Raw genomic sequence first — 66,923 nt, forward strand, 5'->3', positions numbered from 1 at the left:
TAGACTAGCTGTTGTTATGGAGTCAGCTAATGAGGATCCAAGTCAAATCAAATGAATAACATATTGGACTGTCTATGTTTGAATACAATATGAAGTCTGATTTAACTCTTTGACCACAGACAGTAAATGTGTTGTTAATGGTTTTTCAACAATGTTCAGAAATATTGACTGTTCTGTTATTTCTTATTGTAGCTGAATGAGCTGTGACTTACATCTAAAATGAGTCTCTCTGGGGAGAGAGGAGACTACTGCCTCTAAAACGAGTCTCTCTGGGGAGAGAGAGGAGACCACTGCCTCTAAAATGAGTCTCCGGGGAGAGAGAGGAGGAGACAACTGCCTCTAAAATGAGTCTCTCTGAGGAGAGAGAGGAGGGGACCACTGCCTCTAAAATGACTCAAGACACCAGTTCTAAGAGGTAAGAGATTACATGTAAAATATACAGTTCTCTTAAAGATATAAAACTAAAGAGAAAAGTGTTCCCAAATTACATAAAATGTAGGCCTATATCATTCATTTAAAAGGCAAAAAATCTATTTACCAATTGCAGACTGTAGCTTTATAAAGAAACATCAGGACTTCTAGAAGTTCCACTATACAGTTGTTAACATGAAGTAGATGAGGTATTGATGAGGTATTGATGAGGTATTGATGAGATATTGATGAGGTGATCTGCCTCCCTGTTTTGTTCAGTGTCCAGAAGCCCAGAGCAGAGTCCCCTACAACCAGCCTGCTATCAATGACGAGTGATCAGCCACCTGCTTTCAGCCAGGAACCATTACCAGATGACAATAAGGAAGTGGAGAGTTTGGACAGTGAGGATGTATTAAAGATCACACACAACCTTCTGGACAGAAGAAGTAAGACTGTGTTTCATACAATATTACAAAGAACGGTACAAAGGCCCTTATAAAACACACACAAACTTATGAGTCCCAACTCTCATTGTTTTCCTACAGGTCAAACTCTTCTGACAGTCCAACAAGACATTAAGGCTAAACTGAAACACAAGTATCAACACATATCTGAAGGAATTGGACACCATGGAAACCAAAGTCTGTTAAAGGACATCTACACAGAGCTCTACATCACAGAGGGTGGAAGTGGAGGGCTCAATAATGAACATGAGGTTAGACAGATAGAGATGGCATCCAAGAAACAAACCACACGAGAGACACCAATCAAGTGCAACGACATCTTCAAGCCTTTACCTGGACAAGACAAACCTATCAGAACTGTGCTGACAAAAGGAATCGCTGGCATTGGAAAAACAGTCTCTGTGCAGAAGGTCCTCCTTGACTGGGCAGAGGGAAAAGCGAATCAGGACGTTAATTTCATGTTTCCTCTTCCTTTCCGTGATCTGAACCTGAAAAAGGACCAATACAGTCTGATGCAACTTCTTTCCCACTACTTCCCAGAGCTGAAAGAGATTGACAGCATTGAAGATGGTGAAACCAAAACTGTTTTCATTTTTGATGGTCTGGATGAGTGTCGACTTCCTCTAGACTTCAAAAACAATGAGAAGTGCTGTGATGTCACGAAGCCAACCTCAGTGGACGTGCTACTGACAAACCTCATCAAGGGGAATCTGCTTCCCTCTGCTCTCGTCTGGATAACCTCAAGGCCTGCAGCAGCCAATCAGATCCCTCCTGAGTGTGTTGACCAGGTGACAGAGGTACAAGGGTTCAATGATCCACAGAAGGAGGAGTACTTCAGGAAGAAAATCCCAGATCAGATTCTGGCCAATGATATCATCAAACACATGAAGACATCAAGGAGCCTCCACATCATGTGCCACATGCCAGTCTTCTGTTGGATATCAGCCACTGTCCTTGAGATGATACTGAAAGAGGCAGAGAAGGATGAAGTCCCCAAAACTCTGACCCAGATGTACTCACACTTCATGCTCATCCAAATCATTGTGAAGAACAGGAAGTACAACAAAGCCACAGAGACAAACCCAAAGGAACTGTCTCAGTCAGACAAAGAGATGATCCTGAAACTGGCAAAGCTGGCTTTCCAACAGCTGCAGAAGGGCAACCTGATCTTCTATGAGGAGGACCTGAGAGATTGTGGCCTTGACGTCACAGAGGCGTCAGTGTACTCAGCATTGTGTACAGAGATCTTTAAAGAAGAATCTGGGCTGTACCAAGAGAAGGTCTACAGCTTTGTGCATCTGAGCATTCAGGAGTTTCTAGCAGCATTGCATGCTTTAGAATCATGTCTGGACAAGAAGGAAAATGTTTTCTCCCCCAAAGCTAGTGGTTATGAGGAGGAGGAGATGTCAATCCAGTTGTCTGAGTTACACAGGAGAGCAGTGGACCAGGCCTTGAAGAGTGAGAATGGACACCTGGACCTGTTCCTCCGCTTCCTTCTGGGTCTCTCACTGGAGTCCAATCAGAATCTGTTACGAGGCCTTCTGACACAGACAGGAAGTACAACACAGAGCAATAAGAAAACAGTTAAGAGAACAGTCAGGTACCTTTCAGACAGGATCGAGGAGGAATCCTCACCAGAAAGGATCATCAACTTGTTCCACTGTCTGAATGAACTTGGTGCCAACTCTCTAGTTGAAGACATGCAGACCTCCCTGCAATCAGGAACTCTTTCAGAAACAAGACTAGAACCTGACCAATGTTCAGCCCTGGCCTACCTGTTACTGATGTCAGAGGAGGTGCTGGAGGAGTTTGACCTGAAGACATACAACACATCAGAGGAAGGTTATCAGAGGTTGCTGCCGGTAGTGAAAACCTGCAAGAGAGCACTGTAAGCTCTGTTATTGTGTTGATGTATATATCATCATTATAATGAAGGATTTGTATATCTAACAGATTATCTCCTCTCTCCAGACTGGATCACTGTAAACTCACATATAAATCATATGAGACTCTGGCCTCAGCTCTGCAGACACCAAACTCCCCCCTGAGAGAACTGGACCTCAGCAACAATGACCTGAGAGACAGAGGAGTGGAGCTGCTCTGTGTTGGACTAACCAGTCCACTCTGCAACATACAGACACTAGTGTGAGTTAAATATCTTCAGTATGCACTGTCTTTATAGTGTTTATATATTTGTAGTTATTATATTATTATTTAAAAATCTTGGTAAATATGCAGAAACATTCATCAAATGTGATAAATATATCAAACTAAGGTTAAATATATTGAGTGAGTTAGTGTGTTTTTAGTAAAAAATATAAACTATAGGAACCAAGACTTAAAAATAACTGATATTGGTCACAAGATGGAGGGAATGTTGGAACATAACTAACAAAATTAAAGTTAGAAAAAATATATGATTAATCCAGTATAAACTAATGTATAGAGTTTATTACACGAGGCAAAATTAACAAATTCTACAGCACAACGACAGAGTCATGTCTTAAGTGTAAAACTAACAATGAGTCAATAATTCATGCTTTCTGGGAATGATATAATTCCAAAAGTTATGGGCGGAGTTAGAAGTTGTCTGTCAGAAGTATTACAATGTAAACACACTTTTAATCCGTTTGTCTGCATAATTCATGACATGGTATATGGGGGGTGTAGAGAGATTCCCAATGAGCTGGATGATTCTCTTCTCCTCACTCATCTTGTAAAAACATATACTACAAATATATGAAAATATGAAAATGGTTGTAAAAAGTTAACATTGGTTAATAATGTGTCCTTCTGTTATTGTCTTAATGCATCTCATTATTCTTAATGTTTTGCATATTTAACCGTGTATTGACATATCTCCTCTCTCCAGACTGGATCACTGTAAACTCACATATGAATCCTGTGAGACTCTGGCCTCAGCTCTGCAGACACCAAACTCCCCCCTGAGAGAACTGGACCTCAGCAACAATGACCTGGGAGACAGAGGAGTGGAGCTGCTCTGTGTTGGACTAACCAGTCCACTCTGCTACATACAGACACTAGTGTGAGTTAAATATCTTCAGTATGAGTTATTATGTGGATGTTTTAAACATGTGTTAATCATGTGATCTTCTGCCCTCTAGTCTAGGTCAGTGTGGTCTGACAGAGGGTTGCTGTTCACATCTGGCCTCAGTCCTGAGTTCACCCAACTCACAACTGAAACAACTGGAGCTGAGAGACAATGACCTGCAGGACTCAGGAGTTACACTGCTGTCTGCTGGACTGGAGGATCCAGACTGTAAACTACACACATTGGGGTAAGTACAGCTGTTTCAGTCAGGTCTGTACTGAGCTGAGTTACACTGCTGTCTGCTGGACTGGAGGATCCAGACTGTAAACTACACACACTGGGGTAAGTACAGCTGTTTCAGTCAGGTCTGTACTGAGCTGAGTTACACTGCTGTCTGCTGGACTGGAGGATCCAGACTGTAAACTACACACACTGGGGTAAGTACAGCTGTTTCAGTCAGGTCGGTACTGAGCTTAGTAAAACAAATACTCTGAAAATCTGACGTTTCTTCACAATGTTTCTGTCATGAACAAATGTATGGGTGTCCTACAAGATGATTGACACCAGTATACCAACCTAGACAGCTGTTGTGTTTCTCTCTGTAGGCTGTCTGGCTGTCTGGTCACTGAGGAGGGCTGTGCTGCTCTGTCTTCAGCTCTGAGGTCAAACCCCTCCCACCTGAAAGAGCTGGACCTGAGCTACAATCACCCAGGAGACTCTGCAGGAGGACTGCTTTCAGCTGCTCTGGTGGATCCCACATATAAACTGATGAAGCTGAAGTAAGTCAGAATAGATGTCCTAATAGTGTGAGCAGTGGTTGTGTCATATGTAGTGTAGTAGGTTCAGTAACATGAGGACATGATGGTAGAATTAAGGGGAAGTTTACCCAGCAGGCTTAGCACTCCAACACAGCATACATCATCACCACATGAATACTCTTCTTCTGCATCTCTGATATCCTGTTGGTATTGTACTCCGCTCTGTATGCAGTAGGTAGGATATAATACCTGTATGTCTCTAGTAATGAATTGTACTCCGTTCTGTATGCAGTAGGTAGGATAGAATACCTGTATGTCTCTAATAATGAATTGTACTCTGTTCTGTATGCAGTAGGTAGGATAGAATACCTGTATGTCTCTAATAATGAATTGTACTCTGTTCTGTATGCAGTAGGGAGGATAGAATACCTGTATGTCTCTAGTAATGAACTGTACTCTGTTCTGTATGCAGTAGGTAGGATAGAATACCTGTATGTCTCTAGTAATGAATTGTACTCTGTTCTGTATGCAGTAGGTAGGATAGAATACCTGTATGTCTCTAGTAATGAACTTGGAAAGTGCACCAGAACACAACAATATGGTTTAAATGTTGACTGCTTTATTAGGTCTTTGTCAGTCAATAACCTGTTTGTCCTACAGTGTGGATCATGGTGGAGAGTGCTGGCTGAAATCAGGGATGAGGAAATGTAAGTATCTTTAATCCTAATGAACTGCATATTCAAAACTATAATAACATAGTAACTAATCAATACTTGTTCTGTACCTACAAAACAACATTTTATATGAAGATGTGGTTTGATTAAACTCTCCTTTTGTCTACAGATGCCTGTCATCTCACCCTGGACCCAAATACAGCAAACCCAAACCTGATACTGTCTGAGGGGAACAGGAAGGTGGCATTGGTGGAAGAGAAGCAGCAGTATGAAGACCATCCAGACAGATTTGACTGTAGTCCCCAAGTTCTCTGCAGAGAAGGCTTATCTGGATCTCGTTATTACTGGGAGGTGGAGAAGGATGGTGACATGGCTGGCATTGGTGTGGTGTACAAAGGAATGAACAGGAAGGGAAGGGAGGATGACAGTGGTATTGGAGCCAATAGGAAGTCCTGGTGTTTAATCTGCTTTGATGGCCTCTACTCATTTTACCATGCTGGAGTCCGTAGCAGATCCATCTCTGGTCCTGTTTCTAAGAGAGTTGGAGTGTATCTGGACTGGCCAGCTGGTACTTTGTCCTTCTATAGTGTGTCCTCCTCTGGTACACTGACACACCTTTACACAGAACACACCAGATTCACTGAACCCCTCTATCCTCTGTTTGGGGTTTCCTCCTCCTCCTCCTCAGTGACCCTGTGTCAGATAGATGACCAACACATTCAGAGGTGAGTCATAGCAATGTTTCATCATTTGTTTCATCATTTCTATAATTACATTAGTAGTGGTGTGTTTTAATGTGTTCTGTTGGACCTACAGACAGTTAGATTAGTTGTAGTGGTGTGTTTTAATGTGTTAGTAGATTCCTGTCCTCTATTTAATTTCAGTCTGTTAAATACAACAGCCTCTCTGTAATGTCATTCTCTCTCTAACCACTAGAGGACATCAGAACCTGTTAAATAGAACAGCCTCTCTGTAATGTCATTCTCTCTCTAACCACTAGAGGGCATCAGAACCTGTTAAATAGAACAGCCTCTCTGTAATTTCATTCTCTCTCTAATCACTAGAGGGCATCAGAACCTGTTAAATAGAACAGCCTCTCTGTAATGTCATTCTCTCTCTAACCACTAGAGGGCATCAGAACCTGTTAAAAAGAACAGCCTCTCTGTAATGTCATTCTCTCTCTAACCACTAGAGGGCATCAGAACCTGTTAAATAGAACAGCCTCTCTGTAATGTCATTCTCTCTCTAACCACTAGAGGGCATCAGAACCTGTTAAATACAACAGCCTCTCTGTAATGTCATTCTCTCTCTAACCACTAGAGGACATCAGAACCTGTTAAAAAGAACAGCCTCTCTGTAATGTCATTCTCTCTCTAACCACTAGAGGGCATCAGAACCTGTTAAATACAACAGCCTCTCTGTAATGTCATTCTCTCTCTAACCACTAGAGGGCATCAGAACCTGTTAAATAGAACAGCTTCTCTGTAATGTCATTCTCTCTCTAATCACTAGAGGGGGTATGTAACTCATGATACCTGGTGACTTCACATCTCTAAGGGCTTTCCTCAAGATATGCAATGTCTTCATTAGTATTGCCTCTATGAAAGTTGACATAGTGGGTTATGTAACATTTAGGCAATGCACCCTACATAGGGAGTTGTTCTCTCACCCCATATAGACTTGTTGTATGTCTTATGAAGACTGTATGTATGATATATAAAGCCTTTATAAGTTGTATTTAGTTTAATCACAGTCTATCCTTCTGCTTTACCAACAGTAGAGACCATGATGGAGAGAGTTGGATCAAGCCTGGACCTGAGAACACCAGAGACCATGGTGGAGAGTGTTGTATCAAGCCTGGACCTGAGGACACCAGAGACCATGGTGGAGAGAGTTGTATCAAGCCTGGACCAGAGAACACCAGAGACCATGGTGGAGAGAGTTGGATCAAGCCTGGACCTGAGAACACCAGAGACCATGGTGGAGAGAGTTGTATCAAGCCTGGACCTGAGAACACCAGAGACCATGGTGGAGAGAGTTGTATCAAGCCTGGACCTGAGAACACCAGAGACCATGGTGGAGAGAGTTGGATCAAGCCTGGACCTGAGAAATGTGAGTGTTAACTGATAATTGTTTTTAAATCAAAATTGTTTTAAGCGTTCATTGTAGTTGAGTCCCAGTCAAGGAACAAAATCATGATCTATTTGGTCAAAACAAACTTAAAGGTAGAATCAGCGATATGATGTAGATGCACATAGTAAACAGCATAGTGGGTCAATTTCCAAAACAACTAAGAGTGTTGTAGCACAAGGCTAAACTTCTCCGCTGTTTTGGTCCCGTGACTACCACTCTGTAAGAGAGTGAAGGGAACCCTTGCAAATGGGCAGATACTGTGTGAGAGAGAGAAGTCAGGCATCTTGCTCATCACAATATCTGTGGTGCTGCTCGTACATCATCATTTATCTGACTCTACCTTTAAGCTCTCATCCTAGGATCTACCCGAAATCAGGCCCCCCCAACATCTACAAAACATGGACCAGAACGATGTTGTTTCCTGCTTCCACAAACATTAATTAATATAACACTAATGTCAGATTATGGTATGCTAATGAGTGTACATTCTGAGACTGTTGATCACTAATATTCATTTTTATCTCAAGTCTATTTAATAATTATTAATTCAATATTCCATGAGATTGTCCATTTTAAATAACTACTTTTGACTTCAGGGATTCCTCAGAGCTGTAAGACTTGTGTCCATGTTGAGGTAAGTCATAATGTCAATTCTTACTTTTACATACCTGCAGGAGTCAGGCACAGTCTCAAAGCCAGGTGTGTACTGACCAACCATTCATACTGGGATATAGACAGTCCTGTGTTCTGCTTTAGTAATATAAACACAGTCTCAAAGCCAGGTGTGTACTGACCAACCATTCATACTGGGATATAGACAGTCCTGTGTTCTGCTTTAGTAATATAAACACAGTCTCAAAGCCAGGTGTGTACTGACCAACCATTCATACTGGGATATAGACAGTCCTGTGTTCTGCTTTAGTAATATAAACACAGTATCAATGCCAGGTGTGTACTGACCAACCATTCATACTGGGATATAGACAGTCCTGTGTTCTGCTTTAGTAATATAAACACAGTCTCAAAGCCAGGTGTGTACTGACCAACCATTCATACTGGGATATAGACAGTCCTCTGTTCTGCTTGTAGTCATGCAGGATTTTAGCTGTTGTCATATTTTGTAATTCGACAGTTGAATTGATAAATCACCAGCATTCCATGTAACATTGAATAAATACATTTGATTAGTTACTTTGGTTAATGGGCCAGTTTCCCAGACACAGATTAAGTCTAGTCCTGGACCTTAAAGAACTTTCTATTGAAACTTCCATTGAGAATGCTTTTTAGTCCAGCACTAGACTCAATCTGTGTCCAGGAAACAGGCCCCATATGTATTACTGACATGCTTGTCCTTGTTCAGGACTCCACACACTGGCTTCAGATTGAACCCTTGACTTCTACTGTCCAGGGAGTGACAGTGTTCAGGTAAAATAACTACTTTTAACATTTCATTCCACTTGCTAGTGTATTTCCCCATTACCTTTGGGAATAGTCTTCTAATCCAACCTCTCCATTTGACGATTGACCCTCTCTACCATATCTTGTTGTTGCCCTCAGACACAGGACACCCAAAGGGAGTTATGAGTGCACAGTGTCTGGGCTCCGCTGGCTGTGTGAGAGAGATGTCATTCTGAAGTATCACTTCAGGAACTGGGAACCCTACAGTCAACGTCTGAAAGACATGCAGTACACACAAGGTGGTCCATTGCTGGACATCACTATGGAGTTAGGTGAACTGGAGGAAGTTCATCTGCCACACTGTGTCTGTTTAGGTAAAACCAAATAGAAATAGTATTCAGAAAGACATTTCCATGTAACTGAGTTTCACTTCCTGAATTAATTAATTAACTATTCTGGGAGTTTGAGTTTACTGTGATCTGGTACTGCATATTCTTTGTGTTTTAGTTGGATGAAAACTACAATATTTGTCTTTCTGTCTCCTTTTTATTGTGTTGTTCAGGGACCAACCCTTCCCTGAGGAATGAGATGAAGATTCTTCATGTAGAGGAACATGGAGTGTCTTTAGAGGAAGTGCATGAGGTCACCAGATTCCATGCTAAGATTCTCCATCCCAAGTTCTCAGTTATCTCTCTGATACTGAGATTACTGTCTTGGAACGTCGATGTCCACTGTGAGCTGATGCTCTATCTGACAGTGATGAAGGAAATAAATAAACTAATTCCACATCTATACCTGTTCCCCAGTAACCCCGGCCAAATACTGGTGAGGTATCATTATTATAGAGATGACCTTAACTAACCAGTGGTGCAGTTTATGTTTACACTCATTAAATGAAGATAAGTGTGTTGCTAGTTTTATGAATAATGTTTGAATTAGACTATACATTGACTGCCTGTGTATTCCATGCCTCGTTTCACAGTCTGTGGAACAACAGGAATCAAAGTTTCAAGGGTCTAAAAGGTTTCCTAACACAAGACCAGAGCAGTCCTTCAAACTGAATAGTTCCTTCAGACTGAACATTCCCTGTTCTACCTCCATCACTCCACCGGTACAGTTTTAGTTGACTTAAAAACATGTATCTGACATTTAAGTTACAAGTCAATCTCTCTCTCTCTCTGTCTCTGTGCATGCTGGCAGTGTTTGGTGCATGCTGGGTATTGTATGAGCGAATGTGAGTGTTGTCTTGAGTTAGATCGCCTGTGGTTTCTTTCTTGTTTACTTTTCTTGGTGGTTTTCCTTTTTCTGCTGATTCAGGTTTTTTTCAGTGGTAGAATTAGATATATTGTATTTCTTGTTGAATTGTTCTGGTTTTGGTGGGGATGGCGACCCACATGGGGATGTCACTGGAGATGGCGATGGCAGTGGAGGAGATGCCCGGTACGAGATATGTGGTACAAGTGAGGAGTGTTGAGAGGGATGTGGCAGAGGGGAGTCAGGGGTCTGTGGCCTCAGTTGAGGAGGATCAGGAGAAGGATATGGATATTTCTGATATGATAGCAGCTGGCGATGACTCAATCAATCAAGGTTAGACAGGTTGTATGTATCTGATCACTACTGTAGTAGTTAATGAAGGTGGTGTCGGTGCAGCAAGGTTAGACAGGTTGTATGTATCTGAGCTCTACTGTAGTAGTTAATGAAGGTGGTGTCGGTGCAGCAAGGTTAGAAAGGTTGTATGTATCTGAGCTCTACTGTAGTAGTTAATGAAGGCAGTGTCGGTGCAGCAAGGTTAGACAGGTTATATGTATCTGAGCTCTACTGTAGTAGTTAATGAAGGTGGTGTCGGTGCAGCAAGGTTAGACAGGTTGTATGTATCTGATCACTACTGTAGTAGTTAATGAAGGTGGTGTCAGTGCAGCAAGGTTAGACAGGTTGTATGTATCTGATCACTACTGTAGTAGTTAATGAAGGTGGTGTCGGTGCAGCAAGGTTAGACAGGTTATATGTATCTGAGCTCTACTGTAGTAGTTAATGAAGGTGGTGTCAGTGCAGCAAGGTTAGACTGGTTATATGTATCTGAGCTCTACTGTAGTAGAGTTGTAAGATAACATTACTCCTGTGGGTTTTTCTGATCCCCATATTGTTACTATTGATATTCACTTGTCCTGTTATTAAGGTCAACACCTTATTGGTATTTTAATGTGAAGATATTACATGACGCCATGTTTTGGGAAAAGTTTTTGTTGTTCTGGGAAAAATGGACGGTTATTAATTAGAATTTGAATCCTTGAGACAATGGTGGGAGGTTGGGAAGTCCCAAATATGTGTGTCTTGTCAACAGTATACTGCTCTGTCTAGTATTGAAGTTAACCTCTTTGGTATAGGGGGCAGTATTGAGAATTTTGGAAAAAATATGTTCCCATTTTTAACTGCCTCCTACACCAACTCAGAAGCTAGAATATGCATATTATTGTTCAGGTTTGGATAGAAAACACTCTGAATTTTCTAAAACTGTTTGAATGGTGTCTGTGAGTATAACAGAACTCCTATGGCAGGCAAAAACCTGACAAGGCTTCAAGCAGGAAGTGCCCTGTCTGACAAGGAGTCGTGCGTCTTACCTCTTTTTATTGAAAAGTAAGGATCTTAGCTGTAACGTGACAATTCCCAGGGCTCCAATAGGCTCTCAGAGCCCGCGAAATAACTGAAGGTTTACGAGGGAACCTCAGGTTGAAATATATTATCGCCTTTTGTAAGTGGATGCTCGGAGGACCTTTCAATGATGCGCGTGCATGAGTCGCTTCTGAGGAGAAATTTTATTCGGCTGTTTAGGCTCAATGCATACTCCCGGTCGGAATATTAACACTTCTCTATGACATAAATGGCATAAAAATTGGTTTTAAACAGCGGTTGACATGCTTCGAAGTACGGTAATGGAATATTTAGACATTTTTGACACGCCAATGCGCCATGCGCGACACCGCGAAGAAGCATTCTAGAACTCACGAACAAAACGTCGCTGTTTGGATATAACGATGGATTATTTGGGACCAAACCAACATTTGTTATTGAAGTAGAAGTCCTGGCAGTGTATTCTGATGAAGAACAAGCAAGGTAAGAACATCTTTCTTATAGGAAATGTGATTTTGGTGGATGCTGACCTGGGTGGGTATCTAAATAGCTAGCCCTGTAATGCCGGGCTATGTACTTAGATTATTGCAAAATGTGCTTCATCCGAAAAGCTATTTTAAAATCGGACATATCGAGTGCATAGAGGGGTAATGTATCTATAATTCTTAAAATAATTGTTATGCTTTTTGTGAACGTTTATCGTGAGTAATTTAGCAAACTGTTAGTAAATTCACCGGAAGTTTGCGGTGGTTATGCTTTTTCTGAACGTCACATGCTAATGTAAAAAGCTGGTTTTTGATATAAATATGAACTTGATTGAACAGACATGCATGTATTGTATAACACAATGTCCTAGGTGTGTCATCTGATGAAGATTATAAAAGGTTAGTGCTGCATTTAGCTGTGGTTTGGGTTTATGTGACATGATATGCTAGCTTGAAAAATGGGTGTCAGATTTTTTCTGGCTGGGCACTCTGCTGACATAATCTAATGTTTTGCTTTTGTTGTAAAGCCTTTTTGAAATCGGACAGTGGGGTTAGATTAACGAGATTCTTGTCTTTAAATAGCTGTGAAATAGTCATATGTTTGAGAAATTGAAGTTATAGCATTTCTAACGATTCAAAAATCGCGCCACTGGATTTCAGTGGCTGTTACGTAGGTGGGACGAGTTCGTCCCACATGTACTAGAGAGGTTAAAGAGACTATCAGGGCCCTTGAACAGGACATCAAATCTATTGAATTGAAGTTGCTCACTCAGTGACCCCGGAGCCCCTGGCATCGATGTTTTACCATCTGAGTTCTATAAGCACTGAGGTGCTACCCCAGCTGTCCATTGGGGGGGATTTTTATGAAGTGGTGTGTGAATCTTTTCATGAGGATTCTCTTCCTGTATCCTGCCAACGTGCTGTGCTTTCATTGTTGCCAAAAGGGAGGATTTGGCCCTTTAAAAAAAACTGGCAACCTGTTGTATTGCTGTGTGCAGAATATACAATTATATCTACGTGTCTCTCAAACAGGTTGAAAGAATATCTGGGGTTGTTGGTCCACAAGGACCAGTCTGACTGTGTACCTGACCGCTCTATCGTTGAGAACTTGTTTCTGATAAGAGATGTTTTAGACGTTTGTAAACTGTCTGATGTGAATGTGGGTTTACTTTCATTGGATCAGGAGAAGGCTTTTGACTCTGTGGACCACCAGTACTTGTTCAAAACAATGCAAGCCTTTGGGTTTGGGGATGTTTTTTTGTCTTGGATGAGTTTACTGTATGCTGGGGCCTCATGTATGATGAAGGTGGGGGGGTGGGTTGAGCTGCCCCATCCCTGTCCAAAGGGGCATTAGGCAGGGATGCCCAACTTCAGGACAGTTATATTGTCTGGCAATTGAACCAATGCTTTGTTTTTTAAGAGCGAGGCTTACTGCTTTCTCTATGCCAGGGGTTATGAAGGGTCCCACGATAGCACTGTCTGCATATGCAGATGACGTGACAGTTTTTATTACAGGGGGTGAGGATGTTAAGGTTCTCTCAAACGCTCTAAAGGTGTGTGAGGGGGTCTCCTCAGGTAGAGTTAATTGGGGAAAGAGTGAATCGCTGTGGGCAGGTCAGCTTCAGATAGGGTCCACTCCACGGTTGGGATGAAGACTTTTTCTAGGCTCCGATGTCTTTCAAAAAAATAACTGAGATGGTGTAGTGGAGAAGGTGTGTTCCAGATTGTCTAGGTGGAAATGGGTGCTACCCCAGCTGTCTTATAGGGGAAGGGTGCTGGTAGCTAATAACCTAGCCACCTCTACCCTGTGGCACAGACTAATGATTTTACAGTCTGATACAAGAGCTGTCCATTTCTTCTGGTCTGGACAACATTGGATTAAAGATGCAGCCCTGTACCTGCCACTGCACGAGGATGGAAAAGGCCTGGTGGACATCTCTTCTAGGATCATGGCTTTCTTGCTTCAAGCAGCCCAGAGACTGTTGTACAGTGATGGTTCTAGCAGCCCAGAGACTGTTGTACAGAGACGGTTCTAGCTGGGTGGATACAGTCTACACATTGATGAGGAGAGCAGGCTGTTTGGGCTTAGACAAGCACCTTTTCCTCTTAAAGCTGGAGGGGGGTGATTTGTCTGGCCTGACTCCATTCTATGGGTCTGTTATGCAGGCTTGGAGAGTTTGTCATGTTGGGGAGGGGTGTCCATTCTGTGCTAAGTCTGAAACTCTGGCACATCTGTTCTTACAGTGTCCCAGGTTGGTGGGGATGATTGACCTGATCAGTGGTTGGTTCTCCGCTCTGGGAGAGGTTTTCTCTTCCCAAATGCTTATATTTGGGACAAAGTCCAGGTTTAGTAGAAGGGGTGTAGTTCTCTTAACTTTGTGTCGGGGGCAGCTAAATTAGCAATTTGGAAAACATGAAAGAACAGTATTCGGGGACAAGGGTCTGTGGACGTGGTGGGAATGCTGGAGGAGATGTTGGCAGCCAGACTGAGGGTTGAGTTTGCCTGGACAGGGGTCTCTGGACGTGGTGGGAATGCTGGAGGGGATGTTGGCAGCCAGACTGAAGGTTGAGTTTGCCTGTTACAAAATGATTAACATTGATCTGTTTGAGTATATGGGTATTCAGAGGCTGTTGTGTTGTTACTGTGGAGGAAGATTTGGTGTTGTGTTTTTAATTGATGTTTAACCATGTTTTTGTTTAACCTCTCTCTCTCTCCCTCTCTCTCCCTCCAGAGGATTCATCTCATAAATAGAGACACCACACCAAGCTTTTTCAAGGTGGTTATGGAAATTACAGGGATTGAGATGGAATTAATCGGTGATGATGAGAGGACAGTATGGAAAGAAACTCTACAAAAATGTAGGAGAATGTCAATCATCACTTTTTCTGACAGATGCTGTTTAGAGTGATATAACATATTTTTGTTTCTTTCAGATGAATACATCTCTGACACCCATTCAACTAGTAAGTAAACATGAGAGATACAAACCAATGACTTGAGGGTCAGTCAACATGGTTTACTGTAGGACCTGGACTAGTCCTGATTAGAAAAGACTGTCTTCAAGAAGAATGACATCTCCCCCAGGACTTTATGTAGATTAGCCTGGTTCTGAATGACCCAATGACATCTCCTCCAGGACTTGATGTAGATTAGCCTGGTTCTGAATGACCAAATTACATCTCCTCCAAGACTTTATGTAGATTAGCCTGGTTCTGAATGGCCCAATGACATCTCCTCCAGGACTTGATGTAGATTAGCCTGGTTCTGAATGCTCCAAACTGTTTTTCTATGTCTGTGAAAGCGTCCCTAAATGTGAATATGTGATATGTTCAGGTCGTTATTGTAAAAGATAATGTTTTCTCAATACTTTTATTTTAGTAGTCTGCTTCTAAATGACTGAAATGTAAATGTAAAAATGTAGTTATTTTGTAACCTGACTCTCTCAGGTGCTGTGTTGGGGGCAGGAGGTCCGGCTGAGAGCAGTCTGACTGGTTCTGCAGAGCAGCAGCTGCTTTCTGTACGGACAGAGTTTGTGAAACGAGTGTCAAGACCTGTCCTGAATGAACTGCTGGACGGACTCCTGCAACACACAGTCATCAACCAGGAGGAAATGGAGTCAGTGAAGGTGATAGCTGAGAGGGCAGAGAAGGCACGTGACATCATCGACATGGTGTTGAGAAAAGGAAATGAGTCATGTTCCAGGATGATCAACCTTCTTGGGGAGCTGGACCCCTGTCTTTGTTCACTGCTTCAGATCAACAGTGTTGGAGTACCAACCTAATGGTAGAATGGATAGTAACAGTGTTGGGGTACCAACCTAATGGTAGAATGGATAGTAACAGTGTTGGGGTACCAACCTAATGGTAGAATGGATAGTATCAGTGTTGGTGTACCATCCTAATGGTAGAATGTATAGTATCAGCGTTGGGGTACCAACCTAATGGTAGAATGGATAGTAACAGTGTACAAACGTTATGGAGAAAAAAATATTTTATATATTGTATATATATATTGTGTGTGTGTGACGACCCTCCCGCTCTGTCACTCTGTGACGACCCTCCCGCTCTGTCACTCTGTGACGACCCTCCCACTCTGTCGCACTGTGACGACCCTCCCGCTCTGTCACTCTGTGACGACCCTCCCGCTCTGTCACACTGTGACGACCCTCCCGCTCTGTCACACTGTGACGACCCTCCCGCTCTGTCACTCTGTGACGACCCTCCCGCTCTGCCACTCTGTGACGACCCTCCCGCTCTGTCACACTGTGACGACCCTCCCGCTCTGTCACACTGTGACGACCCTCCCGCTCTGTCACTCTGTGACGACCCTCCCGCTCTGCCACTCTGTGACGACCCTCCATCTCTGCCACTCTGTGACGACCCTCCAGCTCTGCCACACTGTGACGACCCTCCCGCTCTGCCACACTGTGACGACCTTCCCGCTCTGTCACATTGTGACGACCCTCCCGCTCTGCCACTCTGTGACGACCCTCCCGCTCTGCCACTCTGTGACGACCCTCCCGCTCTGCCACTCTGTGACGACCCTCCCGCTCTGTCACACTGTGACGACCCTCCCGCTCTGTCACACTGTGACGACCCTCCCGCTCTGTCACTCTGTGACGACCCTCCCTCTCTGTCACTCTGTGACGACCCTCCCTCTCTGTCACTCTGTGACGACCCTCCCGCTCTGCCACTCTGTGACGACCCTCCCGCTCTGTCACTCTGTGACGACCCTCCCGCTCTGCCACTCTGTGACGACCCTCCCGCTCTGCCACTCTGTGACGACCCTCCCAGTCTGCCACTCTGTGACGACCCTCCCGCTCTGCCACTCTGTGACGACCCTCCCGCTCTGTCACTCTGTGACGACCCTCCCGCTCTGTCACACTGTGACGACCCTCCCTCTCTGCCACTCTGTGACGACCCTCCCTCTCTGCCACTCTGTGACGACCCTCCCGCTCTGCCACTCTGTGACGACCCTCCCGCTCTGTCTGCAGAATTCTTTCTCTTTGATCTTGTTTTCTTTAATAGGATGTCAGTGGGCGGAGCCGGATGGGTCGTCAGTGAAATGGGACACACCTGGGCTCGGCTGTGTCCCGGGGATAAATACACCTTTCCCCCATTCATTGAGGAGACTCTCTCCACCCAGACACAATGTTGTTTTTGGTTGTGGCATTTTGGGGCTTCGTTGTGTTCATTTGTTTTGGCACCTCTCAACAGCCCTCATTATCACCATCTGTGAACACATCCACTACTGACTACACACCCCATTGTTACTTGTATATAGTTGACTTTATTTAATAAATATGTTTATCTATATCTCCACATTGTCTCCCTCTTTGTTACGGACTATGAGCCGGTTCATAACAGTGGATCAGAATTAGAATCTGAATCATTTGGACCGGGGAGAACTGATCCTAGATCAACACTCCTATTCAACACCATGGGGTGTATTCACTAGGAAACAGACCTGATCCTAGATTATCACTCCTATTCAACACCATGGGGTGTATTCACTAGGAAACAGACCTGATCCTAGATCAACACTCCTATTCAACACCACGGGGTGTATTCACTAGGAAACAGACCTGATCCTAGATCAACCCTCCTATTCAACACCATGGGGTGTATTCACTAGGAAACAGACCTGATCCTAGATCAACCCTCCTATTCAGCACCATGGGGTGTATTCACTAGGAAACAGACCTGATCCTAGATCAACACTCCTATTCAACACCATGGGGTGTATTCACTAGGAAACAGACCTGATCCTAGATCAACCCTCCTATTCAACACCATGGGGTGTATTCACTACGAAACAGACCTGATCCTAGATCAACCCTCCTATTCAACACCATGTGGTGTATTCACTAGGAAACAGACCTGATCCTAGATCAACCCTCCTATTCAACACCATGGGGTGTATTCACTAGGAAACAGACCTGATCCTAGATTATCACTCCTATTCAACACCATGGGGTGTATTCACTAGGAAACAGACCTGATCCTAGATTATCACTCCTATTCAACAGCATGGGGTGTATTCACTAGGAAACAGACCTGATCCTAGATCAACCCTCCTATTCAACACCATGGGGTGTATTCACTAGGAAACAGACCTGATCCTAGATCAACCCTCCTATTCAACACCATGCGGTGTATTCACTAGGAAACAGACCTGATCCTAGATTATCACTCCTATTCAACAGCATGGGGTGTATTCACTAGGAAACAGACCTGATCCTAGATTATCACTCCTATTCAACAGCATGGGGTGTATTCACTAGGAAACAGACTTTCACGTAGAGTAGGCCAGAAGGCTAAACTGGAAAACCTAAACTCTATCAAAATAAAAAGATGGCGGAGCCGCAAAAGTTCTTCTGTGCGTTTATTTACATAGTGATTCCGGAACAAAAACAACAGTACTGCCATCAAACATATACCTTATGGGACAGTTAAAAACAATGCTGCCCCATCCACAGCTCAATCCAAAATGCCTCTCCATGAACTGAAAGAGAGGCTCCTTTTGTAGGGCTAGCCCCTCCCCTCAGAACAATTAACACTAATTAATTAAGCAATTACCTATTCAAACCTTCATTTTCCGTTTAACTAAACATACTAAAGTATATACATTGCAACACGTTTTTTTATGAAACAATATCACAATATAGCATTTACAAAATTACATCACTACTGAGAGTGTCTTTCAATATGGTCATTTACATTCATATAAAAGGCTTTGTGCATTGTATGGATTTTAGAGCTCTCATAAATAAACGTTTTGACCATTGTTGGCTGGGTCTCCATCTGCTTCATTCAACCAGAATCTTCCACACTCTGGTGGGGCAGACTGAGTAGTTTAATTGAAGTTCGGTTTAAGAACATTGATAACTTAATTCCCGTAACAATTTGGTCCTTCGAGCCGGATTCCAAAATCTGTCCCTGTCTTCCTAAGGTAACACGCCAAAAACTTTGCACGGGCGGGTCATTGACTCTTAAATTAAAGACCTGTCCCCTGAAATTGGGGTTCCATAACAGTCCGGTAAATATCTAGGGTCGACAGAAACGGTGACGGAATCCAACCAACATTGCTTTTCCCAGCCTACAAGACGAAGGTCAATAAACCTTTATTTACAAATTTGGGGGAATGGTTTAAGATATCTTGGACTTAATGTTCTAAATACTTGGAATTTACCAATAATAGGAGCTTAGTTATTCTACACAGATTCACTAAGGTGTTTTTACTTTGTGAATTAACAAAATTGATAAGGGAGCAGGTCCGCAAAGACCTGAGGTACATGTGCACTACCATAAATAAAACTAGCTTAATTAACCTGTTATGGATAGGGGGCAGTATTTTCACGGCCGGATAAAAAACGTACCCGATTTAATCTGATTATTACTCCTGCCCAGAAACTAGAATATGCATATAATTATTAGCTTTGGATAGAACACACTCCAAAGTTTCTAAAACTGTTTGAATGATGTCTGTGAGTATAACAGAACTCATTTGGCAGGCCAAATCCTGAGAAGATTCTGTACAGGAAGTACCCTGTCTGACCATTTCTTGCCCTTCTTGATTATCTCTATCCATTACAGAGGATCTCTGCTGTTACGTGACACTTCCTACGGCTCCCATGGGATCTCAGAAGGTGGCAAAAAGCTGAATCGTGGCTTTGCAGGCTCTGGCTGAAAAACATTAGCGCGTTTGGATAGTGGCCAGTAACAATACTATGAGACTCAGGCTCGTGCACGAGAGGATAGCATGCTTTTATTTTCTCTCTCTTTGTACGCTTACACGCTTTCCCGGTTGGAATATTATCGCTTTTTTTCGAGAAAAATGGCCTGTTAACGAATGGCAAATTAACCATAGATCCGAATCAAGAGACATACCTAAATAAAGTCCTAAATTGAGGAGAGGAGAGGCTATAAAATAGGTTTAGTGAGATAGGACGGTAATTCTATGCGAACAAGATAACTGAAATGGTCAATTAACAAGAGTGAGTTAACCATAGATGCGATTCAAAAGACAACACTGAAATAAAGTCCAAAAAGGAGGAGAGGCGAGAGCATTAAATTAAACAAGACGAGGTAAATTACTTATAGATCCAAATTAACAGATTGGAATTAAACAAAACAAGGTAAGATAATCATACATCCAAATTAGTAGTCATAATAGAACAAAACCAGGTTAAAGTGAAAAGCAAATACACATAGATCGTGAGCATAGAGTGGTAGCACCCACATAGAGAGGAGTGACAAAATTCTAGATTGTGAGAAGAAGACACATAGATTGTGATACACATAGATGTTTTAAATTGAATTAGAGTTTTAATATAATTGTTATGCTTTTTGTGAACGTTTATCGTGAGTAATTTAGTAAATTGTTAGTAAATTTGCCGGAAGTTTGCGGGGGGTATGCTACTTCTGAACGTCACATGCTAATGTAAAAAGCTGTTTTTTGATATAAATATGAACTTGATTGAACAAAACATGCATGTATTGTATAACATAATGTCCTAGGTGTCATCTGATGAAGATCATCAAAGGTTAGTGCTGCATTTAGCTGTCTTCTGTTTTTTTGTGACATTATATGCTAGCTTGAAAAATGGGTGTCTGATTATTTCTGGCTGGCTACTCTGCTGACATAATCTAATGTTTTGCTTTCGTTGTAAAGCCTTTTTGAAATCGGACAGTGTGGTTAGATTAACGAAAGTCTTGTCTTTAAATAGCTGTAAAATAGTCATATGTTTGAGAAATTGAAGTAATAGCATTTCAAAGGTATTTGAAAATCACGCCACAGGATTCAACTGGCTATTACGTAGGTGGGACGAATTCGTCCCGCCGGTCCTAGAGAAGTTAATAATAACGGTAGAAAGCACTCACATAGAGATTAATAGTAAGTACACACAAATTGTGAGAAAAGCATAATAACAATGATAGTTATTGGATAACCATGGGTGGCAAATCCTCAAAGGAGGTGCAGGAATTAACGGGAGATGAGCGATACATGGAGTTAAATGTTATAAAATAAATATTTATTTCGGTCCAATGTGGAGAAGGAAGTATGAATTTGATGGAAGTTTGGATGTAGAAAAGTTGGGACTAATGATCAGAAAGATACATAAGGTATGTTGGGACAAGACAGGGAAACAGCAGGTCAAGGGTTAGATATAGCCAGGGTGTGGCTGTCTGAAGCCCGGAGAAGAAGGCAAGAAGGCAAGTGTAGAGAAAGAGAGAGAGAAGGTTTGAAGAAGGATATCAGCAGGGGGAAGACAAAAAAGGATGTGCGTGTGAGATAGGGTTATTGCCCAGTTAAAAGTCATAAGTTCGGTAACTCGTATATGTGTGAGACCTTATAACTTATCAAAAGTCACAATAGTAATTATTCCTAAATTCTGAGAAAGAGAAAAAGAGAGAGGCAGAGTAAACGGGAGCAAGGTTAAGGAGAGTAATCGCAGGCGAAAAGCTTAGACAATTACATTAAGGCTATGTTCTGGAAATTGTATCGGTAGTACGTGCCTAATTTTATGACTACAGACATTTAGAAATAGGGTTGTTTGCGAGGAGTCTCCATCAGTTCAATAGCACGTTGGTGGTTCAGCGGTAGAATTCTCGACTGCCAGGCGGGAGGCTCTGGTTTGTTTCTCAGCCTATGCATCAGTGGATTAAAATTTGAGGTGCTGATTGTCATTCAACTGTTGGTATATTTTGCCTGGAAAGATAAGGTTGTTAGTGGTTGTTTAAGATATAAACCGAACGTTTTGATAGCTTGTTTAGTTTAAATTGAAGAGACAGTTACCTAAATCTAATGAATTATAATGAGAGGATAGGTGACTGCGATAGAATAGCACCGACCAAAATGTGTTTTTATTTGAAAGGAGTTTTATTAAGTATTTTGTTAATGTGGTGATTTACATGGTACATTTAAAGTCGTAGACATTTCATAAGTGTGAAGCCGAAAGAGAGGAGAAAGTTGTAACATACAGTGGGGAGAACAAGTATTTGATACACTGCTGATTTTGCAGGTTTTGCTACTTACAAAGCATGTAGAGGTCTGTAGTTTTTTTTCATAGGTACACTTCAACTGTGAGAGATGAATCTAAAACAAAAATCCAGAAAATCACATTGTATGATTTTTAAGTAATTAATTTGCATTTTATTGCACACACATATGGAATCTTAGAAGTTATACACACATAGAATCGTTGAAGGAAGGGCAGACGGAGAAGTTCTCCCCCACACTGCTGAAACCTTGAGGGTTGGGGAGTAGCAGGAAGGAAGGAGGGGGGCCAGGAGGAGAAGATAGGAAGAGAATTTAGTTTGGTTTGCTTAGCTTTAGGATATTAATTCATGGAGCGACTATCGGCTCCATTGGCATTTATTTTAGTTTTGATTTTAAGTTCATGTTTGGTAAATTCGCTAGGAAGAGATATGATGATTTTGTTGAAAGTAGTTGTTACCCTAACTAAAAGGGGAATGAAAGCGTAGTTGGTTTCAGGAACTAAGGTGTTAGACACCGAACCACTGCCCAGACACTATTCTGCACAGCAGGCCGAAATAGCAGCATTGACTAGAGCCGGCGAGATAAGAAAGGAGAGAAAAGTTACTATTTACACAGACAAGCACATAGGCATTTAAAACCATACAAAGCAGCACAGATAAATCTTAAAGCAGAGAAGACACTTGACAGAGAATTGTTACAGGATAGCCGAGAACGAATGACCCAGGAAGAATTGGACATGTGGAAAATGAAAGGGGCAATCCTACAAGATAAGGTCTGACATAAGGATAATTTACTACTCTTACCAAAGACATTATTTAGATATGCAGCAATACATGGGCAGAGCCATGTATCAACAGGGGGGAAGGATGGTAGAGCAGGTGATAGAACAGGTTAGGAAACACTGCAGGTTAGGAAAGAGTGGTGGCCTAGAGGATAACTACTTAATGGCCTAGAGGATAACTACTTAATGGCAAAGAGAATAATTACTTGAAAAAAAAATGTAGAATATCCACTCCAACATTTGGAAATGGACCTTATTGAATTACTCCGAAGAGAGGGGAAGAAGGGGTGTTTAACAATAATAGATAAGTATAGCAAATGGGTAGAAGTGTTTCCAACTTACTTGGTGGACATGATTATGGTAGCTAAAATATTAGGTCAAGATATTATCCCTACAGTTGGTTTACTAGGATCTATCTCTTTAAATGATGGATGACATTTTAGCTAATCAGGTTGAACAAATAGAATGCCAGAGTTAGAGATACCAGAACAGGTAGACATGGAAGTTGAAGAAATACTAGCAGAGCACATGAGAAGACTGTTTGTTAACCAAACCCATATGTCCAAGATTTTGTGTACAACAGGTGAATTACAGGAGAAGGTGATTCACTCAATCCAACCAGGAGACTGGGTGTGGATCCTTTCCCTGAGGAGAAAAGACTGGAAGCATCCCCGTTGGGAAGGCCCATACCAGGTTCTGCTAAACCACTGCCTTTGCCATTAGAAAAGCTAAGAGAGTCACTTGGGTCCACGTTATCCACTGCAAGAAGGTATGTACACATATGAGCACTGCTGATCACACACAGAGTTAGGAGAAGAACCGAGTACCAACAGGGTCCGGGGGTTACCTCCTTAACGAAGATTCCCTATCCCGACCGTTCATCACTGTGTGTGCTCCTAGAGGTGTGAGTATGGGGCGGTACCTAGCAGACCGACTAAGGGCAGGAGAGGGTTGGCGGTTTTTGGGAAGAGTAGGGACTCTGAGCTGCATCATAGTCTTGGTAATCTTTCTGATATATACAGATCCACCACCTTCTGGTACTAATTAGATGACACCGTTGTCATTGAGAAGAAGTAAAAGATAAACTATATAATACAATGATGAGTGACTTATAGAATAAAGAGGCAAAGAAGATCAGAAGATGTAGGATTTAAGGTAAACATTAAACAATTCCCTAGGAAAGCAAATAACTTTACAGGGATTGGGTGGGCCAGATTGAAGTACTCGGCCAACCTACCTCGGTTCACTTTAACTCCTGATGAGTACCAGTGTTATAGATACAAGAATGGCACCGAGAACTTAGATGAATTTAATGGCTGTAATGCAATCGTTAATGTGACTGACAGGTTTGGAAGTACAGAGAAAATTCTTAACCTCACAGCAACTATAACTGAGGTAGGGTGGGCTAGTACCAGTAAAGGACGCAAACGACAGAAATGACCAAAAAGGGTGGTTAGGAAATTGCGCCCCGGGGTTATTGGTCCAACCAGGTCGAGTTAGTCATCAGAGGCCAGTTATAGGAGGCTAAAGTAGACACAGGGGGAGTTTTGACCAGTATGGGAGTAGCTTTGCCTAGAATGATGCTGTTGGCGTCCTCAGGGAAGTTCCAGATGAATACAAAGCTGTGAATCAAATGGGTGAAGGCTTTAACACTACATTCTTTTGGTAGTTGACAGTAAATAAAAATGTGGATTGGATTAATGACATCATTGGATTAATGACATCTATTATAATCAACAGAGATTCATGAGTGAAACCGGGGATGCAGTAAAGGGGTTCTCTGACCAATTATCCGCCACCTCCCTCATGACCTGGTAAAATAGACTGACTCTCGATATGTTATTGGCAGAAAAGGGCGAGGTATGTAGAATGATTGGGGTTCATTGCTGTACGGTTATTTTTTAAATAAACACAGCTCCAGACGGATCAATGTTGTAATCACTGTGTTGTGGGCTGCTTTCACCTGTATGAGTGTGTTTGTATTGTGGGGTTGTTGTTTGGTCCCTTGTGCAAGAGGTCTCATTTCCAGGGTTCTGGAGAGATTGATAACGGAGCAGATGGTGAGATACGGACCAATTCCAAGTTCAGACCAGTGGGACGACAAATATCTACCGCCGAGCCTGGTGGAGGATTCATTCAATTATGAGGAGCCCATGTTAGATGAGACCATCTTTAGTGTTTAGGAAGACTGTTTTTTTAAATGAAGGTAATAACAAAAATCTTAATCCGAAGAGTTATGATTGGAGATAGGCTTCGAACAGTCATCGATAAGTATGTGTTGACAGTATATGCATTTGTTTTCTTTGATGTCCTGAATTAGTTTGATTGTGTGTGATATTTCTGAATTAGTTTGATTTTGTGTGAAATTTCTTAATCCAATAAAAATAGATGTGTTATAGTGTAGGTGAAATATTTAGCCAATAGGGAGGATTGTAATGGAAATTATATGATTAACTTCTTGAGGCTACCTGGGACGTTAGCGTGCCACCTGTGGCGCACCCTATCAACAGCAGGTGCATTTCAAGAGCGGCAAATTTGAAACCAAATAAATGTACAAATTCAAATTTCTCAAACATACAACTAACTTACAGCCTTTGAAAGATAAACATCTTCTTAATCTAACCACGTTTACCGATTTCAAAAAGGTTTTACGGGGAAAGCATAAAGTTAGGTTATGTTAGGAGAGTACATTGACAATAGCTGTGTGCAATGCATTGTCGATTCAAAGACATGCGTCACCAAAACCATACAATCAGCTAAAATTATGCACTAACCTTTTACAATCTCCATCAGATGACACTCCTAGGACATTTTGTTAGACAATGCATGCATTTTTAGTTCTATCAAGTTCATATTTATATCTAAAAACAGTGTTTTACTATGGCGTTGATGTTCAGGAAATCGTTTCCCTCCAATACCGGCAGTCAAGTCATGACGACAAAATAATTAATTAATATTAGAAAACATTGCTAAAATATTATATTGTCATTCAAAGAATTATAGATTTACATCTCTTGAACGCAATGGACTTGTCAGATTTTAAATTAACCTTACTGGGAAATCACACTTTGCAATAATCTGAGCACTGCGCCAGAAAAATACGCATCGCGATACAGACTAACCGCCATGTTGGAGGAATCTAAAATCGAAAATACTATATAAATAATCCATTACCTTTGATTCTCTTCATCAGATGTCACTTCCAAAGAGTCCCAGGTCCATAACGAATGTAGTTTTGTTCAAAAAAGCTCATCATTTATGTCGAAAAACCTCCGTGTTGTAGCGCATGATCTAAGCCAGCCGGACTTCACTTCACTTCAAGAACGGAAAAAATATATTTCCGTTCGTTCAAACATGTCAAACGTTGTATCGCATAAATCATTAGGGCCTTTTTTAACCAGAACATGAATAAAATTCAAGGCGGACCATTGGGTTTTCTTTTAAAACGTTTCGGAATGAGAGTACCCACCATCAAATCGCACGCCAGGGTGAATGATGGACCATCACGTTCCATGGCTCTTATTCGGTCAGATCTCACTGTAGAACACTCAAAACACTTTGTAAAGGCTGGGGACATCTTGTGGAAGCAATAGGAAGTGCCAGAATATAATTCACCCCCTTTGTTTTTCAATGGCATAGGCTCAAAGTCAATTCAACACATCAGGTATCCACTTCCTGTCAGAATCTGTCTCAGGGTTTTGCCTGCCAAATGAGTTCTGTTATACTCACAGACACCATTCAAACAGTTTTTGAAACTTTAGGGTGTTTTCTATCCATATATAATAAGTATATGCATATTGTAGTTACTGGGTAGGTGTAGGAGGCATTTAAAAATGGGCACATCTTTTTTCAAAAAAGTCTCAATACTGCCCCCTATACCCTAACAGGTTAAAGGTTTGACTAAATGATTTCACTCAGAAACTATTTAACCTGTTGAAATGTATTAGAAATAAGGCTATAATAATGTGTTAAAGACTATAATCCAATACTGTGTGTGAGTAGACTTTTTAAGACTAGGACACTGTTACTATTTCAAAATGCGCAGGGCATAGATGATAAGACGACCTTGTGAAAGTAACAGGAAAAGGGGCCTCCCTGAGTGAGGGAGAGAAACAACGGCCTGAGAACGGCTTAGCTGGCAGGAGATTAGAAGACAGGTTGCAAGGTTTGATAATGAATATATGTGTACTGTGGAAAAATACGGCCGCCTAAAGCGGGGTGGAGTTCTCTACTGATGCGAGTTCATTTGGGTGTGTGTTAACCTGTCTGGGCTAGGGGGCAGTATTGAGAATTTTGGAAAAAATATGTTCCCATTTTTAACTGCCTCCTACACCAACTCAGAAGCTAGAATATGCATATTATTGTTCAGGTTTGGATAGAAAACACTCTGAATTTTCTAAAACTGTTTGAATGGTGTCTGTGAGTATAACAGAACTCCTATGGCAGGCAAAAACCTGACAAGGTTTCAAGCAGGAAGTACCCTGTCTGACAAGGAGTCGTGCGTCTTGCATCTTTTTATTGAAAAGTAAGGATCTTAGCTGTAACGTGACAATTCCCAGGGCTCCGATAGGCTCTCAGAGCCCGCGAAAAACCTGAAGGTTTACGAGGGAGCCTCAGGCTGAAACACATTATCACCTTTTGTAAGTGGCTGCTCCAAGGACCTTTGAATGATGCGCGTGCATGAGTCGCTTCTGAGGAGAAATTTTATTCGGCTGTTTAGGCTCAATGCATACTCCCGGTCGGAATATTATCACTAATCTACGAGTTGAATGGCATAAAAATTGGTTTTAAACAGCGGTTGACATGCTTCGAAGTACGGTAATGGAATATTTAGACATTTTTGACACGCCAATGCGCCATGCGCGAGACCGTGAAGAAGCATTCTAGAACTCACGAACAAAACGTCGCTGTTTGGATATAACGATGGATTATTTGGGACCAAACCAACATTTGTTATTGAAGTAGAAGTCCTGGCAGTGTATTCTGATGAAGAACAAGCAAGGTAAGAACATTTTTCTTATAGGAAATGTGATTTTGGTGGAGGCTGACCTGGGTGGGTATCTAAATAGCTAGCCCTGTAATGCCGGGCTATGTACTTAGATTATTGCAAAATGTGCTTCATCCGAAAAGCTATTTTAAAATCAGACATATCGAGTGCATAGAGGAGTAATGTATCTATAATTCTTAAAATAATTGTTATGCTTTTTGTGAACGTTTATCGTGAGTAATTTAGCAAACTGTTAGTAAATTCTCCGGAAGTTTGCGGGGGTTATGCTTTTTCTGAACGTCACATGCTAATGCAAAAAGCTGTTTTTTGATATAAATATGAACTTGATTGAACAGACATGCATGTATTGTATAACACAATGTCCTAGGTGTGTCATCTGATGAAGATCATCAAAGGTTAGTGCTGCATTTAGCTGTGGTTTGGGTTTATGTGACATGATATGCTAGCTTGAAAAATGGCTGTATGATTTTTTCTGGCTGGGCACTCTGCTGACATAATCTAATGTTTTGCTTTCGTTGTAAAGCCTTTTTGAAATCGGACAGTGGGGTTAGATTAACGAGATTCTTGTCTTTAAATAGCTGTAAAATAGTCATATGTTTGAGAAATTGAAGTTATAGTATTTCTAACGATTCAAAAATCGCGCCACTGGAATTTCAGTAGCTGTTACGTAGGTGGGACGAAATCGTCCCACATACCCGAGAGAGGTTAATATAAAAGGCTTTGTGCAATGTATGGATTTTAGAGCTCTCATAAATAAACGTTTTGACCATTGTTGTCTGCTTCATTCAACCAGAATCTCACACACTCTGGTGGGGCAGACTGAGTAGTTTAATTGAAGTTTGGTTTAACCTCTCTCGGGTATGTGGGACGATTTCGTCCCACCTACGTAACAGCTACTGAAATTCCAGTGGCGCGATTTTTGAATCGTTAGAAATACTATAACTTCAATTTCTCAAACATATGACTATTTTACAACGGTATTTTATTTATGATATTATGAATAGAAATGGAGTTGTCACATATGCAGTTATCGAAAATATATGGGAATGTCTGCTCAATCCAAATTTACAACCAACTGATTGCAGCACTACCACAAACATGGAGGCGGCAAGTGGAAAAGGTAGGTGTCACATGTGTCGTAGTGGAGAGAAGACCAAGGCGCAGCGGGAATGTGGATACTCATAGTTTTTTAATACTCAAGTAAGGCATCCACAGGAAAAAGCAATAAACAAGACAGCAACAGTTTTGCAGGCTAACTAACGCAGTGCAAAAACAACTACCCACAACCCCAAAGAAAAACACACACTACTATATAGGACTCCCAATCAAAGGCAACTCAACACACCTGCCTTCAATTGGGAGTCCAATCACCAACACAACACTTAACACACAAAAACCCTGCCACGTCCTGACCAAAACTAATACAATTGCTCCCTCTGTTGGTCAGGACGTGACAGTAGGGAACTTGTTTGCCTGCCATATATTAAAGATACAAATTGGCTGAAAGGAACTGGCATAAATGGAAAAATATACCAGTTTCATGTGAGGACAAAAATGTTGACAGCTGCGCCATAAAGGTTGCAAAATAACTGGGAGGAGATTTTCGATGTACCAATTCCATGGCATATGGTTGATGAACTGGTACAAAAAAAACTACACCTGACTCAACAGTTTTTCAATTTAAATGATTATATACATTTCTTGCCACCAACAGAATGCTATATATATATATATATATATATATATATATATATATAGGGCAACAATACAACAATCTCAGCTCTGTAGATTTTGTTGTGAAGAGACAGAATCAATAGATCATTTATTCTGGTATTGCCCCGATGTAGCTAGTTTCTGGTCATAGGTTCAGCAACGGTTAAAAAAAATCACATGTGCTTAAAGTCAACCTTACAAATAGCAGTGTGGGGCGATTTGGAAAGACACAGTCAGTCAATTACTAACATAATAATACTCGCAGGAAAGGTTTTCACAATCTGTGGATACCATACAATTAGAAAGGTTCAAACATTTAGTAAAACATCACATCCCAATTAAAAAAATATATGGCACATTGAAATGTGTGTGTATATATATCTGTATGTGTATATATCTGTATGTGTAGCAAAAAAGCTGAAATAAAACTACGATATTTGTCCTCTGAAGAGGGTGGTGGAGGATTGTTGTTGCTTTTTTGACCAAGATTTACATCCCAGTTTGATCAGGAGTGTATTAATTAGTCACCCACCGTAGCACAACGTTTTGCAACAAAAAAAGTAGTTTCTTTGGGACAAATTCAGGTAGTGTTGATTTAGGATCAGGTCTGTTTCCTAGTGAATACACCCCATGGTGTTGAATAGGAGTGTTGATCTAGGATCAGGTCTGTTTCCTAGTGAATACACCCCATGGTGTTGAATAGGAGGGTTGATCTAGGATCAGGCCTGTTTCCTAGTGAATACACCCAATGGTGTTGCATCGGAGGGTTGATCTAGGATCAGGTCTCCCCGGTCCAAATGATTCCAATTATTATATGCAATGTTTTTACACAACACTGTGTCTCCATAACATTTGTACAGTTATTTTTGTATTTTGTACCCCAACACTGTTTATCCATTCTACCATTAGGTTGGTACCCCAACACTGTTACTATCCATTCTACCATTAGGTTGGTACCCCAACACTGATACTATCCATTCTACCATTAGGTTGGTACCCCAACACTGTTACTATCCATTCTACCATTAGGATGGTACCCCAACACTGTTACTATCCATTCTACCATTAGGTTGGTACCCCAACACTGTTACTATCCATTCTACCATTAGGTTGGTACCCCAACACTGTTACTATCCATTCTACCATTAGGTTGGTACCCCAACACTGTTACTATCCATTCTACCATTAGGTTGGTACCCCAACACTGTTACTATCCATTCTACCATTAGGTTGGTACCCCAACACTGTTACTATCCATTCTACCATTAGGTTGGTACCCCAACACTGTTACTATCCATTCTACCATTAGATTGGTACCCCAACACTGTTACTATCCATTCTAACATTAGGATGGTACCCCAACACTGTTACTATCCATTCTACCATTAGGTTGGTACCCCAACACTGTTGATCTGAAGCAGTGAACAAAGACAGGGGTCCAGCTCCCCAAGAATGTTGATCATCCTGGAACTAGACTCAGTTCCTTTTCTCAACACCATGTCGATGAGGTCACGTGCCTTCTCTGCCCTCTCAGCTATCCCCTTTGGTGAGTCCATTTCCTCACTTCCTTCAGACGGAGTGAGTTGATTCCCATAAAGAAAATAAGGAAGGTCTTTGGTCAAGATGTCAACGTTATGGTGTGTATCTTTGACTAGCCTGACTACCAGCTTCCCCATCTGTATAGGACAAGAGAACATTCCAGTTCATTCCCTTAATTGTGTTTTCAAAATCATGTTGTGGAAATTCTTTTACACAGAGACACTCGAAGTCAATCTGAAATGAATCATTGTTTATTGTCAGCGAGCTGGAGAGGTTCCAACCAATCAGGAGCTTTCCCTGGTCAGACCCAACTCAATGCACCATAGTACACATGTCAATCAGGATCTCTCCCTGGTCAGACCCAGCTCAATGTACCATAGAACACACGTCAATCAGGATCTCTCCCTGGTCAGACCCAACTCAATGTACCATAGAACACATGTCAATCAGGAGCTCTCCCTGGTCAGACCCAGCAGTTGTCTTGTAAACGGCTATACACAGACAAGTTATATTTGCATGATTTAGCATAATTAATGAATCATTACTGTTATGTTCCATTCATGTGACCGACCAGTACTGGTTCATAACATTTAACAGACCAATACTGGTTCATAGCATTTAACAGACCAATACTGGTTCATAACATTTAACAGACCAACACCTCACCAGGCTTCTTCTCTCTAAGCTGAGACCTTGAAACTGAGATATCTCATTTTCAAAAACAACATCTGGACTTACTGCCAAATTACAGCTACTGATAGTGAGGATTTGTACAGTCAGCCACTTGATGAACAACAAATTAGTTTATAGAACAGCACATGAATAAAACACAGACATTTGTTAAAAGAATAGCACAAACATAAACATTTCCCTTACAATCATTTAAGTGTCTTTGTCCACAGACTAGGAGACAGGCCTCAGCGTCTTCAGATTAGGTGAAGAAGTGTCTTTGTCCACAGACTAGGAGACAGGCCTCAGCGTCTTCAGATTAGGTGAAGAAGTGTCTTTGTCCACAGACTAGGAGACAGGCCTCAGCGTCTTCAGATTAGGTGAAGAAGTGTCTTTGTCCACAGACTAGGAGACAGGCCTCAGCACCTTCAGATTAGCTGAAGAAGTGTCTTTGTCCACAGACTAGGAGACAGGCCTCAGCATCTTCAGATTAGGTGAAGAAGTGTCTTTGTCCACTGACCAGGAGACAGGCCTCAGCATCTTCAGATTAGGTGAAGAAGTGTCTTTGTCCACAGACTAGGAGACAGGCCTCAGCGTCTTCAGATTAGGTGAAGAAGTGTCTTTGTCCACAGACTAGGAGACAGGCCTCAGCATCTTCACATTAGGAGAAGAAGTGTCTTTGTCCACAGACTAGGAGACAGGCCTCAGCATCTTCAGATTAGGTGAGGAAGTGTCTTTGTCCACAGACTAGGAGACAGGCCTCAGCATCTTCAGATTAGGTGAAGAAGTGTCTTTGTCCACAGACTAGGAGACAGGCCTCAGCATCTTCAGATTAGGTGAAGAAGTGTCTTTGTCCACAGACTAGGAGACAGGCCTCAGCATCTTCAGATTAGGTGAAGAAGTGTCTTTGTCCACAGACTAGGAGACAGGCCTCAGCATCTTCAGATTAGGTGAAGAAGTGTCTTTGTCCACAGACTAGGAGACAGGCCTCAGCATCTTCAGATTAGGTGAAGAAGTGTCTTTGTCCACAGACTAGGAGACAGGCCTCAGCATCTTCAGATTAGGTGAAGAAGTGTCTTTGTCCACAGACTAGGAGACAGGCCTCAGCATCTTCAGATTAGGTGAAGAAGTGTCTTTGTCCACAGACTAGGAGACAGGCCTCAGCATCTTCAGATTAGGTGAAGAAGTGTCTTTGTCCACAGACTAGGAGACAGGCCTCAGCATCTTCAGATTAGGTGAAGAAGTGTCTTTGTCCACAGACTAGGAGACAGGCCTCAGCATCTTCAGATTAGGTGCTACAAGACAGAGGATGGAGGAGAAGGGAAGAGAGAGATCAGAAAGTATGGAGAAGAATGAGGAGTGAGATACACCTGAGATAATGATGTGATGATGGTCCTATGATACACCTGAGATAATGATGTGATGGTGGTCCTATGATACACCTGAGATAATGATGTGATGATGGTCCTATGATACACCTGAGATAATGATGTGATGATGGTTCTATGATACACCTGAGATAATGATGTGATGATGGTCCTATGATACACCTGAGATAATGATGTGATGATGGTCCTATGATACACCTGAGATAATGATGTGATGGTGGTCCTATGATACACCTGAGATAATGATGTGATGATGGTCCTATGATACACCTGAGATAATGATGTGATGATGGTCCTATGATACACCTGAGATAATGATGTGATGATGGTCCTATGATACACCTGAGATAATGATGTGATGATGGTCCTATGATAGAACTATAATAAGATACATTTATTACAGACAGCAACACAAAAACATGCTTCCATTCTGAAAAAGACTTTCTCTTTGATCTGGGTAGCTATGTTTTTATTTGACCTATATTTAATCATTCCACATATTCAAGGGAGAGATCAAATTAAACGGTCTTACCTAGATTCACTCAAGTACTTAACAAGATGGTGTTCATGTTCAATGAGAGCTTTGAGACAAGCTCCCGTCACTTCTGGTCCTTTAGGGAGGACTGATCTCAGTAGTTCTCTCATTCGGTCCTGTTCAGTTGTTTCAGCTTTTATTCTGGAGTACTCTTCATCACCAATCATGCTCTTTGACGACAGAACATCTGCTATTGGCATTGGGTTTTTGACTCCCTGAATGAGTATAGCCCTGTGTTTCTTCAGAAACTCCTCAGCAGGAATCCCAGGGAGTGTTAATGCTGAAGGGGGGTGAATTAAATGAATATGTCTTTAGGGTGAACAGCAGCTGTTTCTACATCTAACAGTCTCTCCAGTTATCATTCCCCTGATAGTCATTTATTGAATAGAGCTGACTCCAGGGTTGTTGTCAATTCACATTCAAGTCAGTCAGTTTAAAATAAAACACTGAAACGTTTTTTTTCTTCCTGTAAGTCATTGAAAATAGATGCCCATTTCCGGTTATTGAATTGGAATTTCAGTTCACTTCCTGAATTGACTGACTTATTTGGAATTGACGCCTACCCTGGCTGACACGATTGTCTATTCTACATAACATACAGAGCCTTGCAAAAGTATTCATACCCCTTGGATTTCTCTATTGTGTTACATAGTGGGATTAAAATGGATTTAATTGTAATGTTTTGTCATCAATCTACTGAAAATGCTCTGTAATGTCAAAGTGGACCTGTCCCCCATACATACAACATCTGGAAGGTCTCTCAGTCAAGTATCACATTTCAAGCACAGAGTCAACTATACACAAAGACCAGGGATGTTTTTGAAAAGCCTCATATACAGCACCTTCAGAAATATTCAGACCCCTTGACTTTTTCCACATTCTGTTACGTTACAGCATTATTCTAAAATTGATGAAATTGTTGGATGACAAAAAAAAAAGAATCCTCAGCAATCTAGTGACGCAGCTCACTATGACATCACAATGCCCCATAATGACATCACAATGCCCCATAACGACAAAGGGAAAACAGGTGTAGAATTTTTGGGCAAATGTATAAAAAATAAGACACAGAAATTCCTTATTTACATAAGTATTCAGACCATTTGCTATGAGACTCGAAATTTAGCTCAGGTGCTTCCTGTTTCCATTGATCATCCTGAAGATGTTTCTACAACTTGATTGGAGTCCACCTGTGGTAAATTCAATTGATTGGACATGATTTGGAAAGGCACACACACGTCTATATAAGTTCCCACAGTTGAAGAAACCTGGCACCATCCCGACGGTGAAGCATGGTGGTGGCAGCATCATGCTGTGGGGATGTTTTTCAGTGGCAGGGACTGGGAGACTAGTCAGGATCAAGGGAAAGATGAACGGAGCAAAGTACAGAGAGATCCTTGATGATAACCTGCTCCAAAGCACTCAGGACCTCAGACTGTGGCGAAGGTTCATCTTCCAACAGGACAACTACCCTAAGCACACAGTCAAGACAAGACAACGCAGGAGTGGCTTCGGGACAAGTCTCTGAATGTCTATGAGAGGCCCAGCCAGAGCCCGGACCCGATCTAACATCTCTGGAGAGACCTGAAAATAGCTGTGCAGCGACGCTCCCCATCCAACCTGACAGAGCTTGAGAGGATCTGCAGAGAAGAATGGGAGAAATTCCCCAAATACAGGTGTGCCAAGCTTGTAGCGTCATACCCTAGAAGATTATAGGCTGTAATCGCTGTCAAAGGTGCTCCAACAAAGTACTGAGTAAAGGGTCTGAATACTTAAGTAAATGTGATATTTTATTATTAATAAATTAGAAAAAATGTCTAAACCTGTTTTTGCTTTGTCATTATGGGATATTGTGTGTAGATTGATGAGGGAAAAAAACAACTGAATCCATTTTAGAACAAGGCTGTAATGTAAGAAAATGTGGAAAAGTCAAGGGGTCTGAATACTTTCCGAATGCACAGTAAACTCTCATGTTTACTTACTTGTTGAATGGGTGTCAGTGACGTATTCTGTCACACCCTGTTCTGTTTCACCTGTCTTTGTGATTGTCTCCACCCCCCTCCAGGTGTCGCCCATCTCCCCATTACCCCCTGTGTACTTATTCCTGTGTTCTCTGTTTGTCTGTTGCCAGTTCGTCTTGTTTGTTCAAGTCAACCAGCGTTGTGTCTCAGCTCATGTTTTTCCCCCAGTCTCTCTTTTCCTGTCCTCCCGGTTTTGACCCTTGCCTGTCCTGACTCTGAGCCCGCCTGCCTGACCACTCTGCGAGTCCTGCCTCTGAGCCCGCCTGCCTGACCACTCTGCCTGTCCTGCCTCTGAGCCCGCCTGCCTGACCACTCTGCCTGTCCTGCCTCTGAGCCCGCCTGCCTGACCACTCTGCCTGTCCTGACTCTGAGCCCGCCTGCCTGACCACTCTGCCTGTCCTGCCTCTGAGCCCGCCTGCCTGACCACTCTGCCTGTCCCTGACCCCACCTGCCTGACCACTCTGCCTGTCCTGACTCTGAGCCCGCCTGCCTGACCACTCTGCCTGTCCTGCCTCTGAGCCCGCCTGCCTGACCACTCTGCCTGTCCTGCCTCTGAGCCCGCCTACCTGACCACTCTGCCTGTCCCTGACCCCACCTGCCGATCGGTACCTTTTGCACCCTCTCTGGATTACTGACCTCTGCCTGCCTTGACCGGTCTTTGCCTGCCCCTGTTACAATAAACAGTGTTACTTGGACAGTCTGCATCTGGGTCTTACCTTGGTTCTGATAGTATTCATCTGAAAGATAAACAACATGAGGTTATATCACTATAAATAGCATCTGGTACAAAAGTACAAAGTGATGATTGACATGTGCTCCTACCTCGTGATACAGTTTCTTTCCATACTGTCCTCTCATCATCACTGAATAACTCCATCTCAATGTCAATCCCTGTCATTTTCACAACTGCTTTGAAAAAGCTTGGTGTGGTGTCTCTATGTATGAGATGAATCCTCTGGAGGGAGGGAGAGAGAGAGATCAATGCATAGAAATGTGACTTAAATGTCAGATTCATGTTCTTAGTCTACTAAAACTGTACCGGTGGATTGATGGAGGTAGAACAGGGAATGTTCAGTCTGAAGGAACTATTCAGTTTGAAGGACTGCTCTGGTCTTGTGTTGGGAAACCTTTTAGACCCTTGAAACTTTGATTCCTGTTGTTCCACAGCCTGCGAAACGAGGCATGGAATACACAGCCAGTCAATGTATAGTCTAATTCAAACATTATTCAGAAAACTAGCAACACACTTATCTTCATTTAATGAGGGTCAACATAAACTGCACCACTGGTTAGTTAAGGTCATCTCTATAATAATGATACCTCACCTGTATTTGGCCGGGGTTACTGGGGAACAGGTATAGGCGTGGAATTAATGTTTCCTTCATCACTGTCAGATAGAGCATCAGCTCACAGTGGACATCGACGTTCCAAGAAAAGATATAGCTCAGTATAACAGAGATAGCTGAGAACTTGGGATGGAGAATCTTAGCATGGAATCTGGTGACCTCATGCACTTCCTCTACAGACACTCCATGTTCCTCTACATGAAGAATCTTCATCTCATTCCTCAGGGACGGGTTGGTCCCTGAAAAACACAATAAAAAGGAGGCAGAAAGACAAATATTGTATTATTCATCCAACTAAAACACAAAGAATATGCAGAACCAGATCACATTAAACTCAAACTCCCAGAATAGCTCATTCATTAATTCAGGAAGTGAAAGTCAGTTACATGGAAATGTCTTTCTGAATACTATTTCTATATGGTTTTACCTAAACAGACACAGTGTGGCAGATGAACTTCCTCCAGTTCACCTAACTCCATAGTGATGTCCAGCAATGGACCACCTTGTGTGTACTGCATGTCTTTCAGAACTTGGCTGTAGGGATCCCAGTTCCTGAAGTGATACTTCAGAATGACATCTCTCTCACACAGCCAGCGGAGCCCAGACACTGTGCACTCATAACTCCCTTTGGGTGTCCTGTGACTGAGGGCAACAACAAGATATGGTAGAGAGGGTCAATCGTCAAATGGAGAGGTTGGATTAGAAGACTATTCCCAAAGGTAATGGGGAAATACACTAGCAAGTGGAATGAAATGTTAAAAGTAGTTATTTTACCTGAACATTGTCACTCCCTGGACAGTGGAAGTCAAGGGTTCAATCTGAAGCCAGTGTGTGGAGTCCTGAACAAGGACAAGCATGTCAGTAATACATATGGGGCCTGTTTCCTGGACACAGATTGAGTCTAGTGCTGGACTAAAAAGCATTCTCAATGGAAGTTTCAATAGAAAGTTCTTTAAGGTCCAGGACTAGACTTAATCTGTGTCTGGGAAACTGGCCCATTAACCAAAGTAACTAATCTAATGTATGTATTCAATGTTACATAGAATGCTGGTGATATATTGATTACACTGTCTAATGAACAAAGGTGACAACAGCTAAAATCCTGCATGCCAACAAGCAGAACACAGGACTGTCTATATCCCAGTATGAATGGTTGGTCAGCACACACCTGGCTTTGAGACTGTGTTTATATTACTAAAGCAGAACACAGGACTGTTTATATCCCAGTATGAATGGTTGGTCAGTACACACCTGGCTTTGAGACTGTGTTTATATTACTAAAGCAGAACACAGGACTGTCTATATCCCAGTATGAATGGTTGGTCAGTACACACCTGGCTTTGAGACTGTGTTTATATTACTAAAGCAGAACACAGGACTGTCTATATCCCAGTATGAATGGTTGGTCAGTACACACCTGGCTTTGAGACTGTGTTTATATTACTAAAGCAGAACACAGGACTGTCTATATCCCAGTATGAATGGTTGGTCAGTACACACCTGGCTTTGAGACTGTGTTTATATTACTAAAGCAGAACACAGGACTGTCTATATCCCAGTATGAATGGTTGGTCAGTACACACCTGGCTTTGACACTGTGTTTATATTACTAAAGCAGGACACAGGACTGTCTATATCCCAGTATGAATGGTTGGTCAGTACACACCTGGCTTTGAGACTGTGTTTATATTAGTAAAGCAGAACACAGGACTGTCTATATCCCAGTATGAATGGTTGGTCAGCACACACCTGGCTTTGAGACTGTGTTTATATTACTAAAGCAGAACACAGGACTGTCTATATCCCAGTATGAATGGTTGGTCAGTACACACCTGGCTTTGAGACTGTGTTTATATTACTAAAGCAGAACACAGGACTGTCTATATCCCAGTATGAATGGTTGGTCGGTACACACCTGGCTTTGAGACTGTGTTTATATTACTAAAGCAGAACACAGGACTGTCTATATCCCAGTATGAATGGTTGGTCAGTACACACCTGGCTTTGAGACTGTGCCTGACTCCTGCAGGTATGTAAAAGTAAGAATTAACATTATGACTTACCTCAACATGGTCACAAGTCTTACAGCTCTGAGGAATCCCTGAAGTCAAAAGTATTATTAAAAATGGACAATCTCATGGAATATTGAATTAATAATTATTAAATAGACTTGTAATAAAATGAATATAAGTGATCAACAGTCTCAGAATGGACACTCATTAGCATACCATAATCTGACATTAGTGTTATATTAATGAATGTTTGATCATGATTGTGTTCCTTGACTGGGACTCAACTACAATGAACGCTTAAAACAATTTTGATTTAAAAACAATTATCAGTTAACACTCACATTTCTCAGGTCCAGGCTTGATACAACTCTCTCCACCATGGTCTCTGGTGTTCTCAGGTCCAGGCTTGATACAACTCTCTCCACCATGGTCTCTGGTGTTCTCAGGTCCAGGCTTGATACAACTCTCTCCACCATGGTCTCTGGTGTTCTCAGGTCCAGGCTTGATACAACTCTCTCCACCATGGTCTCTGGTGTTCTCAGGTCCATGCTTGATCCAACTCTCTCCACCATGGTCTCTGGTGTTCTCAGGTCCAGGCTTGATCCAACTCTCTCCACCATGGTCTCTGGTGTTCTCAGGTCCAGGCTTGATCCAACTCTCTCCACCATGGTCTCTGGTGTCCTCAGGTCCAGGCTTGATACAACTCTCTCCACCATGGTCTCTGGTGTCCTCAGGTCCAGGCTTGATACAAATCTCTCCATCATGGTCTCTGGTGTTCTCAGGTCCAGGCTTGATACAACTCTCTCCACCATGGTCTCTGGTGTTCTCAGGTCCAGGGTTGATACAACTCTCTCCACCATGGTCTCTACTGTTGGTAAAGCAGAAGGACAGACTGTGATTAAACTAAATACAACTTATAAAGGCTTTATATATCATACATACAGTCTTCATAAGATATACAACAAGTTTATATGGGGTGAGAGAACAACTCCCTATGTAGGGCGCATTGCCTAAATGTGACATAACCTACTATGTCAACTTTCATAGAGGCAATACTAATGAAGACATTGCATATCTTGAGGAAAGCCCTTAGAGATGTGAAGTCACCAGGTATCATGAGTTACATACCCCCAGGTAGTGGTTAGAGAGAGAATGACATTACAGAGAGGCTGTTCTATTTAACAGGTTCTGATGCCCTCTAGTGGTTAGAGAGAGAATGACATTACAGAGAGGCTGTTCTATTTAACAGGTTCTGATGCCCTCTAGTGGTTAGAGAGAGAATGACATTACAGAGAAGCTGTTCTATTTAACAGGTTCTGATGCCCTCTAGTGGTTAGAGAGAGAATGACATTACAGAGAAGCTGTTGTATTTAACAGGTTCTGATGCCCTCTAGTGGTTAGAGAGAGAATGACATTACAGAGAGGCTGTTCTATTTAACAGGTTCTGATGCCCTCTAGTGGTTAGAGAGAGAATGACATTACAGAGAGGCTGTTCTATTTAACAGGTTCTGATGCCCTCTAGTGGTTAGAGAGAGAATGACATTACAGAGAGGCTGTTCTTTTTAACAGGTTCTGATGCCCTCTAGTGGTTAGAGAGAGAATGACATTACAGAGAGGCTGTTGTATTTAACAGACTGAAATTAAATAGAGGACAGGAATCTACTAACACATTAAAACACACCACTACAACTAATCTAACTGTCTGTAGGTCCAACAGAACACATTAAAACACACCACTACTAATGTAATTATAGAAATGATGAAACAAATGATGAAACATTGCTATGACTCACCTCTGAATGTGTTGGTCATCTATCTGACACAGGGTCACTGAGGAGGAGGAGGAGGAAACCCCAAACAGAGGATAGAGGGGTTCAGTGAATCTGGTGTGTTCTGTGTAAAGGTGTGTCAGTGTACCAGAGGAGGACACACTATAGAAGGACAAAGTACCAGCTGGCCAGTCCAGATACACTCCAACTCTCTTAGAAACAGGACCAGAGATGGATCTGCTACGGACTCCAGCATGGTAAAATGCGTAGAGGCCATCAAAGCAGATTAAACACCAGGACTTCCTATTGGCTCCAATACCACTGTCATCCTCCCTTCCCTTCCTGTTCATTCCTTTGTACACCACACCAATGCCAGCCATGTCACCATCCTTCTCCACCTCCCAGTAATAACGACATCCAGATAAGCCTTCTCTGCAGAGAACTTGGGGACTACAGTCAAATCTGTCTGGATGGTCTTCATAATGCTGCTTCTCTTCCACCCATGTCACCTTCCTGTTCCCATCAGACAGTATCATGTTTGGGTTTGCTGTATTTGGGTCCAGGGTGAGATGACAGGCATCTGTAGACAAAAGGAGAGTTTAATCAAACCACATCTTCATATAAAATGTTGTTTTGTAGGTACAGAACAAGTATTGATTAGTTACTATGTTATTATAGTTTTGAATATGCAGTTCATTAGGATTAAAGATACTTACATTTCCTCATCCCTGATTTCAGCCAGCACTCTCCACCATGATCCACACTGTAGGACAAACAGGTTATTGACTGACAAAGACCTAATAAAGCAGTCAACATTTAAACCATATTGTTGTGTTCTGGTGCACTTTCCAAGTTCATTACTAGAGACATACAGGTATTCTATCCTACCTACTGCATACAGAACAGAGTACAATTCATTACTAGAGACATACAGGTATTCTATACTACCTACTGCATACAGAACGGAGTATAATTCATTACTAGAGACATACAGGTATTCTATCCTACCTACTGCATACAGAACAGAGTACAATTCATTACTAGAGACATACAGGTATTCTATCCTACCTACTGCATACAGAACAGAGTACAGTTCATTACTAGAGACATACAGGTATTCTATCCTCCCTACTGCATACAGAACAGAGTACAATTCATTATTAGAGACATACAGGTATTCTATCCTACCTACTGCATACAGAACAGAGTACAATTCATTATTAGAGACATACAGGTATTCTATCCTACCTACTGCATACAGAACGGAGTACAATTCATTACTAGAGACTGGAGACATACAGGTATTCTATCCTACCTACTGCATACAGAACAGAGTACAATTCATTACTAGAGACATACAGGTATTATATCCTACCTACTGCATACAGAACGGAGTACAATTCATTACTAGAGACATACAGGTATTCTATCCTACCTACTACATACAGAACGGAGTACAATTCCAACAGGATATCAGAGATGCAGAAGAAGAGTATTCATGTGGTGATGATGTACGCTGTGTTGAAGTGCTCAGCCTGCTGAGTAAACTTCCCCTTAATTCTACCATCATGTCCTCATGTTACTGACCCTACTACACTACATATGACACAACCACTGCTCACACTATTAGGACATCTATTCTGACTTACTTCAGCTTCATCAGTTTATATGTGGGATCCACCAGAGCAGCTGAAAGCAGTCCTCCTGCAGCGTCTCCTGGGTGATTGTAGCTCAGGTCCAGCTCTTTCAGGTGGGAGGGGTTTGACCTCAGAGCTGAAGACAGAGCAGCACAGCCCTCCTCTGTGACCAGACAGCCAGACAGCCTACAGAGAGACACACAACAGCTGTCTAGGTTGATGTACTGGTGTCAATCATCTTGTAGGACACCCATACATTTGTTCATGACAGAAACATTGTGAAGAAACGTCAGATTTTCAGAGTATTTGTTTTACTAAGCTCAGTACCGACCTGACTGAAACAGCTGTACTTACCCCAGTGTGTGTAGTTTACAGTCTGGATCCTCCAGTCCAGCAGACAGCAGTGTAACTCAGCTCAGTACCGACCTGACTGAAACAGCTGTACTTACCCCAGTGTGTGTAGTTTACAGTCTGGATCCTCCAGTCCAGCAGACAGCAGTGTAACTCAGCTCAGTACAGACCTGACTGAAACAGCTGTACTTACCCCAGTGTGTGTAGTTTACAGTCTGGATCCTCCAGTCCAGCAGACAGCAGTGTAACTCAGCTCAGTACAGACCTGACTGAAACAGCTGTACTTACCCCAATGTGTGTAGTTTACAGTCTGGATCCTCCAGTCCAGCAGACAGCAGTGTAACTCCTGAGTCCTGCAGGTCATTGTCTCTCAGCTCCAGTTGTTTCAGTTGTGAGTTGGGTGAACTCAGGACTGAGGCCAGATGTGAACAGCAACCCTCTGTCAGACCACACTGACCTAGACTAGAGGGCAGAAGATCACATGATTAACACATGTTTAAAACATCCACATAATAACTCATACTGAAGATATTTAACTCACACTAGTGTCTGTATGTTGCAGAGTGGACTGGTTAGTCCAACACAGAGCAGCTCCACTCCTCTGTCTCCCAGGTCATTGTTGCTGAGGTCCAGTTCTCTCAGGGGGGAGTTTGGTGTCTGCAGAGCTGAGGCCAGAGTCTCACAGGATTCATATGTGAGTTTACAGTGATCCAGTCTGGAGAGAGGAGATATGTCAATACACGGTTAAATATGCAAAACATTAAGAATAATGAGATGCATTAAGACAATAACAGAAGGACACATTATTAACCAATGTTAACTTTTTACAACCATTTTCATATTTTCATATATTTGTAGTATATGTTTTTACAAGATGAGTGAGGAGAAGAGAATCATCCAGCTCATTGGGAATCTCTCTACACCCCCATATACCATGTCATTGGGTCTCTCTACACCCCCCATATACCATGTCATTGGGAATCTCTCTACACCCCCCATATACCATGTCATTGGGTCTCTCTCTACACCCCCCATATACCATGTCATTGGGTCTCTCTCTACACCCCCCATATACCATGTCATTGGGAATCTCTCTACACCCCCCATATACCATGTCATTGGGTCTCTCTCTACACCCCCCATATGCCATGTCATGAATTATGCAGACAAACGGATTAAAAGTTTGTTTACATTGTAATACTTCTGACAGACAACTTCTAACTCCGCCCATAACTTATGGAATTATATCATTCCCAGAAAGCATGAATTATTGACTCATTGTTAGTTTCACACTTAAGACATGACTCTGTCGTTGTGCTGTAGAATTTGTTAATTTTGTCTCGTGTAATAAACTCTATACATTAGTTTATACTGGATTAATCATATATTTTTTCTAACTTTAATTTTGTTAGTTATGTTCCAACATTCCCTCCATCTTGTGACCAATATCAGTTATTTTTAAGTCTTGGTTCCTATAGTTTATATTTTTTACTAAAAACACACTAACTCACTCAATATATTTAACCTTAGTTTGATATATTTATCACATTTGATGAATGTTTCTGCATATTTACCAAGATTTTTAAATAATAATAACATAATAACTACAAATATATAAACACTATAAAGACAGTGGATACTGAAGATATTTAACTCACACTAGTGTCTGTATGTTGCAGAGTGGACTGGTTAGTCCAACACAGAGCAGCTTCACTCCTCTGTCTCCCAGGTCATTGTAGCTGAGGTCCAGTTCTCTCAGGGGGGAGTTTGGTGTCTGCAGAGCTGAGGCCAGAGTCTCACAGGATATATATGTGAGGTTACATTCAGCTAGTCTGGAGAGAGGAGATATGTTGATACACTGTTAAATATGCAAAGCTTTAAGAATAATGAGATGCATTAAGACAATAACAGAAGGACATGACTAGACTATGTTAAAAACATACTAACTCACTCAAGATATTTAACCTTAGTTTCATATATTTATCCCATTTCATGTATGTTTCTGCATATTTACCAAGATGTTCAAATAATGTTAAAAACATAATAACACAGCATTACTATAAATATATAAACACTATAAAGACAGTGGATACTGAAGATATTTAACTCACACTAGTGTCTGTATGTTGCAGAGTGGACTGGTTAGTCCAACACAGAGCAGCTCCACTCCTCTGTCTCTCAGGTCATTGTTGCTGAGGTCCAGTTCTCTCAGGGGGGAGTTTGGTGTCTGCAGAGCTGAGGCCAGAGTCTCATATGATTTATATGTGAGTTTACAGTGATCCAGTCTGGAGAGAGGAGATAATCTGTTAGATATACAAATCCTTCATTATAATGATGATATATACATCAACACAATAACAGAGCTTACAGTGCTCTCTTGCAGGTTTTCACTACCGGCAGCAACCTCTGATAACCTTCCTCTGATGTGTTGTATGTCTTCAGGTCAAACTCCTCCAGCACCTCCTCTGACATCAGTAACAGGTAGGCCAGGGCTGAACATTGGTCAGGTTCTAGCTCTGTTTCTGAAAGAGTTCCTGATTGCAGGGAGGTCTGCATGTCTTCAACTAGAGAGTTGGCACCAAGTTCATTCAGACAGTGGAACAAGTTGATGATCCTTTCTGGTGAGGATTCCTCCTCGATCCTGTCTGAAAGGTACCTGACTGTTCTCTTAACTGTTTTCTTATTGCTCTGTGTTGTACTTCCTGTCTGTGTCAGAAGGCCTCGTAACAGATTCTGATTGGACTCCAGTGAGAGACCCAGAAGGAAGCGGAGGAACAGGTCCAGGTGTCCATTCTCACTCTTCAAGGCCTGGTCCACTGCTCTCCTGTGTAACTCAGACAACTGGATTGACATCTCCTCCTCCTCATAACCACTAGTGACTGCTTTGGGGGAGAAAACATTTTCCTTCTTGTCCAGACATGATTCTAAAGCATGCAATGCTGCTAGAAACTCCTGAATGCTCAGATGCACAAAGCTGTAGACCTTCTCTTGGTACAGCCCAGATTCTTCTTTAAAGATCTCTGTACACAATGCTGAGTACACTGACGCCTCTGTGACGTCAAGGCCACAATCTCTCAGGTCCTCCTCATAGAAGATCAGGTTGCCCTTCTGCAGCTGTTGGAAAGCCAGCTTTGCCAGTTTCAGGATCATCTCTTTGTCTGACTGAGACAGTTCCTTTGGGTTTGTCTCTGTGGATGTGTTGTACTTCCTGTTCTTCACAATGATTTGGATGAGCATGAAGTGTGAGTACATCTGGGTCAGAGTTTTGGGGACTTCATCCTTCTCTGCCTCTTTCAGTATCATCTCAAGGACAGTGGCTGATATCCAACAGAAGACTGGCATGTGGCACATGATGTGGAGGCTCCTTGATGTCTTCATGTGTTTGATGATATCATTGGCCAGAATCTGATCTGGGATTTTCTTCCTGAAATACTCCTCCTTCTGTGGATCATTGAACCCTCGTACCTCTGTCACCTGGTCAACACACTCAGGAGGGATCTGATTGGCTGCTACAGGCCGTGAGGTTATCCAGACGAGAGCAGAGGGAAGCAGATTCCCCTCGATGAGGTTTGTCAGCAGCACATCCACTGAGGTTGGCTTCGTGACATCACTGCATCTCTTGTTGTTTTTGAAGTCTAGAGGAAGTCGACACTCATCCAGACCATCAAAAATGAAAACAGTTTTGGTTTCACCATCTTCAATGCTGTCAATCTCTTTCAGCTCTGGGAAGTAGTGGGATAGAAGTTGCATCAGACTGTATTGGTCCTTTTTCAGGTTCAGATCACGGAAAGGAAGAGGAAACATGAAATGAACGTCCTGATTCGCTTTTCCCTCTGCCCAGTCAAGGATGACCTTCTGCACAGAGACTGTTTTTCCAATGCCAGCGATTCCTTTTGTCAGCACAGTTCTGATAGGTTTGTCTTGTCCAGGTAAAGGCTTGAAGATGTCGTTGCACTTGATTGGTGTCTCTCGTGTGGTTCGTTTCTTGGATGCCATCTCTATCTGTCTAACCTCATGTTCATTATTGAGCCCTCCACTTCCACCCTCTGTGATGTAGAGCTCTGTGTAGATGTCCTTTAACAGACTTTGGTTTCCATGGTGTCCAATTCCTTCAGATATGTGTTTATACTTATGTTTCAGTTTAGCCTTAATGTCTTGTTGGACTGTCAGCAGAGTTTGACCTGTAGGAAAACAATGAGAGTTGGGACTCATACGTTTGTGTGTGTGTGTTTTATAAGGGCCTTTGTACCGTTCTTTGTAATATTGTATGAAACACAGTCTTACTTCTTCTGTCCAGAAGGTTGTGTGTGATCTTTAATACATCCTCACTGTCCAAACTCTCCACTTCCTTATTGTCATCTGGTAATGGTTCCTGGCTGAAAGCAGGTGGCTGATCACTCGTCATTGATAGCAGGCTGGTTGTAGGGGACTCTGCTCTGGGCTTCTGGACACTGAACAAAACAGGGAGGCAGATCACCTCATCAATATCTCATCAATACCTCATCAATACCTCATCTACTTCATGTTAACAACTGTATAGTGGAACTTCTAGAAGTCCTGATGTTTCTTTATAAAACTACAGTCTGCAATTGGTAAATAGATTTTTTGCCTTTTAAATGTATGATATAGGCCTACATTTTATGTAATTTGGGAACACTTTTCTCTTTAGTTTTATATCTTTAAGAGAACTGTATATTTTACATGTAATCTCTTACCTCTTAGAACTGGTGTCTTGAGTCATTTTAGAGGCAGTGGTCCCCTCCTCTCTCTCCTCAGAGAGACTCATTTTAGAGGCAGTTGTCTCCTCCTCTCTCTCCCCGGAGACTCATTTTAGAGGCAGTGGTCTCCTCTCTCTCCCCAGAGAGACTCGTTTTAGAGGCAGTAGTCTCCTCTCTCCCCAGAGAGACTCATTTTAGATGTAAGTCACAGCTCATTCAGCTACAATAAGAAATAACAGAACAGTCAATATTTCTGAACATTGTTGAAAAACCATTAACAACACATTTACTGTCTGTGGTCAAAGAGTTAAATCAGACTTCATATTGTATTCAAACATAGACAGTCCAATATGTTATTCATTTGATTTGACTTGGATCCTCATTAGCTGACTCCATAACAACAGCTAGTCTACCTGGTTGGATCCCCTGACTCCATAACAACAACTAGTGTAACGCCCTGGCCATAGAGAGGGGTTTTTGGTCTTTATTTTGGTTAGGCGAGGGTGTTACATTGGGTGGGCGTTCTATGTTCATTTTCTATGTTGTCTGTTTCATTGATTTTGGCCGTGTGGCTTCCAATCAGGCACAGCTGTTGTTGGTTGTTGCTGATTGGGAGTCACACATCAGGGCCTGTTTTTCCGTTGGGGTTTTGTGGGTAATTGTTTCTGTTAGATTATTTCCTAACAGGACTGTTTTGCTGTCGTGTTTTTGTTCAGTTTTGTATAGTGTTCTTACGTTAATTAAAATCATGATGAACACTAACTCCGCTGCGCCTTGGTCTACTCTCTCTCCCGACAGCCGTTACAACTAGTCTACCTGGTTGGATCCCCTGACTCCATAACAACAGCTAGTCTACCTGGTTGGATCCTCTGTCTCCATAACAACAGCTAGTCTACCTGGTTGGATCCCCTCACTCCATAACAACAGCTAGTCTACCTGGTTGGATCCCCTGACTCCATAACAACAGCTAGTCTACCTGGTTGGATCCCCTGACTCCATAACAACAGCTAGTCTACCTGGTTGGATCCCCTGACTCCATAACAACAGCCCATTTCTGGGGGAAATCTATTCCAGCAAAGTACTTCATTAATTGTTAACCAGAATGATTTGATATTGATATAAACATGCCTGCATTGGGTCTTTAAAACTAGAATCCTTAGCTGCTACATCCATTTTTGGACGTATAAATTAATGATATACTGTATACTGATTCATTCTTGAAGAATATAACTTATAAATGCCTCATGAGCTCAGTTCAACTGTCGTACTCCATCAGAAGCCAAAATGTAAGCTTGTTTTACTCCAATGTTTGTAAATCAACACCATAGCCTTAAAACACGTTTAAAACTATAAAACCCTTAGCCTACAATGGTCGCGCCTCCGCAGAAATCTAATTAACATAATAAAACAATCCCCATCAAAATCCGTCTGTTTAAACGAGAGAGATTATTTTTTGTTGCATGGGCTGCGTCTCAATCCACTCCATCCTCGGATATCGTCCTTCCGCATCTGCGGTGAAAGGTGGCAGAGCTAGAGCGGTGTATGTCAGACCATGAGACATCCTGAAAATCAGTCTTCTCACTAAATCTTATGTAGCGTCTGAACGGTTTGTCCTACAAACTATTATGACCACCCTATTGAAAGATGAGAGTCTCTGGGAGAACATGATGGTGTTCTGTTTTCCTCTAGGACGCCCTCAAGCCTCACAAGATCATCTGAAGGTCCCCAGTACCAGTTAAAAAATGAATGGAAGTAAATATGGAGAGTTTAGGCACTAAAATAAGGGGATAAATACATGTAAATAGATACATGTTTCCTGATATTTCTGATCTCTCAGATAGAGAACAGACACTCCAGAACAGACTTCCTTTAGATTCTGTTTTGGACTTTCTGTTATTCAATGTGTTCCTATTGGCTAATAGCAGTAATCTGTTATTCAATGTGTTTCTATTGGCTAATAGCAGTAAGGACTATCTGTTATTCAATGTGTTTCTATTGGCTAATAGCAGTAATCTGTTATTCAATGTGTTTCTACTGGCTAATAGCAGTAATGACTGTTATTCAATGTGTTTCTATTGGCTAATAGCAGTAATCTGTTATTCAATGTGTTTCTATTGGCTAACAGCAGTAATCTGTTATTCATGTGTTTCTATTGGCTAATAGCAGTAAGGACTATCTGTTATTCAATGGGTTTCTATTGGCTAAAAGCAGTAATGACTATCTGTGATTCCGTGTAATGAATCTGTTATTCAATGCATATATCTACAATTTATCTTTTAAAAATATGATTTTAAACCTAACCTTAACCACACTGCTAACCTTGTGCCTAACCATTACCTTAAATTAAGACTAAAAAGAAAATAGCTGTTTTTATTCATTTTTACAACATAGCAAATTTAGGTGGCAGGTTAGGATAATTAAAGTGGTACTGCAGGTTAGGATAATTAACATGGCAGGTTAGGATAATTAACATGGCAGGTTAGGATAATTAACGTGGCAGGTTAGGAGAATTAACATGGCAGGTTAGGAGAATTAACGTGGCAGGTTAGGAGAATTAACGTGGCAGGTTAGGAGAATTAACGTGGCAGGTTAGGATAATTAACATGGTACTGTAGGATAGGATAATTAACATGGCACTGTAGGATAGGATAATTAACATGGCAGGTTAGGATAATTAACGTGGCAGGTTAGGATAATTAACGTGGCAGGTTAGGATAATTAACATGGCAGGTTAGGATAATTAACATGGCAGGTTAGGATAAATAACATGGCAGGTTAGGATAATTAACATGGCAGGTTAGGATAATTAACATGGCAGGTTAGGATAATTAACATGGCAGGTTAGGATAATTAACATGGTAGGATAGCAAAATGTTTCAACAACGAGAGTTTCTATTGGACAAATTCAGGTAGTTCCCTCTCCTTATCATTTAGTGCAGGGATGGAGAACATTGACGGGGTGGGGGCCACAAAAAAACGGCACTCATCATGAGGGGCCGCAGTGTCTCATGGGTCTGCATACCCACATCCATACACCCCCATGGGTCTGCATACCCACATCCATACACCCCCATGGGTCTGCATACCCACATCCATACACCCCCATGGGTCTGCATACCCACATCCATACACCCCCATGGGTCTGCATACCCACATCCATACACCCCCATGGGTCTGCATACCCACATCCATACACCCCCATGGGTCTGCATACCCACATCCATACATCCCCATGGGTCTGCATACCCACATCCATACACCCCCATGGGTCTGCATACCCACATCCATACATCCCCATGGGTCTGCATACCCACATCCATACATCCCCATGGGTCTGCATACCCACATCCATACACCCCCATGGGTCTGCATACCCACATCCATACACCCCCATGGGTCTGCATACCCACATCCATACATCCCCATGGGTCTGCATACCCACATCCATACATCCCCATGGGTCTGCATACCCACATCCATAAACCCCCATGGGTCTGCATACCCACATCCATACACCCCCATGGGTCGGGAGAAAACATGTTCAGTTTTACAGATCATATCCAGCAATTCTACTCATGTTGCCATAGGGTGGAGGCAAATGTTAGCAGTTTTTAATGTGATAACTGATGATCAATGGGCCCCACCCCGGTTGGTAATTCAACCATGTTTACTACAAGTTTAGCTGCTAGACTAATTTACCATCTAAAAACATGTAGCTAACATGAGCTAATAGACTGACTGCTGATGCACAACCACATTTACATACTGCACCATGTGTTTTCTGTTATTCTAACGGTCAACAGTAAGTTGAGATTCAGACTGAGTTCCAAAACAATGTTTTATTACTGGTCCCGGGCCGCCAGTTGGCCATCCCTGGTTTAGTGAATAGACCCATGCACTGCTTAAGTTCACTTGAGGTGCGATCAGTTTATCTCGCCCGGCGCACCGGGGGTTTGTATTCTGAGAAAAAGGAGTGCTGACGATTCAACCCGGGGTTCACAATGCGCATAGATGAGCCGGTGACGTTATATCGAGCGCACCTGCAGTTCACCAAACGGACCACCGCCTTCCTGATCTGTCACCAGAAAGCTTTAAACTTAACATGTGATTTAGCCCTACATTTAAATAGTTTATATGCACATTGTTGAAAGTCACATTTACTTGACGAGACAGACTATTTTATTTAATAACAGCTATACATAATTCCGATGCACGTCTTCTTTCAGGAAGTGAAAGTGAGTCAGTTTCCACAGTCTTTCGTGTATATAATAATCACCTTAATGTGCTGTCAATCACCTATAACAATAAAACCATACCTCATAGCCCTGTAGCCTATATCAAATCACATCTTATTGATTAGGCTGATCACTATTAATCAATACCAATGTAAATACGCCTAAAATAATAATTTTTGAAAGTTTAAATCAATATTGTATTATCTTGGCGGATGTCTTACCCCCTAAATCATTTCTCTCTTTATGATAACCTAACTTCTCAAAAATACTTTTCTACATTACATTGTAAAAGAACGCTACAAACCTCTGAAACATTTTTCTTCAACGATAACATTCGTCTTCCTCCTCTTCTTCTTCTGTGGGGTTTATGGCGGACTGCACCCCAAACGGTGTATTGCTGCCACCAACTGGACGGTTTAAAAATAAATTCATGCGTAATAGTGAAAGTAACTTAATCCACAATAGTAAAAATAGTACATTGCCAAAACAAACAAAACTCCCACTTCTTCCTTCTTGTAGTTCTCCATATCTCCCTTCTCAGGCTCTAGGACCTGAGAGGGTGGTACGGCTCTAGGACCTGAGAGGGTGGTACGGCTCTAGGATCTGAGAGGGTGGTACGGCTCTAGGACCTGAGAGGGTGGTACGGCTCTAGGATCTGAGAGGGTGGTACGGCTCTAGGACCTGAGAGGGTGGTACGGCTCTAGGACCTGAGAGGATGGTACGGCTCTAGGACCTGAGAGGGTGGTACGGCTCTAGGATCTGAGAGGGTGGTACGGCTCTAGGATCTGAGAGGGTGGTACGGCTCTAGGACCTGAGAGGGTGGTACGGCTCTAGGACCTGAGAGGGTGGTACGGCTCTAGGACCTGAGAGGGTGGTACGGCTCTAGGACCTGAGAGGGTGGTACGGCTCTAGGACCTGAGAGGGTGGTACGGCTCTAGGACCTGAGAGGATGGTACGGCTCTAGGACCTGAGAGGGTGGTACGGCTCTAGGATCTGAGAGGGTGGTACGGCTCTAGGATCTGAGAGGGTGGTACTGCTCTGGGACCTGAGAGGGTGGTACGGCTCTGGGACCTGAGAGGGTGGTACGGCTCTGGGATCTGAGAGGGTGGTACGGCTCTAGGATCTGAGAGGGTGGTACGGCTCTAGGACCTGAGAGGGTGGTACGGCTCTAGGATCTGAGAGGGTGGTACGGCTCTAGGATCTGAGAGGGTGGTACGGCTCTAGGATCTGAGAGGGTGGTACGGCTCTAGGATCTGAGAGGGTGGTACGGCTCTAGGATCTGAGAGGGTGGTACGGCTCTAGGACCTGAGAGGGTGGTACGGCTCTAGGATCTGAGAGGGTGGTACGGCTCTAGGATCTGAGAGGGTGGTACGGCTCTAGGACCTGAGAGGGTGGTACGGCTCTAGGACCTGAGAGGGTGGTACGGCTCTAGGACCTGAGAGGGTGGTACGGCTCTAGGACCTGAGAGGGTGGTACGGCTCTAGGATCTGAGAGGGTGGTACGGCTCTAGGATCTGAGAGGGTGGTACGGCTCTAGGACCTGAGAGGGTGGTACGGCTCTAGGATCTGAGAGGGTGGTACGGCTCTAGGATCTGAGAGGGTGGTACGGCTCTAGGATCTGAGAGGGTGGTACGGCTCTAGGACCTGAGAGGGTGGTACGGCTCTAGGACCTGAGAGGGGTGGTACGGCTTGTGCCAATATTCCATGTAACTCTTGTGCTGTGAAATCTTTCAGCCCCGGGAACCAGGACCAGGAACCGCTCTGCCGAAATCACTATGATTTCTATCTTCCTGGACTTTCTCTCCACCTCGGCAGTTCCATTAATTACCACAGCTATAAAGACCACAAAGTCCACCTCTCCACCTCGGCAGTGCCCTTAATTACCACAGCTATAAAGACCACAAAGTCCACCTTCTCTCCACCTTGGCAGTGCCATTAATTACCACAGCTATAAAGGCCACAAAGTCCACCTTCTCTCCACCTTGGCAGTGCCATTAATTACCACAGCTATAAAGACCACAAAGTCCACCTTCTCTCCACCTTGGCAGTGCCATTAATTACCACAGCTATAAAGGCCACAAAGTCCACCTTCTCTCCACCTTGGCAGTGCCATTAATTACCACAGCTATAAAGACCACAAAGTCCACCTTCTCTCCACCTTGGCAGTGCCATTAATTACCACAGCTATAAAGGCCATAAAGTTCACCTTCTCTCCACCTCGGCAGTTCCATTAATTACCACAGCTATAAAGGCCACAAAGTCCACCATCTTAACCTTTAAAATGTCAGGATCTTGCTGGTGAAAGGAAACCCCTGCATCCTGCAGTGAAGGCCTATCCACCACCATGGACTCTTCTGGTGCACCATTCAAACCCTCAACCCTTTTCACAGCCGCTAAACTAAATGCTTGTGTTCCTAGCTCCAACAGTGCAGTAGTATCTAACAATACACAACAATACCAACAAATCTAATATAATTAAGAAATATAGATATATGTGAAGACACACAGACACACAGACACACAGACACACACACACACAAGCGCAGACAGACACACAGAACAAACACACACTCACCTTCCTGCCAACTGTAGACCATTTTCACTACAACCACAATAACATCTGTTAAATATGTGTATGGACCAATAACATCTGTTAAATATGTGTATGAACCAATAACATCTGTTAAATATGTGTATGGACCAATAACATCTGTTAAATATGTGTATAGACCAATAACATCTGTTAAATATGTGTATGGACCAATAACATCTGTTAAATATGTGAATGGACCAATACCATCTGTTAAATATGTGTATGGACCAATAACAACTGTTAAATATGTGTATGGACCAATAACATCTGTTAAATATGTGTATGGACCAATACCATCTGTTAAATATGTGTATGGACCAATAACATCTGTTAAATATGTGTATGGACCAATAACATCTGTTAAATATGTGTATGGACCAATAACATCTGTTAAATATGTGTATGGACCAATAACATCTGTTAAATATGTGTATAGACCAATAACATCTGTTAAATATGTGTATGGACCAATAACATCTGCTCAATGTGTGTATAGACCAAAAACATCTGTTAAATATGTGTATGGACCAATAACATCTGTTAAATATGTGTATGGGCCAATAACATCTGTTAAATATGTGTATGGACCAATAACATTGTTAAATATGTGTATGGACCAATAACATCTGTTAAATATGTGTATGGACCAATAACATCTGTTAAATATGTGTATGGACCAATAACATCTGTTAAATATGTGTATGGACCAATAACATCTGTTAAATATGTGTATGGACCAATAACATCTGTTAAATATGTGTATGGACCAATAACATCTGTTAAATGTGTGTATGGACCAATAACATCTGTTAAATGTGTGTATGGACCAATAACATCTGTTAAATGTGTGTATGGACCAATAACATCTGTTAAATATGTGTATGGACCAATAACATTGTTAAATGTGTGTATGGACCAATAACATCTGTTAAATGTGTTTATGGACCAATAACATCTGTTAAATATGTGTATGGACCAATAACATCTGTTAAATATGTGTATGGACCAATAACATCTGTTAAATATGTGTATGGACCAATAACATCTGTTAAATATGTGTATAGACCAATAACATCTGTTAAATATGTGTATGGACCAATAACATCTGCTCAATGTGTGTATGGACCAATAACATCTGTTAAATATGTGTATGGACCAATAACATCTGTTAAATATGTGTATGGACCAATAACATCTGCTCAATATGTGAATGGACCAATAACATTTGATTTAAATGGCCCCTGGGTGTGAGAATTCAAAATTGGAAAATATATTGAGAAAGGTTGGTAAACCAATACATAGTCAGGGTTGGGGTCAATTCCATTTAAATTCCACTCAATTCAGGAAGTAAACCAGGAGGAATTATACAGGGACCTGTTGGTCTTTATGGAGATACAGCGTCTTCGGAAAGTATTCAGACCTCTTGACTTTTTCCACATTTTGTTACATTACAGCCTTGTTCTAAAATGGATTCAATTGTTTTTGTTCCTCTCATCAATCTACACACAATACCCCATAATGACATCACAATACCCCATAATGACATCACAATACCCCCATAATGACATCACAATACCCCATAATGACATCACAATACCCCATAATGACATCACAATACCCCATAATGACATCACAATACCCCATAATGACATCACAATACCCCATAATGACATCACAATACCCCATAATGACATCACAATACCCCATAATGACATCACAATACCCCATAATGACATCACAATACCCCATAATGACATCACAATACCCCATAATGACATCACAATACCCCATAATGACATCACAATACCCCCATAATGACATCACAACACCCCATAATGACATCACAACACCCCATAATGACATCACAATTGTCACGTCCTGGCCAGTATAAGGGTTAATTAGTATTGTAGTTTGGTCAGGACGTGGCAGAGGGTATTTGTTTTATGTGGTTCAGGGTGGTGTGTTTGTTTAAAGGGTGTTTGATTTAGTATTTCCGGGTTTTTGGTTGATGGTCTATGTTTATGTATTTCTATGTGTAGTCTGGTGAGTGTGTTTCTATGTTGTGTTAATTGGGGTTGGGACTCTCAGTTGAAGGCAGGTGTTGTCTATCTGCCTTTGATTGAGAGTCCCATATATTAGGGTGTGTTTGTGTTTGTTATTTGTGGGTGATTGTTCTGTGTTTCGCCTTGTGCCTTACCAGACTGTTTTTTTTGTTGATCGGTCGTGTTTTGTTATTTTTGTACGTTCATTTTGAAAGTTAATAAAAGTCAAGATGAGCCTACACGTACCTGCTGCGTTTTGGTCCTCCTTCACCGACGACAACCGTGACAACAATAGCACATAATGACATCACAACACCCCATAATGACATCACAATACCCCATAATGACATCACAATACCCCATAATAACATCACAATACCCCATAATGACATCACAATACCCCATAATGACATCACAACACCCCATAATGACATCACAATACCCCTGAAAGATGAGTGGAATCTGTGTGGGTAGCTGGACAGGTAGGATGACTGACAGTGAAGGTGAACAGGTGGTCAGGGGTCAGGTGACAGAGGAATGGATAAGACTGAGGCAGGAATTCCTTTAACCATAAAGTGGTATATTTACTGGGTAGTCTGTGCTGCATAACAAAGGAAACAGAATAACATGTATCCAATGAAATTCATGATCACAAAGGTCAAATCATAACAATCATTCTCATTATTAGGTAAATCAGCAATTCAGTTCAATAAGAAGTGTGTGAGGAAGGAAGGAAGGAAGGAAGGAAGGAAGGAAGGAAGGAAGGAAGGAAGGAAGGAAGGAAGGAAGGAAGGAAGGAAGGAAGGAAGGAAGTATTCCAGATATAAAGCAGGTAACTTTTTTTGTTTTAATATTTTAACATTTCGCATCCTGTATTTTTCCTTGAATGCTCACCTTCTTGTTTTTCTAGCTGAAACGTGATGTGGGGTCATTCACAGTATTGTATTTATTTCATTTTTTATTACATTATATTCATGTGAATAATATAAATAATTCTATCAGTTATCTCAATCAGTTTTATATCAGAATTGATCCGTTCAGCAAACAATGACGTTTCATATTTCATCCTTTCAGGTTTGTCTTCATATGTGCATGTAATTTCATGACATATTAACCATATATCAATGGCATAATTGGCCTGTGATGATCTGTAGGGCCGTGATCATTGTCCATTTACATTACACAACAGGTTTGAAGCCTGCGCTCCGCGGTAATAACTAGAAACAATAACTGATGGAAACAGATCCGGTGGACTTACGTTGATTCATGGACGCACAGAATTAAGGAAGAGAAAGGTCGGGCGATGGCCATTTCCTCCTTTTAATCAGTTGAGATCTGTCGGACATTTCCCCCTGACCTAATTAAAGCGCCCCTGGCCCAGCTGAGCAAGTGGCCATGAATTAAAGGACGATTCCACCAAGTACTTGGGACTTTTCTATAATTTTTATTTTCCATAATGACAGAAGCAAAATCTGGTTTTTAGACATTTTAACATATTAGTTTTTAACTCCCCAGAAATATCACTTTAACATAAGTATTCAGACCCTTTACTCAGTACTTTGTTGAAGCACCTTGGGTATGATGCTACAAGCTTGGCACACCTGTATTTGGGCAGTTTCCCCCATTCTTTGCAGATCCTCTCAAGTTCTCTCCCTTACCACCTGTCTCCTCCCTCTCTCCCACTCCACCTGTCTCCTCCCTCCCTCTCTCCCACTCCACCTCTCTCCTCCCTCCGCCTCTCCCTTCCCTCCCTCCCTCCCCCCCTCCACCTCTCTCCTCTCTCCCTCTCTCCCGTCTCCTTCCTCTCCCCACGTCTCCTCCCTCCCTCCCCCTCCACCTCTCTCCTCCCTCTCTCTCTCCCTCCCTCCCTCCCTCCCTCCCTCCCTTCCCTTCCTCTCTCCCTCCACCTCCCCACTCTCTCCTCACTCCACCTCTATCCTCATGTCCCAACACAGGTAGTCCATGTTTAAGGACCTAGAGGAAGAAATGGACCTTACGGGTAGAAGACTAAAACATCTGAGGTTTGTTACGTTCTTTATAATTTAATGTAGAAAAGTGTTGTGGAGAAGTTAAGCTTTCATAGAGAGACAGATGATTTAAGGGAAACACACCTGAAGAATTGTTAAGTTAATACAATACTGATTTCAACTTTCAAGAATGATAAGTTTAGTCTTATTTACATTGGTGTTGATTCGTATTGATCAGCCTAATCAATATGATCCAATGTGATGTTATAGGCTACAGGGCTATGAGGTAGAGTATTATTGGTAAAGGTTACTGACAGCGCATTATCGTGATTATTATCCACATGATGAAACTACGTTAGAAGACATGAATCGGAATTATGTAAATCTGTCACTAAAGAAAACGCTCTGTTTCAACAAGTCAGTCAAGTAAAGTGACGAGCAACAACGGGCATAGAAACTATTTAAATGTAGGGCTAAATCAAAGTTGAAAATACTTTCTGGCGACACGGATCAGGAAAGTGGTGGTCCGTTTTGCTCACTGCTGTGCGCTCGATATAAGTTGGACGGCGCACCGTTGCATAATGTTACCCACTGGTTCAATCGCTGTCGACACACCTTTCTTCTGAATACAAGCCCCAGTACAACGGGTGAGATAAACTGATCGCACCTCATGTGAACTCAAGCAGTGCTGAATGTATTTATAGCTGTCTTGTAGTTTATTCTTATCTTTTGTTGTTGTAATGATGGAATTGTTGTCCTCAAGACACCATTAAAAATGAGACACTGGTCTCAATTGAGCTCCCCTGATTCAATTCAATTAAATAAAGAAATTAAGAAACCATATTTAAGTAATTTACTTAATTTACATATGAAGCGGCAGCCGCGGAGTTTAACCTGTTATGGCTAGGGGGCAGTATTTTCACGGCCGGATAAAAAACGTACCCGATTTAATCTGATTATTACTCCTGCCCAGAAACTAGAATATGCATATAGCTTTGGATAGAAAACACTCCAAAGTTTCTAAAACTGTTTGAATGGTGTCTGTGAGTATAACAGAACTCATTTGGCAGGCCAAAACCTGAGAAGATTCTGTACAGGAAGTACCCTGTCTGACTTTTTCTTGGCCTTCTTGATTATCTCTATCCAAAACAAGGGATCTCTGCTGTAACGTGACACTTCCTACGGCTCCCATGGGCTCTCAGAAGGCGGCAAAAAGCTGAATCGTGGCTTTGCAGGCCCTGGCTGAAAAACATTAGCGCGTTTGGATAGTGGCCGGTCACAGTACTATGAGACTCAGGCTCGTGCACGAGGGGATCCCATGCTTTTATTTTCTCTCTCTTTGTACGTACACACGCTTTCCCGGTCGGAATATTATCGCTTTTTTTACGAGAAAAATGGCATAAAAATTGTTTTTAAACAGCGGTTGACATGCTTCGAAGTACGGTAATGGAATATTTAGAAATCTTTTGTCACGAAATGCGTCGTGCGCGTGACCCTTATTTACACTTCGGATAGTGTCTTGAACGCACGAACAAAACGCCACTGTTTGGATATATAACTATGGATTATTTTGAACCAAACCAACATTTGTTATTGAAGTAGAAGACCTGGGAGTGCATTCTGACGAAGAACACCAAAGGTAATCAAACTTTTCTAATAGTAAATCGGAGTTTGGTCAGGGCTAAACTTTGTTGGTGTCAAAATAGCTAGCCATGATGGCTGGGCTATCTACTCAGAATATTGCAAAATGTGCTTTCACCGAAAAGCTATTTTAAAATCGGACACCTCGATTGCACAAAGGAGTTCTGTATCTATAATTCTTAAAATAATTGTTATGTTTTTTTGTGAACGTTTATCGTGAGTAATTTAGTAAATTCACCGGAAGTTTGCGGGGGGTATGCTAGTTCTGAACGTCACATGCTAATGTAAAAAGCTGTTTTTTGATATAAATATGAACTTGATTGAACAAAACATGCATGTATTGTATAACATAATGTCCTAGGCGTGTCATCTGATGAAGATCATCAAAGGTTAGTGCTGCATTTAGCTGTGGTTTTGTTTTTTGTGACATATGCTAGCATGAAAAATGGGTGTCTGATTATTTCTGGCTGGGTACTCTGCTGACATAATCTAATGTTTTGCTTTCGCTGTAAAGCCTTTTTGAATCGGACAGTGTGGTTAGATAAAGGAGAGTTGTCTTTAAAATGCTGTAAAATAGTCATATGTTTGAAAAATTGAAGTTTTTGTATTTTTGAGGAATTTGTAATTCGCGCCACGCCTATCATTGGATATTGGAGCAGGTGTTCCGCTAGCGGAACGTCTAGATGTAAGAATTAACAGCGCATGTGTGCTGAAAGTAGACTAATTCGAGAAGGCGTAATTCACTTAAACAGCTTTATTTTAATTTGACTTTAGGCTACTAACAACAAGAGGGATTTGTGTTGCATATAGAATATCATTGGTTTGTCTCTATGACATTCAGAGGCTGTGCTACAACCTATATGCGAGGAGACAAAAACATGGACTTTGCTTGGGATGTAATGTAGGATTCTGTCTCTATCAATTGACTTTCATAATTTCAACTGGCTACTAAACATACTAACTCTAAATCAGTCAGGAACAATGACTTTCATCATTGTCACGGTTGTCGTATGGATTAGACCAAAACGCAGCGGGAATATGTATACTCATCCTCTTTTCATTTTGAAAAAGGAGAAACAACTAAATACGTATACAAAAAAGAACAAAACAGTCCTGTCAGGTCCAAAAAACACTTAACAAGGAACAATACAGAAAAACCCGGAATACATAAACCAAACACCTGTCACAGAATAAGTCGTACTCATCGTTGAAAATGTCATACATGAGAGAGAAGGACCAAGGCGCAGCGGAAGTGTGGACACTCATGTTTCTTTAATTAACAAAACAAGTAAAGTATCCACTGGAAAACCAAAAAACAGTACTCACGACAGCAAACAGTTTTGCAGGCTCACAAAGCAAGTGCAAAAACAATTCCCCACAACCCCAAAGACAAACACACACACCTATATAGGACTTCCAATCAAAGGCAACTATACACACCTGCCTTCAATTGGAAGTCCCAATCATCAACCCAACATTTAACAAACACAAACCCCCTGCCACATCCTGACCTAGACTAAGCAATACGCCCTCTGCTGGTCAGGACGTGACAACACCCCTCTACATACACACACACAAAACCCCAGACTACCTATACCAAACTCCCCTACAATATTCACACTTGACCTAAACCACACAAAACAAATATTCCTCTGCCACGTCCTGACCGAATATATAATAAAAAAACTCCCTCGACTGGTCATGACGTGACATTACCCCCCCCAAAAGTACATACCCCGAATGCACCTAAACAAAAACACAACCAACAAAAAATAAACCCCTAAACTAAAGGGAGGGAAGGGAGGGTGGCTGCCGTCAACGACGGCACCTGTGCTACACCCCCCCCTCCAACCCACCTATACTGGAGGTGGCTCCGGTTCTGGCCTACTGCCCTCCAGACTGTAGGCAGACTCTCTTGGCTCCGGACCGTAGGCAGACTCACTCGGTTACGGGTCGTAGGCAGACTCATTCGGTTCCGAGCTGAAGGCAGACTCACACAGTTCAAAGTTATATTTAAACTCACTCGGCTCCGGATCACAGGCAGACTCACTCGGTTCCGGATCGCAGACAGATTCACTCGGTTCCGAACCGCAGGCAGACTCACTCGGTTCCGGATCACAGGCAGATTCACTCGGTTCCGGATCGCAGGCAGACTCACTCGGTTCCAGATCGCAGGCAGACTGACTCGGTTCCAGATCGCAGACAGACTCACTCGGTTCCGGATCACAGGCAGACTCACTCGGTTCCGGACTGTAGACCCATTCACCTCTCTCCGAACTGTGGGCCGTCTCACTCGGTTCTGCACAGTGGGCCGTCTCCCTTGGTTCCGAACTGTAGGCCGTCTCACTCGGTTCCGGGCTTAACACTCTTACCGGATACTCATGACGGGGTGCTGTTGTCGGATACTCTGGACGGGGCATTGTCGTCGGATACTCTGGATTGGACACTGTCATCAGATACTCTGGACTGGACACTGTCGCCGGATACTCTGGACTGGACACTGTTGCCGGATACTCTGGACTGGACACTGTTGCTGGATACTCTGGACTGGACACTGTTGCCGGATACTCTGGACTGAGCTGACGCACTGGAAGCCTGATGCGTGGTGCTGGTACTGGAGGTATCAGCCTGGAGACACGCACCTCATGGCTAGTGCGGGGAGCAGGAATCGGCCGAGTAGGACTGGGATTACACACTGGAAGCCTGATGCGTGGTGTTGGTACTGGAAGTGCCAGTTTAGGTACACGCACCTCAGGGCTAGAGCGAGGAGCAGGAACAGGCTGTACTGGACTGGGCTGACGCACTGGAAGCCTGATGCATGGTGCTGGTACTGGAAGTGCCAGTTTAGGTACACGCACCTCAGGGCTAGTGCGGGGAGCAGGAATAGGACGGGTTGGACTGGGATTACGCACTGGAAGCCTGGTGCGTAGTGCTGGCTTAGGATGTGCCAGATTGGAGACATGCACCTCAGGGCTAGTGCGTGGAGCGGGAAACACTGGACCGTAGAGGCGCACTGGCAGTCTCGAGCGCAGAACTGGCATCGCCCTTACTGGCTGGATGCCCACTTCCCCCTGGCAAATGCGGGGCGCTGGTACTGCGCATACCGGCCTGAAAATACTTGGCCTCGCCACAGTACACATTACCCCGAAGCACAGGGTAATGTGTAAATCAGTCCAGTCACTGGTTATTTGGCAAAGGCACGGGGATTTTGATTGGGACTTAATCCTCGCCCAGCCAAACTACCCGTACAGAAAACCCCAGAATACATAAACCAAACACCCCTCTACATACACACACACAAAACCCCAGACTACCTAAACCAAACTCCCCTACAATATTCACACTTGACCTAAACCACACAAAACAAACATCCCTCTGCCACGTCCTGACCAAATATATAATAAAAATACTCCCTCTACTGGTCAGGACGTGACAATCATTTCAACTGGCTACTAAACAACATACTAACTCTGAATCAGTCAGGAACAATGACTTTCATCATTTCAACTGGCTACTAAACAACATACTAACTCTAAATCAGTCAGGAACAATGACTTTCATCATTTCAACTGGCTACTAAACAACATACTAACTCTAAATCAGTCAGGAACAAGCCATTTAGCCTGTATTATTATTATTATCATTTCAAAGGCATTTCAGAAATAAATTGTGAAGTCTGTGTGACATGCTAGAGGCTGGCAGGAGCACTCAGCATTTCAACAACTCATCAACAACAGCACTTCAACATCACGCCTGTACATTTCACATTTAGGCTGTATAAAATAAATATATTACTTAAATGCCTTATTAGGATATACAGTCATTCTACACAGCCTTTGAATTCACTTTTAGAAACACATTATTGTGAGTGTTTATCCAGGGATATTTAGGTCTCAAGCTGACAGTATTTTCTGTTTGTTCTGTCGTTAAAGGAGCAGGCTATCCCGATACAGACATTCAGACACAGACATCGCATTTTTTTCTATAAATGATTGTTTTATGTAGGATGCTACATTTTAGGCCAGTTGCAATTGTAAGTAGGCCTAATAAAAACAAATCCCACTTCTATGAGGCAATAGGTTTTGTTATTGTGAAAGATGCTGTGAAGCCTCATAGCCGACCTCAGCCAGTTAAGTTATTTTATATCGGCCTCGGCTCGGAAGAAATAGACTCCAATTAAGTCCTCTTGTTGTTTATAAAGTCAAACTAAAATGAACATTATTGTTGAAATGATTTACTCGACTGGTGTAGGTTTTCTCCATCTGTTGCTGTGCAACACTTGCATAACAAGTGAGTTATATTTTCAGCACCAGGCGCTGTTCACCTCCTATTGATTGTGCTGCTATATTTTCAGCACCAGGCGCTGTTCACCTCCTATTGATTGTGCTGCTATATTTTCAGCACCAGGCGCTGTTCACCTCCTATTGATTGTGCTGCTATATTTTCAGCACCAGACGCTGTTCACCTCCTATTGATTGTGCTGCTATATTTTGATCATTATAGGCTTCCTTACATTGATGCTGATTTTTATTGATCAGCCTAGTCAATATGTATCAATGTTATATTGCGGTAGGGTATGGGGTTATATTATAGTCTACAGGGCTATGAGGTAGGGTATGGGGTTATATTATAGTCTACAGGGCTATGAGGTAGGGTATGGGGTTATATTATTGTCTACAGGGTAATGAGGTAGGGTATGGGGTTATATTATTGTCTACAGGGTAATGAGGTAGGGTATGGGGTTATATTATTGTCTACAGGGTTATGAGGTAGGGTATGGGGTTATATTATAGTCTACAGGGTTATGAGGTAGGGTATGGGGTTATATTATAGGCTACAGGGTTATGAGGTAGGGTATGGGGTTATATTATAGTCTACAGGGCTATGAGGTAGGGTATGGGGTTATATTATAGTCTACAGGGCTATGAGGTAGGGTATGGGGTTATATTATAGGCTACAGGGCTATGAGGTAGGGTATGGGGTTATATTATAGTCTACAGGGCTATGAGCTATGAGGTAGGGTATGGGGTTATATTATAGGCTACAGGGTTATGAGGTTGGGTATGGGGTTATATTATAGTCTACAGGGTTATGAGGTAGGGTATGGGGTTATATTATAGTCTACAGGGCTATGAGGTAGGATATGGGGTTATATTATAGTCTACAGGGCTATGAGGTAGGGTATGGGGTTATATTATAGTCTACAGGGCTATGAGGTAGGGTATGGGGTTATATTATAGTCTACAGGGCTATGAGGTAGGGTATGGGGTTATATTATAGTCTACAGGGCTATGAGCTATGAGGTAGGGTATGGGGTTATATTATAGTCTACAGGGTTATGAGGTAGGGTATGGGGTTATATTATAGTCTACAGGGTTATGAGGTAGGGTATGGGGTTATATTATAGTCTACAGGGTTATGAGGTAGGGTATGGGGTTATATTATAGTCTACAGGGCTATGAGGTAGGGTATGGGGTTATATTATAGTCTACAGGGCTATGAGGTAGGGTATGGGGTTATATTATAGTCTACAGGGCTATGAGGTAGGGTATGGGGTTATATTATAGTCTACAGGGTTATGAGGTAGGGTATGGGGTTATATTATAGTCTACAGGGCTATGAGGTAGGGTATGGGGCGATTGACTGCACATGACCGTGGCTTTTATCTTTGCGCTCATTCACTTCCTGGAGAAAAACGTGTATCACGTAAACTAGTTTCTTTGAAAAATAAAAGTCCTCGTCAATTCGGCCAAGTAAAAGTGACGTGCAGCAATGGGCATTGAAACTAAATGAAGGAATAATGTGAAAAGTTTATGCCGCGTTCACAACAACAGGGAACTCGGAAAAATACCATGTCAACGCTCGAGAAAGAGGACAGTTCAAATCGATTTTTCCCAGTCAGATTTTTCCGAGTTCCCAGTTGTTCTGAACGCGACATTAGGTTGAGAAACTCAGAAAGGTGGTGATCTGCTTAGCTCACTAGTTACCACAGCCACAAAGTCAGAAGGTCCGCCTACCCGACCAATCAGATGAGTGAGTGTGATGACGTGTAATCTTACCGACCAATCATATGGTCGCGGGAAACGCTGTGTTCTCCAAATGGTAAATCTGGAGTTCAAGTTCTGAGGACCAAATAACGAAATACATTCGGGAACAAGTATTGGCATCGTCACTAAAGTTCATAACATCAGGAAAATACAAAAGTTTTGGTCAAAAAAGTAAGTTGTTGTTTTTCTTTTTGTGGATAACTAGTATTTAATTATTAGATCACCTGTTGTTTTTACGCACTACAAAGCCTTGACCAGAATGACGCGTCTCCCCACTATTTATTGTTTCTGCAGTCAGGATTCACCCTCTTTAGAGAATTATTGTGTCACTTATCTGCAGGTAATCGTTGTTTTGAAACATGTTTCAGAGGTTTGTAGCGTTCTTTTACAATGTCATGTAGAAAAGTATTTTTGAGAAGTTGGGTTATCATAAAGAGCGAGATGATTTAGGGGGTAAGACATCCGCCAAGTTAATACAATATTGATTTAACCTCTCACTCAACAGCCAGTTGAATCCTGTGACGCAATTTTCAAATCCCTTAAAATGCTATTACTTCAATTTCTCAAACATATGACTATTTTACAGCTATTTAAAGACAAGACTCTTGTTAATCTAACCACACTGTCCGATTTCAAAAAGGCTTTACAACGAAAGCAAAACATTAGATTATGTCAGCAGACTACCCAGCCAGAAATAATCAGACACCCATTTTTCAAGCTAGCATATAATGTCACAAAAACCCAGAAGACAGCTAAATGCAGCACTAACCTTTGATGATCTTCATCAGATGACACACCTAGGACATTATGTTATACAATACATGCATGTTTTGTTCAATCAAGTTCATATTTATATCAAAAAACAGCTTTTTACATTAGCATGTGACGTTCAGAACTAGCATACCC

The 66,923-nt window shown here is 42.1% G+C and overlaps 2 protein-coding genes across 2 annotated transcripts; one reads left to right on the top strand and one right to left on the bottom strand.

Annotated features, from left to right (window-relative positions):
- Positions 1-291: 291 nt before the first annotated feature.
- On the top strand, positions 292-15,983 carry LOC115189442 (NACHT, LRR and PYD domains-containing protein 3-like). The gene is made up of 17 exons (XM_029748071.1): positions 292-415; positions 691-857; positions 957-2,763; positions 2,847-3,020; positions 4,001-4,174; positions 4,533-4,706; positions 5,346-5,392; positions 5,529-6,084; positions 7,428-7,471; positions 8,089-8,126; positions 8,853-8,917; positions 9,050-9,264; positions 9,453-9,715; positions 9,873-10,001; positions 14,736-14,862; positions 14,938-14,967; positions 15,451-15,983. Exons 1-17 carry the CDS (start codon positions 390-392, stop codon positions 15,783-15,785), a joined length of 4,371 nt encoding a protein of 1,456 aa, XP_029603931.1. The 5' UTR covers positions 292-389; the 3' UTR covers positions 15,786-15,983.
- Positions 15,984-36,687: 20,704 nt separating this feature from the next.
- LOC115189379 (NACHT, LRR and PYD domains-containing protein 12-like) lies at positions 36,688-47,614 on the bottom strand. Its single transcript, XM_029747949.1, has 13 exons — positions 47,491-47,614; positions 47,060-47,226; positions 45,144-46,956; positions 44,887-45,060; positions 44,434-44,607; positions 43,317-43,490; positions 43,064-43,237; positions 42,437-42,610; positions 41,504-41,550; positions 40,812-41,367; positions 39,837-39,886; positions 36,986-37,245; positions 36,688-36,828 (listed from the first exon to the last, which is right to left on the bottom strand). Exons 1-13 carry the CDS (start codon positions 47,559-47,561, stop codon positions 36,688-36,690), a joined length of 3,975 nt encoding a protein of 1,324 aa, XP_029603809.1. The 5' UTR covers positions 47,562-47,614.
- Between the last annotated feature and the right edge of the window lie 19,309 nt (positions 47,615-66,923).

This window comes from Salmo trutta, unplaced genomic scaffold, assembly GCF_901001165.1.
Source record: "Salmo trutta unplaced genomic scaffold, fSalTru1.1, whole genome shotgun sequence".
In the NCBI taxonomy this organism is placed as follows: Eukaryota; Metazoa; Chordata; class Actinopteri; order Salmoniformes; family Salmonidae; genus Salmo; species Salmo trutta.

Excerpts from the sequence above, each read along its gene's own strand:
- LOC115189442 (XM_029748071.1), top strand. The coding sequence starts at position 390 with ATGACTCAAGACACCAGTTCTAAGAG. Across the intron at positions 4,175-4,532 it reads TGTAAACTACACACATTGGG|GCTGTCTGGCTGTCTGGTCA; the intron begins GTAAGTACAGCT and ends TTCTCTCTGTAG. Across the intron at positions 9,265-9,452 it reads GCCACACTGTGTCTGTTTAG|GGACCAACCCTTCCCTGAGG; the intron begins GTAAAACCAAAT and ends TGTGTTGTTCAG.
- LOC115189379 (XM_029747949.1), bottom strand. The coding sequence starts at position 47,561 with ATGAGTCTCTCTGAGGAGAGAGAGGAGGGGACCACTGCCTCTAAAATG. Across the intron at positions 43,238-43,316 it reads TGCAACATACAGACACTAGT|TCTAGGTCAGTGTGGTCTGA; the intron begins GTGAGTTAAATA and ends TCTGCCCTCTAG. Across the intron at positions 37,246-39,836 it reads CCCTGGACCTGAGAACACCA|GGACCAACCCGTCCCTGAGG; the intron begins GAGACCATGGTG and ends TGTGTTTTTCAG.